General features: G+C 44.9%; 1 protein-coding gene across 8 annotated transcripts; it reads left to right on the top strand.

Annotated features, from left to right (window-relative positions):
- Positions 1 to 19,391: 19,391 nt before the first annotated feature.
- GALNT15 (polypeptide N-acetylgalactosaminyltransferase 15) lies at positions 19,392 to 67,914 on the top strand. 8 transcript variants are annotated; one of them, XM_025448917.3, is made up of 11 exons: positions 20,580 to 20,611; positions 21,643 to 21,742; positions 40,064 to 40,230; positions 43,711 to 43,915; positions 50,857 to 51,024; positions 53,076 to 53,193; positions 55,164 to 55,358; positions 58,226 to 58,357; positions 58,720 to 58,824; positions 63,169 to 63,312; positions 65,875 to 67,914. In XM_025448917.3, the coding sequence occupies exons 4-11, from the start codon at positions 43,806 to 43,808 to the stop codon at positions 66,019 to 66,021; spliced, it is 1,119 nt and encodes a 372-aa protein (XP_025304702.1). In that variant the 5' UTR covers positions 20,580 to 20,611; positions 21,643 to 21,742; positions 40,064 to 40,230; positions 43,711 to 43,805; the 3' UTR covers positions 66,022 to 67,914. The 8 variants fall into 8 exon arrangements, 7 of the variants coding, with proteins under 7 accessions (XP_035560796.1, XP_025304700.1, XP_025304702.1 ...); XM_035704908.2 differs by having other exon boundaries at positions 20,592 to 20,597; XR_003137392.3 differs by lacking the exons at positions 21,643 to 21,742; positions 65,875 to 67,914 and adding an exon at positions 60,426 to 60,585 and having other exon boundaries at positions 19,392 to 20,611; positions 63,169 to 63,305.
- The last annotated feature ends 3,935 nt before the right edge of the window (positions 67,915 to 71,849 follow it).

Genomic DNA, 71,849 nt, shown 5'->3' with positions numbered 1-71,849 from the left:
TCTATGCTCTGGGCAGTGGTCCTCATCTCTGGTTACACAAGAAAATCCCCTGGAGAACTGGGTTTCAATACTGTTCAAAGCTCTTAGTCATTCTGATGCACAGCCAGGGTTGAGATCCACTGACCTAGGACCTACAACATTGGACACTTGAATGTTCCTATGTCCAAAAAAGAATTTTCTGAAGAAAATCTTGCCTCTATCCACAGTCTCCTCTAGCCCACCTCCCCCCAAATGTGGAGTGGATCTCCACACAGGCGTAAGTCCTGGTGTGAACAATTATTTTTTTCAAACCAAAAAGAATATAACTCTTGTATTACATTTTCTTGATTGTCAGAGCATTTGACATTGCTTTTACCTGATCAACAGAGACATTTTCTCTCTAGGTACTTGCCATTTAAAGATTAAAGCCCTGAAAAAAAACAAAATGAAGATTGAAACCCTGGACCCAAGGTTTCATGGACAATGACCAGGAGAATCTATTGATTATTTAGTCAGAATGTTCTTACTCTATGAATACTGTGGATCTGATGACTAATCATATTCCCTTCTTTACACTGGCTGCTAGGAAGATCAACTTACTTTTAACAGTTGTATAGACTTCATGGTCTATGCTTCATGTGCTAACTTTACTTCTGGTTTCATCTTATTCTTTAAGCTGACTTTCCCTTTGACCCAAAGTCCTTAGCTATTTATTCCGTCCTATTAAATTGAATGTACACACGAGCTCCCATAAATCCTTTCAGAAGAAAGGCCTAAAATATAAACAAATAAAATGCAGATGGTGACTGCTATTTTTAGGGAAAGGCAGAGCATAAAAAGTATTGGACAGACTCTACAAGGCAGATCATGCTGGTTCTCATGATGCAAGGCTTCCAATTTTTAATCCAAAGCTACCTTTTCAAGATGCATGCTTTCTTCCCATGACTCATACAGAAAAAGTACCAATGCCTAAATACCCAACCCAAGAAATGCCTTTTGGCCTCCCTCTGATATTGTCTTCTGGTCTCTCCAAGAGTCCTAGTAAGGAGCAAACGATTGCCTTCAACAACACAACAACTTTCCCAATCAAGGATGTAATTATCTTGATTGGTTTACAAGCTCAACTCTGCACTTGGTGAGAGTGATTTCACTGCTGGATTGGCATGCTACCACAGTCAGTTTTCCTAATTAATTTATTTGATTTATTTACAGAGCTATGTGTGTGTGTATCATTTGAAATCAATATTCAAATATAATCTAAAATGTAAATAAATATTTGAGCCAAGAGCATGGGCATTTTTAATGGGAATTCAGGGTAGTCTTGTGCCTAAAGTTCTTTGTGGTGGATGACTTGGTCCTCCGTGGGGTTATATTTGCAAATGCTAAGACTTTGGTTATTCCAAGAACTGTTTTATTCAGAAAGAAGGGAGGCTACCTGGGATGTTTAAGATTTATTCACTTTCCTCTAGCTGTATGACTATTCACAGGTTCTGTATAAATGGCTCAAGTAAAATCTCCATTTTATAATGCATGTCCAATTAACATCATAGAACATTAGTGGTGAAAAATCCCTAGGGAACATCTTATCCAGCCCATTCCTTCTGTGAATATATAGAAAATTCCAGGACTACACATAGACTGAGTTGCAGAATTTGGATTGGGATCGAATGCCCACCACATCTGTGACCAACCCAGAATCAGGTGCATAAACTTCAATTCTAGACTCTAAGACAATCTTTCAGAAATTTACTCCAGACCTACCTTCAAATTTGCTCAGTACATTCAAGATACACTCACAACAATGCATTTCTTTCTTTTTATTTTATTTTATTTTATTTTATTTTAATTTATTTTATTTTATTTTATTTATTCATGAGAGGCACACAGAGAGAGGCAGAGACACAGGCAGAGGGAGAAGCAGGCTCCATGCAGGGAGCTCGATGTAGGACTCGATGCTAGGACCGGGATTATGCCCTGAGCCGAAGGCAGACGCTCAACCGCTGAGCCACCCAGGCATCCCATGGCAATGTACTTCTTTAAAGAATTGCAGAAATGCCTGGGGAGTTCATGTCCCAAACTGTCTGGATACATAGCCTTCTGAACACGAGGCCTACTCGAAGGCTCTAGCAGGCCCTGAGAATTCTCTGTTCAGGAACCCAGCCCTGCCTCCTCTCTAAACTCAAGGAAGGCCTACATTTCAACCTGTCCCACTCTTGCTTCTTGGCAAACCACTCTTGTCAAGACTCATCCCCAGCCTATATATTTTCTCTCAAGAATCATCTCATGTTTATAAAGAGATTACACAAGGTTTCAAAAACCCCCTCTAGAGATGTTCCCACTCTTGCAAATTGGGACATTATACAAAGAACATCCAAGGAGTAAATTCCAGTTCCTCATCTTGGGGACCATTGTCTTCATTGTCTTCATTGTCAAATACATTGACACCTGAATGTCCTAGAGCACCCCACCCTCTCCCTTCCAGGTGCTGCACAGTGTAGGGAGAGTTGAATGCTTAACTAGCAGCATCTGGATCATGTCTGACCTTTGTACATCAGACTAAATGTATTTTCTAGTCTTTCCCTGAGGGCTAAGACTGGGCTGCTCATCAATTCATCTCTTCCCTACCCATTTGGATTTTACACTGTAAATGTTCACAGATTAGCTATTTCTAATACCTTCCCATCTCAAATGGTGGTTAAAAGTGGAAGATCTCAGGGCCAGCCAAGCTGCAGAGAAGTCATGAGTTGTAGACATGTGACCCATTGTTTGGGTGTTCAAGATTATAGTAACACTGGCCACTGGCTAGAGTTTATTTCACACATCTACCCTGCTCTCTCCAGCTCTGATCCAGCCTAAGGAAGGGAGGTAGAAGCTTTAAAACATAATGATAAACAATGAGGTCACAGGCCAGAACAGCCAAGCCTTCTTGGACTCAGCCAAAAACAAAAAAACAAACAACGAAAAAAGTCCTTATTGGCTACAGAGGCCCTATGGGTCACCATGAGTCAAAGAATCATGCTGGTGGGATCAGCCAGGCTGCAACTCACCAATTGGGAGATCCACTTAAGAATAATGGCCTAGAATTGAAGAATATATATGTATCTCCTGGTGATTTGGCTGACCCCCCAACCCCTGACTGATGAGGTACTCTTCCATTTTCCACAACCATTGACCTCTGCCTCCCTCTGCATCACAGAGAATGCCACATGATGGCTAATTCCCTAGTCTCCACTTCCGCAAACACTGCCACTTGACTTGCAAGTTCCTCCTGACAATCTCTGTTCTGTGTGCAGGTGGAAGTTTGGGCAGGCAGCCTCGTCTCCACTCTGGAAAGGGTTGACTGGCTGTGCAGAACAGCAGATGCAAGACAAATAACCCAGTAGGCTCAGCTATCTCTTCATGAGAAGAAAAATGCCAGAACAGGAACAAGAAATCAAAGAGAATTCCACCAGCCACAACGAATGGTGGTCCTTGGACATCGAATAAACCTCAAGGCAGGAGAGAGAGGTAAGCTCACTAGACAGACACAGAGGTGCCTCACCATGCTCTCATGTCCGGACAAACTTCTCGGCATCTCTTGCCCCTCCCAGAATGCCTTAGATTGCACAGAAGATAAAGATATATTTTCCTGGGCTCATACCCAACAGGTAGAGTTTTGCACATCCTTTATCAGAGAGGTTGCAAATTGGCAGTCTGTGGGCTGAAGTTGGCCTGCCAAGATGTTTTCTTTGGCCTTAACGGTGTATTTTAAAATTTTTGACGCTATTGCCAACTTTTGCAAATTGGGGATTTCACATTTTAAAAAATATGAATTTCCCACTTTTCTTGAAAAATCAAAAGATTTGGCAAGGATAGACCTATTTTCCTGCGTGGCAAAAATTGGCTATCCTTAGTGACAGCTGTTCCTGTCTGACAGAGACAGGAACTTGCCAGCTCCTGCAGTCCCACCTCGCCTGTTTCTCTTGCTTTTATTACCTGCCTGGCTTCTGGAGGCACCTAAGTTTGTAGCTCTGATCATCCTGTCGGTAGGAGATCCCCTTCTCCCACCATAGTAGGAAACTAGGCTGGACTTCAATTGCCAATATCTGTACCTCTTTGCCTGAGGACTTTCTTTGGCAGCCAGTCCCTCTGTCTACTTCCCAGCAGGTCAAAAATTGCCCCTTCCCAGCAGTCTCCAATTGATTGGAGTTGGTGCATAAATACACCAGCCTCCTCCCCCGGTTTGAGATCACTCTGAGGTACATGTTGTACCCTCGCTGCCAGAGGTCCCCAAGGATATTAAGCTCTGGTGACCCACCATGGTAACTGCCTGGATGACATGACCTTTAAAGGCTGCCTTACTTTCCTTATCTCTCTTCTCTCACTGCTCGTAGTTTTTCTTTTTCTTTCTTTTTTTGTCACCTGAATAAAATCGAGTATATAGTTTATTCTACAATAACAAGAACTTAGATTTGCTATGTTTTATGCAGTTGTTGTGAATACAGAATTAGCAAATACTGAACCATTACTTCTGGGGATTGGGTTCCTAGGCTTCTGGTCACAATACTTTCATCAACCAATCAATATATAACCTTTTTTATGTTTATGTTCAAAGATATGTTATTCAATATATACTATTGATTCATAAACATTGACTTCATAGCTAACAGCACTATAACTCATGCCTGAATGGAGCTTATCTAACACACATATTTTCTCCAGAGACCACATCACAGCCTTCTTGAACACTAGCCAGCACTTCAGTACCAGGCTTGGGGCACCAATGAAAAGAACAAGAATGGGAAAAATGTGGCACTAAATAGAACATGAAAAGGATACTTGTTTACAATATAAGAGCTGAAACAAGAAGCCTTGTTTGACCTCAGTTGGGAATGGGCATATCAGGTATGCTCAAAATTTTTGCTGCTCTGTGTATGTTCATGATGAATGTGAAAGTACCATGAATGTTGATTTTGAGGTTACAAATATTATAGTAAGGAGGCAAATTCACAAATACAGAATCCATGAATGATGAATATCAACTATACCCCAGAGTCTGCTTCCAGAGGACCCCAAATAGCACCATAGAAATGTTTTCTTTCTCAAATAATTCAGGAGTGTCTAAAAACACTGGAAAGAAACATAAAACAATGGTTTCAGGCATTGGCCATCAGTAACCACAGGATCCCCAAGAGAGGGGAACAAGTGAGGTAAGTCCTATGATTTCCCCCAGAGGATTGCCTAGAGACTATTTCCAGGCTGTACTGCAGGAAAGAGGAACCAGGTGGAGCCTAAGTTGAAGAGATTGAGCTGGGGACCAAGGATGTAGAGGTGGTTACTGTTCATAAGGCAGAGTATTGGAGAGTGGAGAGCTGTGCTTAGAGAAAGCTCCAATGCAAGGATCTGTGAGCCTTCATATGAGCTCTGATTAGAACATGTGTGCAAGGAAACAGCAAGGCCACCTAAAGGAACAGAAGGAAAAATTTATCAAAAGATAAAATTCACAGTATCTGGCATCAAAGAAAAAATTACTAGGCGTGCAAAGAACCAGTAAAATATGACCCATAGTGAGGTGAAATATTAATAGAAACAGACCAAGAAATGACACAGATGGTAGTATTAGTAGACAAGAATAGTGAAACCATTGTTATAACTTTATTTCATATGTTCAAAAATGGAAAACACATTGAATATGTTAGAGACATGAAAGATATAAAAAAGATCCAAATAGAACTGCTAGTGATAAAACAAGAATGCCTACAATGAAAAATGTAATGACTCACTGGATGGGATCAATAGCAGATTAGATGCTACAGTAGGAAAGATTAGTTAACTTGAAGACAGAGCAATAGAAACTAGAAGCAGAAAATGAAATTTAGAGAGGAAAAGAGTAAGAGAAGTTAGAGGCTTTGTTAGAGTGTGGCTTCTAATTGCAGGTCATTTAGGTTTGTCCCTGGAACATGACAGTATGTGGGCTTTTGTGGTTCTTGGGAGGAGACACAATGGGGAAGCTAGACTAGGGGCCAAGTCCCCAGATACATGGTCAAAGAGGAAGCAGTGGATAAGCTTCCTGCCATGCTTGGTTTAAGGTGGCTTCTAGAACACCTCAGCTTTCTTCATTCAGGCCTTAGAGATTTGGTGGGGAGTTGCTTGCTATACTTTTAAGGGATATTCTTCCCAGGAAATGGAAGGAAGGTCTATGGAGGTTCTATCTCTCCATTTCCTTCCCTTATGTTTGCCCTTCTATAATAAACATAGGCACCTTTGGTTTTAAGATTATCTACTCATTAATGAGAAAGGATAGGTGACAAGAATAACAAAATGAAGATGAGAGAAATGTCCTAAATACCACCCTAAATTTCCATAGATCTTGTTTCTACCAGTCGGTAAAACATAAAAATGGCCAGGGGTTTGCCTTTTTCAATGGACATCTCTGAGGACATTCTCAGATGATATTAATATACCCTGATTAAGTGCTGAGGCCCTGCAGAAATGGATATTCAAATCTCAGTAAGATACCAGTTAAATTTCTTTTGATGATGAAGTGTCTCAAACATAATGAAAATAATGTAATTGACACTCATAAAGTTACATCACAAGTTTTTAAAAAGTTGATTTGTGGTCATATTGGCCTCAGAACTTTGGTGTTTTTTTTTTTTGGTTTTGATTAACATTTGAAGTTACAAATATTACTACACCCTCTGCCCCTACTCCAATCCATTTTTCTCCATTCCTAGTAGTGCTCATCTCCTAAAAGTATTTTACTTTTTAATAATTTTTATGTTTACCACATAGGCTTACTATGTAGTGTCATTTTAATTGTTTAAAAAATTCACAGATATTACACTGTCCTGTTATAACTTAACTTTTCACTTGATACGATGTTTTAGAGTTTTGTTTTTTTATAATAAATTTATTTTTTATTGGTGTTCAATTTGCCAACATACAGAACAACACCCAGTGCTCATCCCATCAAGTGCCCCCTCCAGTGCCCGCCACCCATTCACCCCCACCCCCCGCCCTCCACCCCCTCCACCACCCCTAGTTCATTTCCCAGAGTTAGGAGTCTTTATGTTCTGTCTCCCTTTCTGATATTTCCCACACATTTCTTCTCCCTTCCCTTATATTCTCTTTCACTATTATTTATATTCCCCAAATGAATGAGAACATATAATGGTTGTCCTACTCTGATTGACTTACTTCACTCAGCATAATACCCTCCAGTTCCATCCACGTTGAAGCAAATGGTGGGTATTTGTCATTTCTAATGGCTGAGTAATAAGGAGCCTCGGTGTCCATCGAAAGATGAATGGATAAAGAAGATGTGGTTTATGTATACAATGTTTTAGAGTTTTGTGTGTACTTCATTATGTGACATTATATGGACATTTAGGTTATTTCTTATTTTTGCCATTATAGTGCTTTGGTGAATATCCTTGCACGTGTTTTTTGTGAACATGTGCAAAAGGTTTTCCCAGAAGTGCAAATGTTGGGCTTTCCAATATGTACATCCTCAATATTACTGGATATTGTCAGAATGCTCCTCAAAGGTACCAGTTGACACTGCTGCCAATAATGTGAACAATTCCTTTCCCCCACATCCTCGACTGAATTGGTATCATCAGACTTTAACATTTTTATCAGTCTGTATCTGAACTCTATTCTGTTCCATTGATCTTTTTCTCATTCATTTGCCAATGCCACACTATTTTAATTATTATAGCTTTATAAATTTAGATGTCTGGGAAGAGGAATCTCCTTCCTTTCTCTTTGTAATTATCCATTCTTGGTTCTTTACCCTTCTGTAGGAATTGTAGGATAGCTTGTGAAGATCTATAGAAAGCTTAATGAGAACTTTGAATGAAATGAGAGTGAAATTATAGATGAATTTTAGGAGAATTCACATCTTTATGATATTGAGTCTTTTCATCATGGTATTGCTCTCCAGTTTTACTTTTATTCCTTCGATAAAGTTTATAGTTTGCCCTATAAATTTTGTGAGATTTATTAGTAGGCACCTTGGAGCTTTTGTTGCTAAGGTACCATTTTTCATTTATCAGGTAGGCAAAGATTAAAAGGGCTACTAACACTGTATTGGTAATATTATGGGAAAACAGGGATTTTTATATTTTATTATTGCAAGTGTAAATTAATTCAGCCTCTTTGGAGTATGATTTGTAATAGCCTTAAAGTTTTTAATACATATTTTATTTGACCCAGAAATTCCACTTCCCAGAATTCACAAATATATGCACATTCATATGAGAGTTTGTGTGTATAAGGATATTTAAAGCAAGATTATCATAAGAGAAAAAAACTGATAACAACCCATGTGTGTATTGGTACAAGACTGGTTAAATTAACCACTGAATAGTTTATCCAATGAAATACTACATGGTCATCAAATAAAATGGCAGCTTTATAAATATTTACATGAGAAAATGCCCAAGATTTTTATTTTTTCTTCTTCCTGCTTGCTTTAGGGTTAATTCACTGTTCATTTTGCAGTACCCTAAAGTAGTAGGATAGATTTGATTTGAAATTTTGCTTCTCTTTCAGTATAGGCATATGGAGCTATAAATTCCCCTCTAAATCTTATTCAGCTACATGCCATAAGTTTGACTATGTTGTATCTTAATTTTCATTTATTTCGAAGTATTTTCTAAGTTTTCATATGATTTCCTCTTTAACCCATTTGTTATTAAGGAGTATATTGTTCAATTTCCGTATTTGTAAGTTTCTCAAATTTCCTTCTGGTATTGATTGTACTTGGTTGGAGAAAATACTTTATATGACTTCAATCCTTAAATTTATTGAGGCTTGTTTTAAGGTTTAACATACGGTCTATTGTGGAGAATGTTCCATAGGCACTTGAGAAGAATGCATATTCTGCTATTGAGAAGTGAAGAACAAAGCCACATCTTAAAATTCCTTTCCTCTCTTCTCTGTAGTTAGTACAGAGCATCTCTTCCTCTAAACTTGACATATCTCACTCTAAATGCCCAGTCCATAGGGCTTTCTTCATTTTTTTTTCCTTTTCTTCTGTCTCATCTCTTTATTATATGGATCAACTTAGGCTCTCTCATGGTGGCTCTCCCTTTCTGCCTCTTTCTTTTCTTTCTTCTCCACTTTTCGCATCATTTAGATCCTCCCAGAGTGAAATAGAACCTGAGAACTGACCAACACAAGAATTCATCCCTTTTACCAGGGCCTCTCTAGTTCAGTGTCTCTCTATATATTTTCCTAAAACTGTAATACAAAAAGTCCAGGAACAGAGTTGATAAAGAAAAAAGTTTCCCATATGATCAGAATTCTGAGCTGATGAAAACAAGAATTTTCCCTTTAGACCCACCTTCCATGGATCAAGACCCAATGGAAAATTGTGTAAACAAAGTATTCATCATCCATGGCAGGATTATCCTCCTCCCTCAGGGTCATCTGTTGAAACTCCTTCTTAGCTTCACAGAACCAAAGGCAAGGCTTTGAGAGTGGCAGCCTCAAAGTTGGAATCAATTTGGCTTTAATTCATTATTAACACACTACTAAAAAGCCTTTTGAAGTCACAGCACCAGCAGGAGCCAAGCACACAAGATTCCACATAGCTTTCTAAGATCTTACAGCTTACAAAAGGGTGGAGAGGTAATTGCACTTTTGTTGTTTATCAGAAGGCTTGGGGAAATGTCAGGCCTTTACAGTTTATTTTGGTTTCTTCATATTTACCCAAATATTAGTTTGTGGGCATCTCTGTGATTACTTCCAGCGCAGTATTGTGGTTATAATTGCTTGTGGACCTGCCTTACTGGCCACATCTGATTCATCCTTTTATCCACCATGCCAAGCACCTTGCCTGGCACATAGTGGGTATTCAGTAATGTTTTCAGAATGAATGGAGACAATATAATAATAAATATGCCCAGTAGGGCTTCACAGCGCTTTTCCAAAAGAATAATTATAGGTACTTCAAACCTCGTATATTGGTCACATAACTCATTTCTATCTCCCAAATGCACACCACACCCTTGCAATTATTCTTCCAGGTACTCCCAAAGGTTTGGCAGCATCTTTAATCCCTTCAACCCATTAAAGTCAGTGTAATTATCTGCAAAGTCTATTTCAAATGTATGCTATAAGTGCATATGCATGTGTGCACATGCTCACACATACACATACACAAACTACACATTTTTGAGTAAAGAGGGTAGTGAATTCTTTCTGCTTTTTGCACCAGGACAGAAAGTAGACCTTTGTTCTCAGAATTAGAAGAATAATGAAGGACAGGGGCGTGTTGTTCTCCTAGATCCCTTAGACCTGCAAAAACACCTGGAACTCAAATGGCAGGATAACTGGTAAGTTTGCTCTCTGTAATTTCTTCTGTACCCTAGCTAGCTTTCCCCATTCTAACAACTGGCACCCATCCTCATTGCTTTGGGAAAAGGATGGCACTGAAGAAAACTGCTTACAAAGAAGTCAAATGCTTGGCTTTTCAGGTTCAATAGACTAAGTAGGGACATAAATGCCTCCCCACTCCAAATAAAAGGAAGAACACCTGAAGACTATAAACAGAGCCTCCCTGTCCTATACAAGAGCCAGAGGTCCCCTGAGCAGAGTCTGTTGAGAGTAGATCATAGCACTGACAGTGACAGATGTCACCCAGAGAGGGCTCACGTGGCTAGTCTAGGGTGGTTATGAGAATCTTAGTCCTCATTCACAAAGACAAGAGAGTCAGTGGTAGCTGAGAAGATGGAAGAAATAAGTACAGACTCTCCTGGAGTGTTCTCACAACATGAAGCTGAAATGCACACCACTTGAATTTGTATGGAGTCATTTTTCTGTTACATCTGCCGTGTGGAGCTGGCAGGAGCTGTCTGAAGTCTTGTTTCTGGGCTCAGCAAGATGTCGAACTGGGTCATGGCCACTGCCTGAGTCTAGACCTCCCCAGGCAGGCAGAGTCAGGAGTGCTCTTGCCACCCCACCGCACTATCTGGATGGGTCCATGGGGGATAAGCTGAGTGTCCATGATCGCCCTCCCCATCTGACACCCACCTGGTATTGCTGAGCAGCCTACTGAGCAGCAGGAATAATTTTCTGAATTCTTGTTTTTAGGAGAAACGTTGTTGCCCTTAAAGAATACATAGTCATAGGACACCTGGGTGGCTCAGTTGGTTAAGTGTCTGCCTTTGGCTCAGGTTATGGTTTCCGGGTTCTGGGATGGAGCCTGCATGGGCCTCCCTGCTCAGTGGGGCAGGGGTGAGGTCTGCTCCTCCTTCTCCCTCTGCCCTTCCATTCCCACTTGTGCGCACTCTCTATTTCTCTCAAATAAATAAATGAAATCTTTAAAAAAACACATAATCATGACTTGAAAACAAAATAAAAGGATCTTTTTAAAAAGTTTCTTTCAGTGGAATTGGATAATTCATGAATACCAAAATACTGTTAGGGTCCTGGCATTAACTGTTCTTTTAAGATGGACTGACTTTACAGCGTCAAGCCTTTACCCTTCAACATATTATTCTAGACATCATATAGAATATGCTGAAGAATGTTTCACTCTTTTGAGGACTTGAGATCTAAAAGAGTGCTGATTACATAGCTATCCATTTCATTGCACATTCAAACTTACACAAAAAGAACACAAATAATCCTGCAGGATACTATAGGAAGTTATTTCTTTCAGCAATTACTTTCCTCCACAACCAGAAAATAAAAGGGATAGATAAAATATTTCTGCTGGTCGGCATCCCTGCCTACTTTGGATTCCTCTGCAAGCAAACCCTGAGGTCAGAACTTAGATGTAAGCAGCTTATTTAGGAAGAGAACCAAGAAGTACACATGAGTGGGTGGTGAGAAGGAGACAAAGAAGGGAGAATGTGGATAAAGGGTGTATTGATGAGCAGCTTGCCACCGTGGACAACCGAGGCCTCACGCCTGCTGGGAATTCTCTAATGAATGATGGAGACCACATCTCAGAACGGTTGTGCTGAGCTTATTTGCTATATTTCACTGAGGTACTTATCCCCAGTTTCCTTTCCTTAATGGCTAAAGATGCTCCTGCAGTTAAGTCCCTAGCACTCCTGACTTGCTCTGCAGGAAGGGATGCGAATTCCCTGATGCTGGAGAGACCTGCAGGCAGGCAAGGGGATGCAGGCACCATGGCACACTGTCTGGGTACCCATCGAGTGCCCATCTCTGGTTACAGGTAAGCTTAGAGCAAAGCCAAGGGATCTAGTGCAGTGAGTCAACCACAGCTGCTACAGTCTCTTTAGGAACAAACAAACAAACAAAATTTAAATGTATATATTTTAAACCCACTAGTCCAGAAGCAGAAAGATAGAAGGGAGAGTAGAGAGACCTTGGATCCCAGTAAATCCCTGAAAGGGCCCTATTCCCCTCCTCTAAGCTAATTCCCAAGGCAGAAAGTGTATGTGGAGATAAATGACAGAAGGCCCACAGAGAGAGGACCAGTGTCCCCATGCACAGGTACAGTCCCGGGCAGTGACAAGCCCCCAGAGTCCTCTTCAACCAGCATGGCGTGCGAGCAGGAGAACAGTCTTCCATGGGTTTAGGGTGGTGGGGAGTGAGGCAGTCTTACAGAGTTCCCCATGCCCCCCGAGAAGAGGGGTGCAGCTATGTCTCAGGAAGCCTGTGGCCCAAGGAAGCCTGGTGTTTGGAGAGCATGTGGATTCAGCAGAACCTCTGTAAGGGTTTGCAGGCCCTTTCAGGACACCGTGGTATGGATTAAAACAAGGATGAGGACAGGTGTGCTCCCTCTCATGCCCGGGCCCTGTGTAGCACCCATAACCTAGAGCCTGCCCTGGGGAGAGAGATGGGGAAACTGTGAACAACCCAAGACTGGTTTATGTGTGAGGCCAGAAGAGTGTTTTTATTTTTGAATCCACACTGAGGAGAATGTGACTTTGCACATCTGAAGTTTATACACATGAAACTGAGCTCCGTTGCTTCCCTCTCATGCCCAGGAAGGATATGTCCTGGACTAGAGAGAAAGACAGAAACAAACCGAGTTTGGATTTTTTCTTTGTCATGTTAAGGGAGATGCCTTCTTTATTTTTAAAATATTTTATTTGAATTGAAATAGAGCAGACATGGGGATCCCTGGATGGCTCAGCGGTTAAGCATCTGCCTTTGGCCCAGGGCGTGGTCCTGGAGTCCCGAGATCGAGTCCCGCATCAGGCTGTCTGCATGGAGCCTGCTTCTACCTCTGCCTGTGTCTCTGCCTCTCTCTCTGTGTCTCTCATGAATAAATAAATAAAATCTTTTTTTAAAAAAAGAAATAGAGCAAACATGTGATATTATATTAGTTTTAGGTGTACAACATAGTGATGTGACAATGATATACATTGAAGGATATGCATTCCTTTTGAGAGAGCTCTCCATCCTTCACAGATGTCAGAAGCATCTGGAGGGCTTATTAAAACACAGATGCTTGGGCCCACCCCATCAACTCTAGCTCAGGAAATCTGAGAAGGACCTAAGAAGGTGTCTATATTCTTGGTCACTTTTGCATTTGAAGATGACCCTGCTGGTGATGGTTGGGCACAGAGGGGGTGCTTACAGGCATCATAGATGCCACTCTTCCCTTGATGTAGCCCTGTGTAAAAACCACTCTCTGTCAATGCCTATCATCGTGGCATTTATACGTTGGACACACCCTAATCAGTGGTAATGTTCTTTCCCAGTACGATCTTTGCACAAGGAAAGCTGAGCCAAATGGGTTATATCAGAGAAGCAGGAGTGGGGTTGGCCACCTCAAGCCCAGTCCTGTCAGGTGGTCTGAAGGAAGGGAGGAAGTGGGGCTGGCATGGCCACTCACTCCCTTCTCCCCTTTCTGAGCCCAAACATTGGTTCCCCATCCCAGGCTGTTACCTTATTGTCAACAATTCATTCAGTGCACAATGTGTAGTGTACATCAGGTCTCATCTCCAAGAACCATGCATCTGACACGTGTTTCTGACTCAGGCACTGGGCTACATGTGGGAGAGACAAAGGTGGAGTGATCATTAACAGGGGAGCCCAAAAAAGCAAACAGCCATCCCCACATGTTATAACAAAATCACACAGAGGACACGACTGTAGTCAAGTTCTTGAGGGAACTGTTTTCTCATCTTATTTCTGGCTCTTCTCTTCACTTCCAATTCAGATGGGAACTGAATGGTGATCAGACAGTCACCGGTTGATGATGTCTTGAATGACCTGGGCCAGGCAACTCTTGTTGCACAGCAGAGAGTTTCTTTACTAGCTGATGACCACTGTTCCTTCAATGAAGGTTCTCAGTTTCTGACTTATTCAAACACTTTGACCTGATACCAATTTTAATTGAAAACTCAATTTTGGGGGCACCTGGGTGGCTCAGGGTTTGAGCATCTGCCTTCGGCTCAGGCGTGATCCCTGGGTCCTGGGATTGAATCCTGCTTCGGGCTCCCCTGCAGGGAGCCTGCTTTTCCCTCTACCTATGTCTCTGCCTCTCTCTGTAGCTCTCATGAATAAATAAATAAATAATTTTTTAAAAAAATGAAAACTCAACTCTTTTTTAGGCAAATAGCAGACTTTTCTACAGTAGAGGTGCTGGGAACTATGGGAAAACAGATAAAAGCTAAAGGACATAACATGCAGAAATCCCAATGGGCACCTAACTGGAGGGTTCATTGTCCCAGCTCCCAGTATTCCTCCAGTTTGTCTGCAGTTGTGTGATTTAAAATACCCCTGTTCTATCGAGGTATAAGCTGCAAATTTCAGTAAAGTTAGAAAAGTTAATGAATCATTTAAATAATACAAAAACAAACAAGCAAGAAACCCCACAGCCAAACCCTAAGTTATAACTTTCTTGGTACCTGTATGTACCATTATGAAACCAAAAAAAAAAAAAAATTCATTTAGAGTCTATGATTCTCAACTTCAAAATTGAAAACTCAATTTAAGGATTAACAAAACTCAAACCATTCCCCAGCACTTACCCAGCATCAGGAATTACTGGTTGACCATAGTTTTAGAATATGATTGGCATTTTCAACAATTCAGTGATCAGAAAAAAACCATGGTGGGGGCAGAGAGAGAGGATGGAAGAAATGAAGGAAGAGAGGGAGGAAAGAAGGAAGGATGGGAGAGAAGAAGGAAGAGGAAAGGAAGGAAGGAAGGAAGGAAGGAAGGAAGGAAGGAAGGAAGGAAGGAAGGAAGGAAAGAAGGAAGGAAGTTACTGGAGCTTTGAGATGAGGAGAACCAGGCCACAGCCTCAGGAGGGCCCCAGACCTGGCTTGTCTTAAACCAGAACCAAGAGCCCCAGGCCAGAGCCAAGCCAGGTCCAGTCCTTAGAGGAGCCTTCCTTCAGGGCTGACTGCACTGTGGGAAGACAGACACACGGACCAAAGACCGTGTGATACAGGATGAGAGGTGGAATGGGAGAAGAGGAAGGAAAGACAGGGAGAAGGAGAGTTGAAGGAAGGAGAAAGTGGGCAGGCAGAAGGAACTGTATTAGTTTCCAGACCTGCTGTAACAAAGCGTCACAGGCTGGGTGGCTTGAACCATAGACATTCATTTTCTCACAGCTCTGGAGGCTGCAGTCTGAACTCAGGGTGTTGGCAGGATTGGTTCCTCCTGAGGCTGTGAGGGGAAATCTGTTCCAGGCCTCTCCCCTAGCATCTGGTGGTCTGCTGGCAATCTTTGGTGTCCCTTGACTTGTGGGTGCATCGCTCTGATCTCTGGCTTCATCTTCACACGACATTCCTCTTGTGTGTGTGTCTGTGCCCAAATCTCCCCTCACATAAGGACATCAGTAATGTCGAGTTAGGGTTCACCTTAATAATCTCATCTTACTTGATTATCAGCAAAGTCTCTATTTCCAAATAAGGTTGCATTCCTAGGTACCAGTGTACAGGACTTCAACATCTTCTGAGCAGACACAGTTCAACCCATAATAGGAACACAGGTGAGAAAGAGGAGAAAGATGACAGGGGACAGGGGCCATCGGACTGTATCCAGCCCCGGACAGGGGCAGGGTAGCCCCTGAGACTTTGGGCAGTGACAGAAGGGACATCTTGAGGGTAAGTCTCATTTCTTTATTTTTTTTTTAAGTTTATTTATTTTTTTGGCAATCACTACACCCAACAGGGGCTTGAGGCCATGACCCCAAGATCAAGAGTCGCATGCTTTTTTGACTGAGCCAGCCAGGCTGGGAGGAATAGGCAAATAAGACTAAAAGGACTTTGTGTTGTGTTTGGGGATCGATGGCTTGGTTGGTTTTGTTTCTGAGCAGAAGACATCAAGCAGAAAATTCCAGCTTCATGAAGACAGAAGCTAAGAGCCAAGGTTCTATTCTAGACTGAGGATGCATTGCTGACATCTGGGTGCTGAAGGGGAGGCTCCACCTGAGAGAAGATGAGCCATCAGCAAAACAACACAACCATGAGACAGGAGCTAGGATGGGACAGAGCAGCGTACGTAGAGGGTCCCAGTGGCTTGGAGCCAGGAAGGCCTACGGCTCTCTCCACTCGGGATGACTCCGCCCATGGGAGAAGTATATGGGAATTTTATTTCATTCTGAGCAGATCAAGTATCATCCCATGATTCTGGGCTGTGTGGAATCCTGTTAGGGCTGATCGAAATCCCGAAGTCTCAGAGGCCATGCAGACCTTACTTGAATCAGAAGAGCTAAGTTGTTGTCCCTATGTTCATTCGACAAATATTTGTTGAGGGCCCACTCTATGTCAGACACAGCCCTCTGGGGAAACAGCAATGAAGAAACAGGTGGAATGGCTCTCCTTGTCGAGCTTACCATTTATGGGGGTGGGATGGGGGCATCAACAACAAAGAACCAAGTTTCTTACTTACCAAGTGTTGGGGAAATCCACAGAGATCCTCAGAGAGCAAGGCAAGAGGACAGAGAGTGCCATGCGTAGATGGAGGGGCTTCTGGTGTGAAAAGGTGGGTCAGGAGAGGCTTCACTGACTAGGTGACATTGGATGAAACGCTGAAGCAAGTTAATGAGCCTTCTGGCTGGCTTTCTGGGGAAGGCGCAGTCAAGCAAAGGATTGGCCAGGTAAAGGCCCTGAGGTGGGAGGTGGTCGGTGAGTTTGTAACCTCTATTGCTGGAGAGGGTGGGGGAGGGTGTTCTGCTCTGAGGCTGGAGACTGCACGTTCCTTGTTCTCTGAAAGTCTCCCGGATTCATCCTTGTTAACCTCAAAATGTCCCAGAAATTCTAAATTACATCTCCCAGAGTGCCTGCCTCTTGAACCTGAAAGCCATAGAACTCCCACCCCAGTATACCCTGATGTGGGATTTGGAAAATATGGTCCAATCCAGCCATCTTTACTGCTGCCCATTGGGACACTATGCCAGGCTATGAAGGACAATCACATATAACCCACTATGTCACCTCTGGTTCTGAATGTCTTTAGGGAAAACACACACATACATGCATGAGCTTGAGCTCTGGAAGAAGCAAGTGATTCAAAGGGAAAAACATTTTTTTTCCATGAGATGTTTAAGCTCACATTCTAAGATCAAAATCAAAACAGAAACAATGAGCAATTCATTTCAGGAATTCCCTAATGGCAGTTTCTCCCCCACTCACCCCCTGGTTACTGGGCTGCCTTGCAGTTCTGCAGTCATTATAAGAAACACACCTCACAGTGATGGTTAGTCACCCTGAATCAGCTCTTCCAGCCAGCAGCCCAGGGACTCTGAGCATGCTGCATTCCCTTCTCTCTCCCATCATCATCCCCGCCTCGGATCTCACGGATTCAGACACCATCCCTGTGCTGCTTTACCATCGGCAGGCCAGGGCTCCCCTCTGACCTCCAGCTAGTGCATATCCTGCTGCCCACCCTTCATCTCCCCTCCGCTCTCTGTAAGACATTTCAAACTTGACATGGCCCAAAGAGCCGCTGCCAGACATCCCCTTCTACCTATCCCTCCTTCCCTATCTTGGTCGATGGCAACTCTGTCCTTCCAATTACCAGACCAAAAACTTGAAATCATCCTTGACTCTTCTTTCTTTTACAACAGATATCAATTCATTAGCAGGTTCTATAGGATCATCCTTGAAATATGCCTGCTGGGGGATCCCTGGGTGGCTCAGTGGTTTAGCGCCTGCCTTTGGCCCGGGGCGTGATACTGGAGTTCTGGGATCTAGTCCCACATTGGGTTCCCTGCCTGGAGCCTGCTTCTTTCTCTGCCTGTGTCTCTGCTTCTCTCTCTCTCTCTCTCTCTCTCATTCTCTCTCTCTCATAAATAAATAAATAAATAAATAAATAAATAAATAAATAAATAAATAAAATCTTTAAAAAAAATATATGCCTGCTGACTGCTCCTCACCACCTCCAAGGAGGCCACTTTGGTCCACATCTTCACCATGTCTTGCTCCAACAGTGTCTGAGTTGGTCTCCCTGCTTCTGCCATTTGCTCCCCCAGTCTGATCCCGAAACAGCAGCCAGAGTGATACCATTCAAATCTAAGTCGATTGTGTCTGTCCTCTGCTCACAACCCTCCAAGGGTTCCCATCTCACTCAGAGGAAAGAGGAAAAGCCAAAATCCCTACAATACCCTCCTCCGAGGTTCTACATGATCCCTCCTCACCACTTACCCCCACCCCCACCCCATACCTCTCTCATCCTGTTCTTCATCACACTCTGCCCTCCTCACTCCATTCCTGCCACTTAGGTTCTCTGTTGCTCCTGGAAAGGCCGGCATATGCTCGCTGCAGGACTCTTGCATTTGCTATCCCCTCTGCCCCAAGTGCTCATCCCCATATCGCTGCCTGGTCCTCCTCCTTACACAGATGCTAACTCTTCTGTGAAACCTTTCCTCGCTACGCAGTGTCCCTCGTCAACTCCCATCACATGCTCCCCAGCTCTCCCCTGCTTCACTTTTCTCCTTAGCCCTTATCAAACCACCTGGCCCACTGCATTTTTAAATTAATTATCTGCCTGTCTCTCTAGCTAGAATGTCAACTCCTTGAGGCCCAAATTTTGGTGTTCTACTCATTGTTGGATTTCCAGCCCCAGCACAGTTTTGGCACATAGTAGGTGCTCATTAATATTTGTTGGTTGAATGAAGGAGGTTTCACAACTGAAGGAACATGCCCCTTCTCTCCTGATGGTTCCCCTTACTGGCCATGTACAGGAGGCATTAGAAGCTCTTGGGGGCAGGAGGGGCTTATAGGAGCATCTCCCCCCAGCTTCCCTGATTTTCAGAAGGATGAGGACCACGGTCCTCAAGAAGGAGGGAGACTTCAGCCTAACTTTCCAGATCACTTGTGGGAGGCTGAGGGTGCAAATAAACAGTTAGCTGTTTACATCTAGATAGATACAGATACAGCCCTTCTGAAATCAGGAAGGAATACTCTTTCCTGCCCCTGTGGGTGGGGAGAGAAGTCTTCCTATGAACGAGATTCAAATCTGAACTCCTGGGATGTTCCTGTTTGGGTTTGGTCTTGGCAGTGACGGTGTTTATTTTGCCCCGGAGCTGTGTTCCGTGGGATTGTGCAAAGCCTGGGAACAGTGAGGGCATTAGGACCAGGAGCGAGGCGCACGCTTGGCTCCGATGTGTCTGGCAGAGGGCTCTCAGCTGAGCGCAGAGCTATGTGTGAAAGGAGATCAGGCGCTGCCTGCCGGCTTCACATCTGTTGATCTGACCTGACTTGAAGCGTCCAAAGGAGGACGACTGTCAGCTCTGCTGGACCGAGGACCCACCAGCTCCCTCCAAGACATCGCATAGCAACCTGACCAATCATGCGAGGGGGGGAGATGAAACACGTGGGACTAGACACCTGAGCAGAATGGAATAATTTTTTTCCCCAAGGAGATAAAAGGGGTAAAAGGGGCAAAACAATTCCATGTGAAGACCCTGTGAATGGGCTTTCAGGAGGCAATTAACAGGAGTCCACTCAGAGAGGAGCCAGGGTGGGACCTGGGTCCCGTGGCTTTCTGATTGTAAGTGGAAGTCACTCTTACACAGATGTCAGATGGGGGGGAAAGGAGCAGGTTAAGTGACCAGCAAAAAACTTCCAGGTGGAACTAGGAAGCCAGGTTCTCCTGCAAGCCTGAAGGAACCTGGAGCGGGAGGAGGCAGCGAACTCGAATATGACCTGTTGCATTTGGCAAGTTCCAGCAACATGCTCCTAAGGAAGCGATGCAGGCATGGATCGTGCAGACTGCAGTTCCTGCTGCTCTTGCTGATGCTGGGGTGCGCGCTGCTGATGGTGGCCATGCTGCACCCTCCGCCGCACGCCCCGCACCCTGCGGCCACAGCCCGGGCCGCCCAGCGCAGCCCGGATGCTGGGTATCGCCTGGACTTCGGGGAATCCCAGGAATGGGTGCTGGAGGCCGAGGACGAGGGCCAAGAGTATGGCCCCCTGGAGGGCCTGCCCCCCTTTATCTCGCTGCGGGAGGATCAGCTCCTGGTGGCAGTGGCCTCGCCCAGGGCCAGAAGGAACAAGACCCAGGGCAGGAGAGGTGGGACCTACCGGCTCATCAAACAGCCGAGCAGAAGGCAGGATGAAGAGGCTCCAGGGAAGGACTGGGCAGCCGAGGAGGAGGAGGATGGGGAGGTAGCTGAAGATGAGCTGACCCCGCTCAGCCTGGAGGAGGCGCTCAGTGCCCGCATCCCCCTGCAGAGGGCGCTGCCCGAGGTACGGCATCCACTGTAAGTAAGGCCCTGGCTTCCCTTCCCCAGATCCCCAGGCCCGTTATCTGCGGAGGACTCAGGGATGCCAACTTTCTCCACTCTGCCTCCACCGTCCTTAGGGCAGCAATTCCCAACGTGTGGTCCCTGGACTAGTGGCAGAAGCATCACCTGGGGACTTGTTAGAAATGCAGAGTCTCAGACCACATTCCAGAACCACTGAGTGAGAAAGTCTGGGTTAGTCCAGTGATTTAACCAGGTGCGAAAAGGAGGGCCCCTTACTTGCTCTTGGCTTCCCCATCCTGGTTCTAATCCTGTCTCAGGATTATCAGGTCAAACAGCCTTATCCATACAACACATAGTGAGCCTGGGTAGACATTCTCCAACCTACCTTCTAGCTCCAACACGCTGCCTCTGATACTTTTGATATTATGATTGTTGTTATTGTTTGCTTTCATTTTGGGCCAAAAGAGCAATTGAAACTAACATTTATGTGACTCCTACCATGTGCCTAGTTTTAATCTAAGAGCTGTTCATATATTAGTCCTTACAACTCTGTAAGATGAGTGTGAGTATCACCATCAGGCTTATTTTATAGGTATGAAAACAAGGCACAGAGAAGTCAAGTAAGTTGTCCAGTCACACAGCTAGCAGCTACCAACGCAGGGTTTTGAATCCAAGAAGTTCCAGTCTCCTTGGACTGCCACTCCATGCTGCCCTCCTTAGTCTACTAGAGTAAGAGCACAGTCCCAGTGCCCAGGGGTTAGAATGCTGTGCAGATGCAGCCTAGCCTGGGAGTGTGGTCCCACCACAGAAGGCAAGCTGGGAAGTGTGACAATATGCAGGCCGGACCCAGGGAGATGCAGAGCTTGCCTTGTACATCCCCTGTCCTCCCCCACCATCACCATGGCTGGCTGCAGAGGAGGGCTCTGGTCCAGCATCCAGGGCCAAGGCAGCTGGTTAGTTCGGGGAAGTCCCATCTCTATAAGCCACTGCTCTTCCTAGAGCCCAGAGAGTTTCCCTGCGATCAAACACATGTTTTGAACTTCTAGGTGAATGGATCCATGTAGAGCTGCAGTCAAGAGCAAAACCATGTACTCCTCTGATCCCTGGTGTTCCTGTTGGTCTCACTGTTGGGCACTCACCCTCAGGGTAATGCAAATGCAGGTCTGCCCCTGAGAGTGGCTCCTTAGATTGTATTACGGGTGTGGGGGGGTGCTCACTCATTTTACCCATCCCAACCCTGCTGCTCCAACTTCAGGTCTTGGCTAAAAAGCTCTTTTTGGGGTTCCTGGGGGAGCTTAGTCAGTTAAGCATCTGTCTTTGGCTCAGGTCATTTTCTCAGAGTCCTGGGATCAAGCCCCACACTGGGCTCTTTTCAGGAAATTTCCAGGCCCAGCCAGGTCCACGCCAGTGCAATTTTGTGCTCTCAGAAGTTTTAAATATACTACAACCAAAGCTAAATGGTTACTAATGTTTGTTCAATGCTCAGGTCTCTTCCATGCAGATGGTAAAGACATGATGGCTTAATGAAGAATATATTGTTTTCAGATTCTTTGGATACATTTTTTCTTTGGCTTAGAATAAGAATGAATGTCTTCCTTTTGCCAGTAATCATAAACAATAACAACAATCATTGCTGGCAATGAAACATCAAACAGGAGGGTCTCTGGCTATCTACAGGTGTGTGTTTGTGTGTGTGTCTGCCTTATGCAACTGTGCTGTGCATATGCATATCTGTGTGTGCATTGTATGTGTGTGTTTGTACATGTGTATGTTGTGTATGCATTGTGTTGTGTGTGCATTAGAGTTATGTGTTGTGTGCAGTACATGTATGTAGTACATTATGTGGTGCCTGTGTGCCTAGTGACTGCATGTGTTGTGGTGTGATGTGCATAGGTATGAGTTATATGGTGTGTAGTCACATATGCTTGTGTGTTGTGGATGTGTTCATGTTCTCACATGTATGTGCACGTTAATGTATGAAGTGGCACATGTGGTACTTGTATGACCATGCATGTTTTACACATGGTGTGATATGCATTGTGCATGTGTGTGTTGTAATTGGGGTTTTGTTTTGTTTGTGTTTCTGTGGTATACTAGTGCATGATACTGTGTTGTGACTGTGTTACGTGTGCATGATGTGCTTGTATGAGTGTGGGTTACATGTGTTGCACATGTGTGGTAAAAACTTATTATTTGAGTTGTATATGTGTATGTGTGCTATGTATGCTATCCATGCAGTGTGAAGTGCATGAGTGTTTGTGTGCATGTGGTACAAGTATGGGTGAATTTTGCAGCATGTGTGTTGTGTGCCTGTAGGTAGTATATGTGCGTATTGTGTATGCTGTGCATGTGGTGGTGTGAGTTTACACATGTGGTATTTTACATGTTTGTGGGTACATGTGTGCACACGCATTTGGTGTGTGTTGCATGTGTGCATTGAGTGTGTTGTGTGTATATTATAAATGTGTTGGGCAAGTTGTGCACATGTGTGTACAAGTGTGTTACAGTTTATGCCTGTGGTGTGAAGTGCAGGGGTGTGTGTTGTGCACGTGTGGTGTGAATGTGGGTACATTTTGTGTCATGTGTACAATATGCACTGATATGTGTGTATGTGTGTGCACCGCTTCAGTGGTTGCCTCTTCAAGCCAGGGTAACCAACTTGTCTCAGTTTGTCTGGGACTTTCCTGGCTGAGAAACCCCTCAGTCCCAGGCAAACAGGGACAGTTGGCCTCCCTGTGCCCAGCCTGCCCTGGTCATCACAGGCCGGCTGTCGGCTCTGTGTAGAGGTATGTGGCACCCTCTGCTGGCCCCAGCCACTCCATGCAGCCTGTGCGGCTGGGGCCTGGGCCCCCAGCCTCTTGGCTCCCCTCTGCAGTCCAGGTGCCGGTGTCTCCCCTTGGGGCCCCTCTCAGGACACACAAGGGGTTATCTGCAAAAGTGAGGCAATAACCCCCTACTCTCCCTCCAGGTTGACGCGACTTTGCTTCCCTCACCACTTTAAAACTAGGCCCAAATACAGCTCATAAAAGAACAGCTATGTGTGAAGAATACAGCTGTATGCACTGCTTTCCCACTAGGGCTAGGAGAATTCTGGAAATCCCAGTACCTCTGTCTTCAGCTGTAGTGTGCCAAGCACCTCCCATCCCAGGGTGTCCTACCTAACCAAGCCTGTCCTAACCCAGACAAGTCCTGTTGGCCCCAATTCATGCATCAAAATCTCCAAACCAACTCTGGCCTTTGCTTATCACCCCCACCCGTACCCCCCAGGCCATAGGTTTTCTCTAAGGACCTCTAGGAAGGTCATTTTGAAAAGAGGCATGCAAGGAAATCAGTAATGATGGAAAACCAAAATAGAAAAAAAAAATCAGTGCAAACAATCAAAAGGCAGGCCCTGGAAATAAAGGCCAAATTATAGTGAACATTCATCTGAGCACTTACTATGTGCTAGGGCCCCTGCTAAGTGGTTTTCATTCATTTAATCTTCATAATGAACCCATAAGCTAGATCCTATTATCGTTCCCATTTTATGGATATGAAAACTGAGGCACAGAAAGGTGAAGGGACTGAGGCCAGGTTACCTGACCAGGTGTGTCTGGCACCAAAGTCATGTTCTTAACTACCTGGGTAGGTCACTTGGGCTGAAAGCATTTCAAGTTTTTTCAAGTTTTTCAAGTTTTTCCACCTACAAATTTAGGGAGAACTCCCATGGGTCCACAGGAAGACACGGAGGAGGACATTTGTCACAGTGTCCTTGGGCATACTAAGGAGTGGGAAGCCACGGGAGCACGTCATCAGAGGGCGCTAGGGGAGCTGGGTGCAGCCCCAGAGGTACTTTGTGGGAGGTAGAGGCCACAGACTGGGCGCACAACAGTGATCGAGGGAGGCCTTTAAGCACCACGCGGAGTGTAGCAAGATGCAGAAAAGAGGTCCGTAGCATGACATCCCTGGGAAAAGTGAGCTCCATGCACACTAACCAGTGCATTCTTTATAAGAACACATGAAGCCCCATAGACTGGCCATGCTATGGGGAGGGCAGGATCCTGGGGACACGGGTGGGACCAGAAGTGAATGAATACATAGATGAAATAAAGAGCCCCAGTCTGAAGATTAGGGTTGACTCAGTCCCTCAAAGCTGCCGTCCACGAGGGGGTTGGGGAAGAATGGGTCTTGCCCCACTCAGCCCTGTGTGGCATGACGGCTTTCAAGGCTCTTCTAGGCCTAGCTTTCCTTTGATCGTCCTGGCATCCAGCATGGGGCCACTGATTGCCAGGATCAGAGGCTTCTGACTGAGCCTGGTCCAGGCAGTGGCCCTCGAACCTGAGTTCACATGGGATCACCTAGAGGGCTTACAAAAATGCAGATTCCTGGGCTCCCCCCCTACAGTGCCTGACTCAGTAGGTCAAGGGTAAGGCCCAGGAATTTGGTTTCTACAAATTTCCTGGGTGATGCTCATGCTGCTGATCTGAGGACACCCTCTATACCTAACAGGCTAGACAGAGCTGCACTTCTTGAATTTTAAAATATGTGTAAACCCCCCTCCCCGCCCCCACTCCGGGGATCTTGTTAAAATGCACAGTCTAATGTAGTAGGCCAGGGGTTCAGCCCCAGATGCTACACTTGCATCAAGCTCCCAGCTGGTACTGGTGCTGCTCGTCCACAGACCACATTTTTGAGCAGCAAGGGGCTATATCACTGGTTCACCCAAGTATGTACTTGTCAGATTCCCCAGTACTGCTTTTTTTAAAATGTAGATTTCAAGCGTCTTTGCTGGAGACTCTCCATAGTTCGGAGTTGGAGGGCAGTGATCTGATTTTTAAAAGTTAGTTTGGGGAACTGCTGATATAGACAGCGAGTGAAGAGGGAGTAGAGTTCTGGAAGATTCCATGGAGGAGGTAGTCCTGGGATTGGAAAATAGAAAAGAGAGGCAGAGAAGAACACAGTCCCCTTTCACGACCCAGAGTTTTGTACTTAAATATAAATGTCAGCTCCATACCTGGCTTTGCACTACCTACTTGCGTCAATTTATAACTCGTGTTCTATTTTGGTCCATGTTTCCCTGGTTTATATCCCCACAACTGTGACTAACTCATATACCCAAAGAACAGCGGACCTGGGGCTGAATCCCAGCCCCAGCTCTTACTGGGGGACCCTGGGGGACCACTCAATTTCTGTATGCCTCAGTTTCCTCTAAAATGTAGCTAAAATAACAGCCTTGAGTGGGGTTGAATGAGATAGAATGTGTGATGACTTCCCCTCTCTGTATTCAAGTCCAAACAGAGGTTGTCCTTATCATATTCTTGAGCATAGGGCCTAGGAGTGAAATGAGAAATGGAGAAAAGTCAGAGTAGGCAGCTGTGGACATCACGTCACTGTCCTATCTCTGATCAAAGAGTTATTTTCTACCCCCACGGGCTGTGAAATCATCACAAACTCTGTGGCACATTGGAATTACCTGATAAGTGTTAAAAACTACTCATACTGGGGCCCTACTCCCAGAGATTCCTATTTAGCTGGCCCTGGGAGGGCCTGGGCCTCCCCAGGTGGTTGTGATGCACAGCCAGGGCTGAGAACTGGGGCTTCGAGGCACCAGGTGGGCAGTGGCATTTCACAGCAGGTGGAGAGACACAGGAAGGGTTTCTCTCCTTTGTTCCCTCCCTCCTGTCCAGAGGCCACTTTGGCAGCAGATTTGTTGTCAACATAGGGCGCCTGGGTGGCTCAGTGGCTGAGCATCTGCCTTTGGCTCAGGTTGGGATCCTGGGATCCTGGGATCCTGGGATCAAGTCCTGCATTGGGCTCCCTGCAGGGAGCCTACTTCTCCTTCTGCCTATGTCTCTGCCTCTCTGTGTCTCTCATGAATAAATAGTCTTTAAAAATACAAAAAGATTTGTTGTCAAGGAGAGGGTTGTGTCTAGTGTACCTTCCTGTCTGGTCAGTTCCCGGCAGGCAGGGAGCCACCCCAGGCTGACTCCCTACCCCTTTGTTGGCTCTGACACCTGGGCTGCAAAAGGCAGAGAAGACAGCTGGCAGGCAGGCATCAATAAATCTGAGCAAGTGGCCACGGCCCTGGGACAGGGGCAGGGAGGGGAGGGCAAGAAGCAGCAGGCTGGGGCAGACAGCTAGTGCTGGGACTCAGCTTATCCACCCTCCCAACCAGGAAGGGAGGGAAGACAACCCAGTGTGGACAGTCGGAGTGCTGGCTCCGAGCCCTGGCCAGCCGAGTCACAAAGCGAATACACACGTTCCAAGCTTTCACTCCTCAAGCCTAGCGCTGCCATGGCTGGGAGAGCTGCCCCCCACCCCGCACGCCTCCTGGATCTCCACCCTGGATCTGTCACCCCTCAGTGGGCTTGTGGTATAGACAAGCTGACTATAACTCTCTGAGATCAAATGTACTCCTGGTAGTCAATGCAGCAGAGTCTTTGTGCTTCAGGTGAGGCTTGGGGATCAGATCAGAGGTGGTTAACTCCCGTCTTATCTTTTTTAATCCTTAGGAAAACTGGTAATTCCACTGAAAGTCTAGTCCTCAGACCTGCAGCATCAAAAATGCAGAACTTCAGGCCCCACTCAAACCTACTAAATAGATGAAAATCTCTATTTTTTAACAAGATCCTTAGCTGATTTACATTCATGTCAGAGTTTCAGGAACTCTGATGAGGCCAATGGTTCACAGCCCTGCCTGCACATTAGAATCAACTGGAGAGTTTTATAAATCATCACGCCTATCTAGGCTCCACCTCAGATCAACCAATTAAATACAATTCACTGGGAATCTCCTAAGTGACTCGAATGTGCAGCTTCCCTTTGGGGTACAAAGGAGCAGAGACACGGTGAGTGAGGTGTAGGGACAATCTGTGGAGGAGGGCAGGGGGCTGCGGGAGGAGGAAAAGAAAGAGGCTCCCAAGCCATATTACCTCTCGGCCTGGGCCTTCCCAACACCCTCCAGGGGCTGCTGTCCCCAGAGCCTGCTCATGTTGCCCTCACAGCCACTTACCTGCCAATGTCTTGCCACTAGAAACCACTGCCTTCTACCTAAGCTCTGGTCCAGAGGTCAGCAGCATCTAGATCCTGAAGTGCAGAATCGCAGGCCCCACCGGACCTCCTAGATCCAAATCTTCATTGGCAGAGATGCCCCAGGGCGGGCAGGTGGATCAGGTATATGTTAACATCCAAGAGGCACTGGGCAGCCTTTTGGCTTCTGCTGCCTCATCTTCATTGGCAGAGATGCCCCAGGGCGGGCAGGTGGATCAGGTATATGTTAACATCCGAGAGGCACTGGGCAGCCTTTTGGCTTCTGCTGCCTCATCTTTGGATTCCTGCCCGTTCTATGACCTGCTACCAACTGCTGACCCTCTCTCTATGTCTGAATATCAAACTCCTTGATATAGAGGAGCAAGAAAGTTCACCTGGTCACCATTTGGGGGAGGCTATGCCTTTAGGGGGACTACTGTCCCAGGGTGTCTCAGAGGCTGTGGTCAGGGTTCAGGCCAGTGACTCCCTGGCAGTGCCCATCTTTACTCCAGGGCTGGGGAGCCAGGATCAGAGCAAAGCCACAGCTGCTTGGAGTCCCTGAGAAGAAGGTTGTGAGGCTTCTGAGGACCCCATGAAGAGAAGGGGACTGTGCGGTCCTTGTGTGACTTCTCTCCAACTCTGGGGAATGATAGGCTGGCAGCGTTAGCCTCAGCTATAGGCTCCAGCCCGTCCCATCCTTCTCTCTCATTTGTAGGAATGTTGTCCATCCCTCAAAGGATCATCCTCAGGCTGTGTCCCAGCCCTTCTATCTCCAGGCCTGGCCTAGAATTAGTATTCCTGAGATGAGCCCTACCAATTACAGACAAAATACACTGAGCCCTGGGATTTTCACAGAATGTGACTGACTCTATGTATTACCCTCCTGTTTATACAACCAGTCTGTATACTCCTTGTGAGCAAGACCAATGTCTACCTTCATTCATTGAACAAATATTTATTTAGCAACTATGAAAGGTGAGAAGGTGAGCAAGACCCAGCCCCAAACCCAAGGAGCTTGGGGTGCATGTGGGATGCAGATAAGCAACCAGGTTGTTACATTGGTGGGCTCAAGGCAGCAGTATGGAAACTCATCTGAGTTGGGGACCCCTGCCTATTTGGTGGAGGCTGGAGGTCAGTAACCCCCAAACAGAAAACCCAGCAGAAACCTTTCTGCCCTAGCCAGGTGAGGAAATTGGAGGGTGGGGGGCAGTGTTTGTGCCAAAGCCAGGCCATCTGGTGCAAAGCTGTGACTCATCCTTTTCAGAATCATCACCCAAATGCGTTTTCTGAGTTCACAGGGGATCCTGGAGCTGCATGCAGAGAGGGCAAACACAGACCTTGGACTCCTCTGATCTTGGACTGTGAAGCTATGAAGCTAACATTTATTCAGCCGCCCTCTTGGGCCAGGATGATCCCTTTAATCCAAGCAGCACCCCTGGGTAATAGAAACCTATCAGCATCCCTGTGTTGGCTAATTAGGATATGTAAATAGAGTCAGGATTCAAAGCTGAGTTGATTTGATTCCAAAGCCCTCGGTCTTCCTTCCCTGTTGCTGGCACTCAGAAGATGGACAAATGAGGTCAGGGTGAGCTTTTGGATGTATAACTGAGAGAGTAAGATATCCACCAGCGACATGGTTGAAAGACAAAGAAAGTAACCCCATTAGTAAATAATAAGAACATGCATTTCTTCATGGAACCTCTTCACAACTACCTGTCACATTTGGGTACCACCTTGCAATGTCCAAAAGCTATCCCTGTGCACCGCCTCACTGATTGCCCCAGCAAAACCATGGCAGAGACACAGCAGGGAGAATGTGCATCCCCACTTGACAAAGAATGTGAGATGTGGAGAGGCTAAATGACTTGCCCATGGCCCCTTGCAAGGCTCTCTCTTGCCCAGGGAGAGAGTTTGTTTACCTACCAACCTTATTCCCTCAAGGATTTAAAAATACATCATAAAAATAGAAAAATTGCTATGAATATAATGTTAATCAAGATAAGGGGAAATAAAATTGGAATATCTTCCCTTCAGTTCCTGGTATACCCAATCTCCTTTTCTCCTCCAGGCCTGAGCAGGGGCTGTGACATCTGCCAGTAAGGAACACTGTTCCCCACCCACACACCTTCCTTCAGCTGCATCCAGGCCACCCTTCAGGTGTTGGTTTTCACATCACTGCCCAAGTCCTGAGTGTCTCCTTGGCGCACTTGCTACAGCTGTTAGATAAGTATTTGGTTATCAGCTTAAGAGGCTATAAACTCCATGACATCAGAGACTATCTTAGTTTGGGTTCTTCCAAAGCAAACCCTGAGAGGAGAATTCGTTTTGGAAACGATGCCAGGGAGCCCTGTTTGGGGACTAGGACCATGGAGCAGAAAATAGAAGGCCATGAAAGGTCAGTTATTTCTGTGGGCAGCCAGGGCTCAGCCTGCTGGGAACCTGCGAGGCGCTACGAAACACACATCTCTATGTGTCCAACCTCCTCAGGGTCAGGGTTGCTGGGTATTAATACCTCTGCCCCCACCCCTTCTTTTAAGATTTTATTTATTTATTCATGAGAGACACACACAGAGAGAGGAAGAGACATAGGCAAAGGGAGAAGCAAGCACCCTGTGGGGAGCCTGATGTGAGACTTCATCCTAGGACCCCGGGATCACACCCTGAGCAAAACGCAGATACTCAACCACTGAGCCACCCAGGTGCCCACCTCAGCACTTTTAGTCACTGGTTGAGGGCAGCTCTCAGGAGAGGGTGGGAGGTCGATTCTCCAGCTCTTTAGGCCAACAAAGGAGAGAGCATCTCCAGTAGGCAGAGAAAGCCCTTAGGCAATTGGAAGGCAGGCTGCTGTACTGCTATGGCTCAAGGAGGTGTGGGCAGGGCACCATAGGTTCTGCTTCAAGGATCATACCTGCTTAATTCATCTTTCGCAGGTGTCAGGTTATCATTAAATATCTGTTAGATGACTGGATAGGAAGAGGGAAAGTCAAGATCGAAGAGAAAATGAGATCGAAGGTAGGCAATCCATGGAACCTTCTCAATGACAAAATATCCTATTCCTTACTCTGAGCTTCCTGGCAACCAAACTGAAGAAGAGTCAGACTGCCCAATCAGGTATCTGCTATGTAACTTAAAACAAGTCATTTAAGCTCTCTGGGCTCTAGTTTCCTCATCTCTAAAATGGGATTGTGTATTCATTATCTAGCACTACATACACACCACCTCAAAATTTAATGGCTTAAAAAAACAGATAAATTGAGCTTCATGAAAATAAAAACTTTTGTGCTTTAAGAAAGTGAAAGACAACCCAAGAATGAGAAAATATTTGCAAATCTAATAAGGAGTTTGTATCAGAATAGATCAAGAACCCTTCCAAACCAACCCAACCAAAAGACACCCAATTTAAAAATAGGCAAAGATTCGAATAGACATTGCTCCAAAGAATACATAGAAATAGCCAAAAAGCACATGCAAAGATGTTCAAACCATTAGCCAGTAAGGAAAAACACAAATCAAAAACCACAATGAGATTCCATTTTACCACCCACTGGCTAAAATAAAGACAATCAAAGATGCTGACAAGGATGTGAAGACACTGAAACCCTCACATGTTGCTGGTGGGATTGCAAAATGATACAGCTGCTTTGGAAAACAGTTTGGCAGCCCCTCAAAATGTTAAACAGTTACCACATAACTCAGCAATGCCAATCCTAGGTATACACCCATGAGAATTGAAAACATATTTCCTATGTTCTAAAAACTTGTTTTATAAGTTCATGAAAACATGTGCATGAATGTTCATAGCAGCATTACTCAAAACAACCCAAAACAGAAACATTAACTGTCCATCAACTGGCAATTAGATAAACAAAATGTGGCATACTCAAACAGTGGAATATTATTTGGCAGTAAAAAGGAGTGAAATACTAACACATGTGCTACATAGTGATGAACCTGGAGAACATTCTGCTGAGTAGAAGAAGCTACATATTGTGTGATTTCATTAATATGCATAAAGTGTCCAGAGTAGGAAACTCTATAGAGATAAAAAACAAATTAGTGTTTGCCTGGAGCTAGGGTGGTTGCCAGAGGGTTGGGGAGTAACTGCTAATGGGTAATGGGTTTCTTTTGGGGATGATGAAAATATTCTGAAATTAGATACTGGTAATGGATGCACAAGTTTGTGAATATACTGGAAACCACGGAATTGTATACTTTTCTAAGGGTGGATTTTGTGATATATGAATTCTATGCCCATAGAATTATTATTTCAAAATATTGGTGGCTTAAACCGATAACCATTTATCCACAAGTCTATAATTAGGACTGGACTTAGCTGGGCATTTCTTCTGCCACCCTCATCTGGGGTCCCTCCTGTGGCTGCTGTCATTCATCTGGAGGCCAGGTGGGCTTGAGGGATCCAAGACGGCCTCACTCATGTATCTAGCAGCTGACCCTGGTCCCCTCCTGGGGCACCTCAGCTTTTCTCCAAGTGGCCTCTCAACTTCTGTTAGAGTAGATAGGCTTCCTTACACTGCATTTTATGGCAGCAAGTGGAAGTTGCAAGGCCCCTTGGAATCTACCCTTGGACGTCCCAGAATATCGCTTCCAGTACATTCTATCTATCGGAAGTCACAAGATCAGCCAGGTTCAGGGAGTGATGAAATAGGTCGCCCCTCTTGATGAGAAAAGTGGCAGAGTCATGTTGCAAAGGAGCACGCATATGAGGGTGAATTATAGAATTATAGTGACCATCTCTGCACACATGAAAATACCTATTCCAAAGGGCACTTGGGAGGATTACATGTGATAGCGTATGTATTTAGCAAGCATTTGGTGTATAGGAACGCTCATTGGGTGATGGCTACAGTGAATATTAATAGGACATTACACCCTAATTTCCCCAATCCCCCGTGCCGAGAACAGATTGCAGACAGCAAAGCTGGAAATGTCTAGACATTGCATAGTGAGTGAACCCCTCCTTCATCATATGTGAAAACTAGGACCAGAGAAGTTATGGACCAGCTCAAAGTCCCTTACTTCCCTTACTCACAAGGGATTCAGAGGTCTGAGCATGGCATAGGTCTTCTTTCAGCGCACATGATACATGCCCTCTGACACCTAGTCTCACATTCTTCCTTCCAGACCAGTCTCCTGGCTCAGGCTGTACTGTAATCACAGTGCCAGCTCCCAGCAGGAGGGTCTTCAAGGGAAAAGATGCGCAGAAGGCAAAGTCTTGCCTGGGATGAAGGGACAGGAGTCCCTGGAGTTAGGGATAACTCAGATGTCACAAAATGACAGCCCGTGGCTTGTGTTCTGTCGCAGATATGTTGTTTGGCTGCAGTTTTACTTTTTTTTTTTTTTAAGATTTTATTTTTAAGTAATCTCTGTACTCAACATGGGGTTCGGATCCACAATCCTGAGATCTAGAGTCACATGGTCTAATGATTGACCCAGCCAGGCGCCCCTGGCCACAGGTTTTTTTTGGAAGTGTGACCAACATTTAAAAATTGAGAGATTTCCCATAAACAATTCAGGCTTATGGCTTTTTTCTGAAAATCAGAAAGATCTGGCAATGTTGAGCTGAATTTCCTCCTGGTAATACTGGCTGCTCTTGGGGAGGCCATGTGGTCTCTAGCTCACTGGAACCCCCGTGGGTCGGGTCACTGTACCCTGGCTGTCTGACAGTCTCTGTAGACATTTGAGTGTGTGCTCACTCTGTATCCAACAAAAGAGCACTTGCAAGGAGGAGTTGCGCTAAATGAACTTTAAATCCCCTTTTAAACAATCTTGGCTGGACTTTTAGAGGGTTTGTTTTGGGTTTTTTTTTTTGCTTGCTTTTTAGAGGCTTCCAATAGCTTCTTTGAATCACTACTTAACCTCTCTCCCTCGTTCTGGCCTACCTACACCTCTCACTCCCCACCCCTCAAAGCTCTAAAAATTGGTGGGAAGTGGGCAGGAAGAGCAGTTGTGAAGCAGATGGTAGGTTTGTAGTACCACCTGCCTTCTACTCCCATTCCCCACCTCCCTCCTTGTGCCTCTTTCTCCTTAGGGACCTCATGTCCCCATGGTGATATTAGGGGACCAGGGTCCCCAAACACAAGTGATGAGGGCCCCACATTTCCTTCTGTTCCTTCAGGATCTCCTCAACCTTACCCACTCATATCAAATAAGGGATGAGGGGATGCTTGCTATCACAAGCCTTAGTCTCTCAAGGAGAATTCTTCCTGTATTTTAACAAAACAAAATGGAAGCCACCAAGGCCACTTGGGTGTACAGCAGGACTTTGTTCCAAAGACTGCCTGAGCAATTGAGAACATCTCACTGCTAGGCTAGTGTTATACAGAGGATGGGTCCAGCAGGGGATCTATATGAGTTCTAGTCACTTGTCTGAGATCCTCTGTGGTAGACTGCACCCTCATGCTGCACAACTCCAAGAGGCACCATCACGTGGTCTTGTGGGGGCATGGCACCCCCTGGAGTTGGGCAATGCAACAGCCCCCATGATGAGAAGGAGAATTAAATGACAAAGCACATGGGAAAATCCTACAAATATCAGGGATCATTATTTTTAGAACACCTGACCAGACCAGTCTTCTATGATGAGAAGCAATACCAGAAACTAGCCAGCATACAACACTAACCTAAAAAAACTGCAACAGTTTCCATTTATTGAAAGTTTGGTATGAACAAAGCATCTCTTTGTTTATATAATCTTTACATAGCCCTCTAAAGTAACTTTACTTGTTATCCTCATTTTATGGATAAACAAACTGAGGCCTAGAGAGGCATCCTGGCACACAGAAGGCTTGCAAGAAAAAATAAAGACTAATATTTATTGAACTCTTACTATGAGTAAGGCACTGGGTTAAGTACTTTATATATATTAACTCATTTGACCCTTCTAACACCCCCACTTTACAGATAAGAAAATGGAGGTTAAGCATATTACATGCTCAAAAAGGACTTGTTAGAATCAAAAGGATTGCAAAAAAAAAAAAAAAGATTTAATTATTATAGATATAACTGGGTCTGTGGATCTGGAAATTGTTGAAAGGAAGGACAGGATGGTTATCAGAGAGCTTATGTCATTTGCCCAAGCCACATAAGAACAGATTCAAGGTTAAAACTTAATGCCAAAGCTTGATCTCTGTCCATGTGACATATAGAATTTTCCCAAGATGATAAACTGACAGGTTTTGAGCAAGGTGAATGGGGTTTAGCTAATTTCAGGGCATCAAGTGTCACACCCTCCTCCACTCTGTGCTACTACCTGGGTCTGTGGGCATGGAGGGGGCTCATCCTATCTGCCCATCCCCGCAAGACTCAGGGCTACCCACAGGCTGATGATTCCCATCCCTGGAATGATGACCATGGACCCCCTCCATAAGGCCATGCATACAGTGGGTCCGACTTCCTGCCACTGGTATCTGGAGGCTACACAGCCTACACTGTCTGCAGGCCCCTCCACCCAGTCACTCTATTCACCAGAAACAAAATAATCAATTCCTGGCTCCTCTGAAAAGTATCTAATGTGCCCTGAGACACAAGGCCTTGCCAAACTTCTGTTTCTAATAGTTAGCATTGCACTCTAGAACTTTGCCAAGAGTGCTGGGCCTTTTGGTAAACCACAGGATTCACTCAGAGCCCATGCTTGTCTTCTCCTGAAACTCTAGATTATTTCCACTGTTATTTCCGGCTCCCAGCAGTCCTGCGGTTGCCTGAAGAGGTGCCCCAGAGCTGTCTGTTTATGTCTTGGAGGCTGTGTGAGCTGCTTTCTGCAGAGCAGGTGACAGTTGTGTCTGAACTGTTATTGCCAGGGCACTCATCACCGCAGCTCGAGTTGGGGGGCATCTCCCTTAGCCTTGCAACAGCTCTCAGAAACCCACTTGGCTTTTCAACAAAAGCTGGCAGCTTAGTCAAGTTATCCCAGTCACACTCCTTTATCCCATTCATCTCTTCTCCATCTTCTCTAACTGTGAAGCAAGAGCACAGTTCTATCTCTCCACAAGACCTAGAAAATCCTCCAGCAAGACAGCTGGAGTGAGAGGAATTTTAACCAAATTCTCTTCGAAATCCCGGCTTCCCTGGCTTTTCCTCTTGCTTTCCCCTCGCCTACCTGTAGTGGGCCCCAAAGAGTCAAGAACACAGAATTTCCAGGCTGGAAGAGCTTCCATGATCATCTTCTTAGTGATGGTACAGCTTCTAACGATGGCAGCTTTGTGCTTTATGAAGGCCAATCCTCCCCACAGCAGCTCTGCGAAGTGGGTGCTGTTATTACCACCTGAGGAAACCAGGGCACCAAGACGCTAAGCAGCTCCCCAGGGTCATTTGCACAGCTAGGAAGTGGCGATGCCCCAGTATCCATGGCTTGAATCATCAGCTAGACTCCTGGTCCGTGGAGCATGTTCCCCAAGGCCAAAGAAGGGAAGTCAGTAGCCCTGGGCTCACCAGCTATTTAGCAGGACAGAAAGCTCTCCTGTCTCCTGACTTTGAGGAATGTGTGAGGAGTGTGGTCCCAAATAGCTAGAGTTTCAATAGGAATCCCTTTTACTGATGGAGCCCCTACTACAGGCCAGGCACTGTGCTAAGCTAAACATTTGTTCCTTACAAAAGCTTGGAAGCGGAGCATTCCCCTGGTGCAGATGTGGAAAAACAAGTCTTCCAAAAGTGGTTCAGGCAGCATCTAACGCTACACTGTAGGGTGGTTGCTTAAAGATTATTATGTTTTACAAAGATAATCATAAATACAGTATACATGCTAATTACATTTTTTTCCAAGAGAGCTATAAAAGAGCCACTGTCTATGGAGTGCCTATAATTATTCTTAGATTCTCACAACAGGCCCAAGGGGTAAATATAATCCAGTGTTCAGAGGAGGAAACTAAGGCTTGTAAATATTGAATATATTACCCCAGGGGTTAGGAAGCAGCAGGGTGAAGATTCAAATCTGAATATGAGTCTGAAGCCTAAGCTCTTTAACCACTTTCTTCAAGGACGCACACATGCATGCACTCACACGCACACCACACACTGGTGCTGTTTCTGGTGCTTGTGATCGGTGGATTGGAGGAGGGAAAAGACCCATCCCTCCAAAAGGCATGGCCCTGTTTGCCCTCCAGTGACAGACTCAGTCCCTATAAAACTGCAGCCGTGAGAATGCCACATGCAGGCCTCTCTGTCCCTAAGCATCTCTCCTATCTGAGCTGGAAAACAGCCAGCCCCCAAGCCATTGCCTTAGTAATGTTTTCGGTTTGATTTGCACCCACTGAATTCACCGAGGCATGATTTCTTTTCACAGCCACCAGAGGCCCCAGTCCTAGACCTCTGGATTTTCCTCCACTCCCAACCACAAAGGAAATAGAGAGGACACAAAGGAAATTTTGAACCTGTTTGTGAGCAGATCTAGAGCAATTCTGAGTGCAGAGTGGACATTCTTAAAGTCAGGTGGGGTGGAGGAGAGAGGCTTCACGAGGGCATGGAGGGGAGAAGAAGGTGACTGCAGGGAGGGGCTGCCGGGGTCACTCAGCAGAGCCAACAGCACATACCAGGGACTCAATTAATCTCCCAAAAACCTTACGGGGCGGGGGGGGGGGGGTCCATTTTGAACTTGTGATGTAAAAACAACTCTGAAAGCAGCCTGTGAATGTACACATAAAATTCATTATTTCAAGGGCACCTGAGTGGCTCTGTTGGTTAAGCGTCTGCCTTTGGCTCAGGTCATGGTCCCCGGAGTCAAGGAATCAAGCCCCCACATCTGGCTCCCTGCTTAGTGGTGAACCTCCTTCTCCCTCTGCCCTTTACTCTGCTTGTACTCTCTCTCTCTCACTCACTCTCTATCTTTCAAATAAACAATAAATAAAATCTTTTTAAAAAATTCATTATTTTGTTTGTCATAGGGATGCTTCTAAGGACACTGTCACCCAGTTGGGGACTTCTTTCCAAAGCTCATAGGAATTTCTCTTAAAAACTAGAGCTAGATGTAAAAGCTTCTGGAGTTCAAACAAAGTCTATTTGAGCTCATACTATTTGAACTGCGACAAATTCCTGATTCTGCTCATGGTGGAAGGTTATGTAATCTATCACCACTGGGCAAAGCTGGGTGAAGATAACACAGGAACTCTCTGTACTGTTTTTGCAACTACTTACAATTCTTAAACTATTTCAAAATAAAAATTATAAACTGTAAAAAAAAAAAAGGTACTAGAAAGAGAATCACTGGGCGGCCCTGGTGGCTCAGTAGTTTAGCGCCACCTTCAGCCCAGCGTGTGATCCTGGAGACCCGGAATCGAATCCCACGTCGGGCTCCCAGTGCATGGAGCCTGCTTCTCCCTCTGCCTGTGTCTCTGCCTCTCTTTCTCTTTCTCTTTCTCTCTCTGTGTGTCTCTCATGAATAAATAAATAAAATCTTTAAAAAAAAAGAAAGAGAATCACTTTCTCTAAAAAAGATTTGGCATATAGCTTCTCTGATGGTGACAATTCTGCTGCAGAATAAACTTCTATTTTCCTTTGGCTACTAGGAAGCTCAAATTTAAAATTCTTTCTGGAAGAAAGTTTCTGGAAACTCCAAGGCCCTTATGGCCTATATATTTATCTTCTTTCTCCAAATGTTGACTTTCTATTCTTTTTTTTAAAGATTTATTTATGTATTTGAGATAGAGAGAGAGCAGTGTGTGGGAAAGGGGCAGAGGGAGAAAGAGAAAATCTCAAGCAGACGCCCCTGCTCAGCACAAAGCCTGTTGTAGGACTCATTCTCAGGACCCTGAGATCATGATCTGAGCAGAAATCAAGAGTCAGATGTTTAGGGATCCCTGGGTGGCACAGCGGTTTAGTGCCTGCCTTTGGCCCAGAGTGCAATCCTGGGGACCCAGGATTGAATCCCACGTTGGGCTCCCGGTGCATGGAGCCTGCTTCTCCCTTTGCCTATGTCTCTGCCTCTCTCTCTCTGTGTGACTATCATAAATAAATAAAAATAAAAAGTCAGATGTTTAACTGACTGAAGACATCCAGGTGCCCCTTGCCTTCTATTCTTACTTCTATTTCCCTCCTCCTGACTTTTCATCCTTACTTTATATTATCATTATTTTATTGTACATATTCCTTGTGAGTGACCTCAAATCCTTTAGGGAAAGAAATAATGCATAAATATATAAACTAATAAAATAATTGACAGCTGGTTATGAGATATTCTTACATTTGGGTTTTTTTTTAATCTAGGATTTCTATTTTGTCATTACCTTAAAGTACTTACCTAATATCAGTCCCCACCAGCCCCCAGCATAGGATTTTTGCCTGGAATTACATGCAGGTGTCCTGCACATTGAGAGTTTCAGCCTTGGTTAGAACTGTAGCAGGCAGAGGGAACAGCACGGCATTTCCCTCAGGCTGGGCCAGCCTTAATCTGGTTGTCTGTCTGCAAGCAGGTCAACCATCACAAATTGCCTTTAGGTGTTGATAGCTGGAGGTCCTTAGGACAACCCCTACTCAATGCAAATACTCCTCAGGGAGGGACATTTAAAAGCTACCTAGAAAAAAGCACCTTTTGTGAACAATTGTGAACTACACACTGCTCCATGCATACTGTTGTTCTAATTTATTCCACCTGTGGTCTCACTCAGAACTCTCAGCAGATGAAATGCAAAGCAAATACAGAGCATCCTATTCATCTGCAAAGGAAGGAGGGAACCCAGGCAGGCTTAGGGCAGAGGTGGTACCTCACACTCCCACCTATCCACTCACAAACCAGCAGAGGGGAAAGGCCAGGGTAGTTTAAAGCTCTGCCACTTACTGATAGTGTGAGCTTTGATAAGTCTTGCCCACTCTCGGAGCCTCAGTTTCCTTATCCACAAAATGAGGTAAGGGCCAAAGACTTATTTTAGTGTAAACAAGCAGTAATATGTGTAAAGGGCCTTAGCATAGTATGTGGCATATTACTGGCACTCACAAATGTTCAATCCTTGCCTTTCTTCAAGAACAATAATACTTAATGTTTATTATGTACCAGGTGCTATGCTAGATTATATGGATACAAAAATAAAGAAAATAGTGTTCTTGCCCTTAAATAAATGACAATGTGTGTTCATGGGACACTTACTGTGTACTTTATCCTGTTTAAGCCTTAGGATAGCTCTACGAGGTTGATAATGTCATTCATTCCCATTTTACAGGTTAGAATGGTTGTTGGCTGGGAATGGTGGCCACACCTCTCAAATGTTATGAGTGAGGCATGGATAAAACATTGCTCTAGGGATTTGAGGATTGGAAGACAGTGGACAGCACTATTGTGAGGGTGTGATGGGTTCTCTTTACATGGAAATTTCAAGCAAACCCAGGGAGCTACTGAACTGGGGGAGAGCCATCTGACTAAAGCAGCCTCAGCCAGGGCTTACGGAGTGAGTTAGAGGATGTCCAATGCTCCTGTAGTCTTCTCTTCCCATGGCTCCCTGGTTCTCTTCCCTGCAGGTGTCTGCAGCAGCCCCCCTGGGACAGCCTGCCCACAGCCAGCATCATCCTCTGTTTCCACGACGAGGCCTGGTCCACCCTCCTGAGGACGGTGCACAGCATCCTTGACACGGTCCCCAGGGCCTTTCTGAAGGAGATCATCTTGGTGGACGACCTCAGCCAGCAAGGTGGCTATGGGCTCCTCCCGGCTCCTCGGGTGGGCCTAGACCCTGGGTTGGTGGGGGGTGGGGCTCCCATGCAGTGTGGGGTTTGGAGCCTGTATCGTCAAGGTTCCCTCCAGATGAGGATTCAGGTACAGGTAACTCATCAATGAAGAGCCCTGAGACAATGAGTAAGGAAGTGGGGGGAGAAGACATTGAAGGCAAAGCAGCCAGGCAAGGCAAGGTAGTCCTGGCAAGGATCTCAAGGGGGCCACTCCAGCCTGATCCCAGGGTTATCTCTCCCAATCCCAACCTCCATGCAGTCCAATGTGCTTCTCCTCAAGACACTCATGTATCACGGCAGGGTAGCCATTCCTAAGCGCTCACTGCCTCCTGGACACTGGGTGAAGCACTTGATGTGTGTTAGTCACTAAATAATTCCTGTTTAGCCTGATTTACTCATTTTCCAGACAAGGAAACTGAGGCCTACAGAAGAGAATTGACCAGGGCTGAGTCATGCCAAGGGCAGCAGAGTCAGGCCCAGAGTCCAGACTTGCAGAATCTGCTCAGATGTTTTCCACTGACAAGAGATTCACTACTAGGGACCAGCCCGTTGCATGGCTGAGTTGCTAAAAGAAGGTGGAGACAAAAGAAGGTCTGTGGTTCTCAAACTTGAATATACATCAGAATCACCTGTCAGGCTTATTAAAACACTGATTGCTAGGCCCTTCCCCAGAGTTTCCTGATCTGGCACTGAGTCCACAAATTTGCACTCTAACAAGATCTCAGCTGATGTGGATACTGCTGATCCATGGATGACACTTTGAGAACCACTGCTCTTCTTTGGCTGGGGCCCCAGGTCTATGTTTTTGGCTCAACCAAATGGCCTGTGGAGACCCCCTCTGGTCCTGTGGGGAGAACAGACTGCTCCAAGGGCAACTGAACATTTGCTGAGATCAAAAAAAGCACCTTTCTAGGGGGAATGACAGAAAACAGGATCAAGTGGCCACATACCTCTGTTGGTTCTTCCAAAGGTCCTCATGTTGAGAATTTGTCCAGCTGGCGCATGGCAGCAGGTCAAACTAGCCAGAGGCTCTGGAAATGTGTGAGGCCACTGAGGTACATATGGCTGTCTAGGCCATATGGCTGTTGGCCATTAGGCAAAATGGATGAGCAGTTCCTGGGCTGGTCTGGGTTGGCTGGTGGAAGTGTCCTAGGGCAGTGGGGACCTCCAATATTCTCAGGATATTCTTTTTTTTTTTAATACTCTCACTCTGTTTTTTAAAAAGATTTTATGTATTTATTTGGCAGAGAGAGAAAGCAAGAGCAGAGAGGAGGGGGAGAGGGAGAGGGAGAGAGAGAAGCAGACTCAACGCTGAATGGGAAGCTCAACTTGACGCTCAATCCCAGGACCCTGAGATTATGACTTGAGCCAAAGATAGATGCTTAACCGACTGAGCCACCCAGGTCTCCAGTCCTCAGCATCTTCTGCTTCCACTTAGCCCTACTTGGAGTGTGGTTTTTGGCCTCATAATCCAATGAGGGCACTCTACCTCTGGACATTACATCACCTTCCAAGCAGGAAAGAGTGAAATGCAGATAGGCAGAGGTCAGCCAAGTTTGTCCTTTTAGAAAAAATTAGTAAAACAATAGTTTTTCCAGAATGTTTTTACCTAATATATTTCCACCAGAGTTAGATTAAAAGGCTATTACTAACAGCAATGGGGTCTTGGTAGATTACTGTTTTTAGCTGTCCTGAGCAAAATCAAGTTTCAGTTAGTAAGGTAGAAGGGGAGAATGAATGTTGGATAAAACAACTAGCTGTGCTCAGTACAGTGGAGCCACTGAGGGGCTGGTTCTCACACAATCAAGTTCAGAAATTTTAATAGCTTTGCTAACAGAGGCCCTTCTCTAGGGAATGGACTTGGAACTAACAAGCTTGCCAGAAAAATAATTATAAAGTAATAAATTGGTACAATACTTTATCACCAAGAAATTCAACAGCCAATGACTGGGAATCCTTATGTCCACGGCTCAGGACAGTTTCTTCTGCAGAAAAGTCTTCCTGGGGAGCCATATACTGCTCAGAAGGCAGCTCTCCAGGGAGTCTGGTGCGGTCTTCAGGTCAGGCTGCCTGAGCCTTCCCCAGCTCCTTGGAGACCCAGCCACCAAAGTAGCAAGGCTACTACACATGTCCCTGTCAAGATTACCTCTGGGCTGGGGAACTAGAGACATTCTTGCTCTTTGGCATAGTTCTGTTCAACACACATGTACTAAGTGCCTACCATGGGCCAGCCCTGCACTAGGGATCAGAGCAGTGGAAATGCATGAGGTATAATCCCTGCCCTTGAGAAGCTCTTAATTCAGAGAATGAGGAGGACCCCATTTCCAAGACTTCATGGAGGGAGGACACTACTTCTTTGTGAATGCTTTCTGTCTTGACTGACTTGGTCATCTTGGTGTATTCGTGTGTGTGTGTGTGTGTGTGTGCATGCACACACAACTTTTCTTACCTTAAACATAAAACCTAATAAAAAAGCCTCTCTCTTCCTTTATCTCCTATAGAATCATTGTTCCTAAAAGAATGTCTAGACTCTTGTCTTGGTTTTTCATGTCCCACTTTCTTTTTGACCCACTGCATTGCCCATCCATCCCTACCACTGCAATGAGACCACTTTGGCCAGTCCTACCAATGACCTACGAGTGGCCACATTTAATGGATCCCTGGATTTGACCTCCTTGACCGCTGTCTTAAGTCAGATTTCTTAGAAGTGGAGCCTGAGATGGGATTCATGTGCTTGTGATTTTTAGGGGGGTGTTCTGTCAGGGGAGCCCTGTAGGAGAGTAGAGGAAGGAGAAGAGGCAGAGGAAGGAACTGAGCCAGGATGGGGTTTCATATGAAGTCTAGCCCCACCCTGATTCCACAGAGAGCTCGGTAGTGCAAACTGCATCTCAGAATCTGTCCTCCCTTGAAGCAAAGGAGTGGGCTTTGGTAACCCTGCACTAGGTTGGTCATTGACCCTGGGCACCTGGGGCCAGAGGTGGCATTCTGCATAACTCTCTGGCATTCACAGAAGAGGCAGTTTTATACCCAAAGGAATGTTTCCAGAGAAGGGTGCAGACTAGTTAGCAGCAAACCGATAGCTGCTGGGTACCTGCAAACCAAATCAAACCAGTAAAAGGAACTATGGGGCATTTGAGTAGGGCACCAACAGTATCTGCATAACCCCACTGCTGCAGTTAGAGAAAGCAGGCCATTTCTCTCCTCTCCTGGTTTGATCACACCATCTCTCCTGGTTTTTACTGGAGGGAATACCGACCACCCTAAATTACTGAAGCAACTGACATCTTAGCAACAACTACATTGTAATATATCAGAGTCTTAGGACCCTTATGCTCACTACAGCTCCCAAGAGAGAATTGATGACAAGAATCCTAGGGATGGCATCACAGTCTCATTGGCTATGGCATCTGTGTCCCCAGTGACCACAACTCTGTTGATTCTAGGACAACTCAAGTCTTCTCTCAGCGAATACGTGGCCAGGCTGGAGGGGGTGAAGTTGCTCAGGAGCAACAAAAGGCTGGGTGCCATCAGGGCCCGGATGTTGGGGGCCACCAGGGCCACCGGGGATGTGCTGGTCTTCATGGATTCCCACTGTGAGTGCCACCCAGGCTGGCTGGAGCCCCTCCTCAGCAGAATAGCTGGTGACAGGTAACTTTGCCCCTGGGGTCTGGGGAGCAGAGGTGGGACTGGAAGAAATAGTTTACAGCCTCAGCCACTCACAGAACATCTATACACCATTGAAAAGGGCCCCAAGTCTCTACCATTAGAGACCAACATGTTTCTTTGTTGTTGTTTTTTTTCAGATGTTTGAAGTTGAGCCTTTTCTAAAGCACAGAGAGGTAATGTTGGAAGGAAGTTAGAGGTCCTCCAGTCTATCTGCCTTGTTCTCTAGATTAAAAAACAAACAAACAAAAACAAAACAAAAACAAAACAAACAAAACAAAACACTGGGTCTTGGAGGACAGCTTCTATTAAGTTGCAAATACTCCTGGATAGGGTAACATTTTTCTATAGTTATCACTCTCTTTAGTGCCTAAGTCAGCAATTTGTTTAAAAAGATTTTATTTATTTATCCATAAGAGACACAGAGAGAGGCAGAGACATAGGCAGAGGGAGAAGTAGACTCCCTGCAGGAAGCCTGATGCGGGACTCCATCCCAGGACCCCGAGATCATGCCCTGAGCCAAAGGTAGACGCTCAACCACTGAGCCACCCAGGTGCCCCTTAAGTCAGCAATTTTAATCAAGATTGTAATATAACCTGAGAAAAAGTCTTTGTATTTTGCTCATAGGTACTTACCCTTAAACAGAAAGCACTAGACTCTGTGATTGCTAAACTTCCATCAAAAACCAGCATTGGTTTTCTGGATGAGGGGTCTCTAATGTTATAACCAATGTCTCAGGAATGTGAGATCATAGAGAACTGCATTACACACCCCTTAGTCAAACATTCAAAATTTTTCTTTGACCATTTCTCTGTTCTTCTTCCCCTATCCTGCTGTCATTTGCTCCCCACTTCTTTGTTCTCCTCATACAGTTCCTAAACGTGTCCTGTCGACCATTTTCCTCAATCTGAATATCCCACAAAGGAAAAGCAAAACCTGGTGGCTAGCCCACCTGGGACCCCCTCAGGCATACCCTTGGGGTTTGCAGAGGCGTATGACACAGTAGGAACTCAACAAACTATCACTTCTGATGATGCCCATCCAGATAAGGCTGATGCCAGAACCAAGCCTTATGACTCCTATTCTTATACTCCTCCCCACGGTAAACATTCACTGTCTCCTTTGATGTTGGGAGTGACAACATATAGGAAAGACATTTCTGGATGAGGAGATAGAAGAATATGCTGGTAGAATTAGCATTAGCCACTAGATAGAGGAGGTTGCAAGCAATACAACGTAAATTGTTAACAGTCCAGCAATTCCTTTTTAGTAAAGAACAATCGGAGCTCAAATGAAATCAAGGATTAGTTTTGCCCAGTACTGTGACACAGATTACTGCCCACTCCTGGCTATTATCTCAGAAGAGAAGGAGACATGTATAAATCCAGCACCAGGACTGGGACAAGCAAACATGCAAACCCTACAAACTGCCATCTTGGATTCCGTCTTCAAAGTCACAATGACTGTGCAGTGGGAGCTAAAGTTGATCCCGCCTATTCCCCATCTAATTCCCATCCTGTGTCATAGACAGATGGCTTTCGGAGGGACCTGTAAGATCACCTAGTCCTATCTCATGATTTCACTCCTGAAAAAAAACTGAGTTCCAGAGAGGGCAAGGAGACCCCTCAGGGTCACTCAGCCACTCAATAACTAGGCTATTTTCTATGTTTCTTTAATGCAGATGTTTAGGAACTCAAGAATTGATATCATTAAGCCTTATGTATGTATGACTGTTGTAGACTGTTTTCATATAATTCTTCAATGACCCCTGCCTGTGAGATGCCTCAGGCAAGTACTTCTGCTTTGGTTTCACAGAGTTAGTGGGGCTCCACGGGGTGAAATGATCTGTGGGGGCACACAGAGACTTTACAGCTGAGTCAGGTGTTCTAATGCTCGGTCTCCTGCTCTTTTTGTTGTCTAAGAATTATTTTAAGAATTGGAGGAGCTGATGAGGGAGTGATATTTACTCATCCCCCTCCCCACCCTGGTTGTGAGACATGTGTTAAAACATTGATTAGAATGAGGCCTTCATGTCTGCTTCTCACATTGGTGCCATTTTCGCAGATCTGGAGATTTCTCACTCTAGGCTGAGAGAGGAAGACTTGGCAATACCTCAGTGTCCTCAGCTATAAATAAAATGGGGCTCCCTGAGAAACCTTCCACAGTTAAGAGGTGGGTCTGTGAAATTTTCATTTCCTGGGCCCTTCCCTTCCTCTCTTTATCAAATGTCTCCCCTCTCCCTCTCCTTCCCTTTCATTCTTCCTCTCTCCCTCCCTCCCCCTCTGTTTCTCTCTCTCTCTCTCTCTCTCTCTCTCTCTCTCTCACACACACACACACACACACACACACACACACACATACGTGCACACACATGGCCTCTGGTCTTAGACCCATTCTGGTTTGGCTTCCTCTTCAGGTCCCCTCTCTCCTATGGTTTAACTATCTTTTTGTCATCCCATGCCTCATTCATAGCTTCCTGTGTACCCTGTTTTCTTTGGGACCTAATGTTCAGCTTACAGGCCTTTGCAGGTGAGGGTCTGAAAGAAAAGTCAGTTCTCTTGGGTCTGAGTTCTCATCCCTTTCCATTACACACAGTGATGCTCTGAAAGCTGTGGCTGGTGGGGGAGTGCCCCCTATTAAGGTTTGCTTAGTCCTACAGCAATTTTGCTCAAGCGTTTCCTCCAGCTTCCCATGGCAGCTCACCTCATGTAAAGCAAAGCCGTAGAAGCCACTGGGCACAGCTTCTAATAGCTGCTACTCTTCAGGAGAGAAAATGGGCCCCAGCTGCCCCTGATGCTCATGGCAAGAGACTTCTGTCACCAGGTGAGGACCTATTGTGCAGAAGATAGACAAAGGTCTTTAAGAATTTTCATTAAAAAGGTGGAATGGGATGATGAGTAACAGGTAATAAGCCACAAATCAATTATGTCAAAGAGTCATAACTTCCTCAACATCCTATTCAGAGGGTTCTAGGCCTAGTTCCTAGCCCTGGTTCCCTGCCCCTACCCACAGAACAGGTCTATAGAGAGCCATATGGCAACTTTGTATGGATTGGTAAAAGGAATCCCTTCTTCATTACCCTTTACTCTCATTTCTCAGAACATGTGTCATAATACATTCATTTTTTTAGAACAAGCTACTTTAATGCTAACTGCCAGAAATTTTAGAATTATGCAAATTTACAATGTCTATGATATTTGAGGCATTCTCTAAGTTTGGGCAGTGCACAACCCACATAACTGTACATAGCAGCCCCAGACAGAGTTGCTCAAAGAGCAGTTTTTAGAGCAGTGTTAGAGGTGCTGATTGGTAGTTGGTTTCCATGTAAAGTAACAAAGATGAAGATCAAGGGTAGCTGTTATTCCAGGTGCCACCTGTCAACTGCCTTGTGCTATACATGAGCTCTAATATCCAAGCCATGGAATGAGAGTCACGGCCCTAGAAAAAGGAAAGTTTCCAATGGAGAAGGGGCAGTCCCTTAGTGAAGTGCTGAAAGACAACAACTCCTGAGGGGTGACTCCTCTGGCTCCAGAGGCTGTCCAAGCTGTTTTCCATTTGAATTTGGTCTGGGCCTCTATTTTAGAGACACATAAGCCATCTACTTATAAATATGGATTTGCTGTTACTTTCCTCCTATATAATGGGTTATAGGGCTGAGCCTGCTCAATGGGGAGAAGCAAAGAAGGACAGGGAACAGACCACCTCCCATTGCTCTCTGCCCTACAAAGGGTTAAATGATGGAAATCCTATGTGAAAGTGTGAGTATGTGTGTGTGTGAGAGAGTGTGTGTTTGTGAGAGTATGAGTGTGTACGTGCGAAAGTATGAAAGAGTATGAGTGTGTATATGTGTGTGAAAGTATGAGTGTGTGAGAGAGTAAGTGTATGTGTGTGTGTGTAAGAGAATATGAGTATGTGAGAGAGTGTGTGTATGTGTGTGTGTAGTGAGGAGCATCCGGGGGACCAAGATACTTCCAGCCCACAAGGGAAGCAGCGAGCAGCCTTCTTTTGGTCTCATGCCCCAGGGAAACTCTCCAGCCCTCACCCTACCACATAGGCCCCAGCATGATACAGTACTGCAACAGCTGACACGAGTCCTGAGGTCACACTTGAGAAGCAAGAGCTCTGGGATGAGAGAACCCAGAGCCTTTTGCTTCTCGATATAAGATACTTTCCACAGCACCAAGAACTTGAGTGAACTCCCAAAATGACTTTAGAGACCACAGGCCCAGAGGAACTTGGAGGTGCAGAAGTAATTAGAAGGGATGAGATAAGCTAGGGCTTGTAAGTAACCTAGGTTTGGTTGGTAAGGTTGAAGCCACAGTTGGCTTTTGAATACTTGGGCAGTAGTTTATTAGTTGACCTCACGTTTTGCAGTCAACCAGTCTTGGTTGACAGCTCAACTTACCTCTGTTTGTTTTTTGAAACCCAAGTGCCTGACCCCTTGAAGCTTAGAAGGGCTTAAGAGAAAATCAACCTTGTACTTGCCTGAGAGTTAAAACTCAATTTGAAAGAGAGAATGATGGTGTAAGCAGACACTTCTAGCTCCTTCCAAGTCAAACAGGGCAGCATTGCCATTTTGCTTTAAGTGTATTCCAAGAACACCAGACACATCTGTAGGTACGAAACCCAAAGCTAAATATAATACTGTTTGGGTTTTTTAAATCACCATTTTTGAGTCACTAGACTAAAGTTACTCCCTAATTCAGCCGTGGTTAAGCAGCTGCTATCCTCTTCATCTCTATCCAAAAGGCACTCAGAGTGTCTCGTGATTCATCACTTAGGTGTCTGGTTAAAATAGAAGGAAACGGAGATCTCAGACAGGAAAAGATAGCACTGGATATTTGGAGTAATATAGTTTTTAACAGTGAGTTTCGCATAGGACTCTGAGGTTCCGGCGAGACAGAGCAAAAAGAAACATTTGATAAATTCTAGAGTTGCCATTTTTCTGGTCAAAAGTAATGTACACCTTTGTCAGGAAAGACACAGCTCAAAGGTCTAGGACAAGCTAGGTGTGTGGATGCTCAGATGTTATTTCCTTTCTTGTCCTGATTACTAAGATGGCACAAATTTGATGGGATTCTTCAGGATTCTGCTGCACGGCTTCCCTGGCTCTTGATTCTGAAATTCCACAAAATGCTTTGCCAGTAGCCAAATCCATCCCATCTGTTCAGTTCACTCCACAGTAAGTGGGGACTTGGGAGGGGGGGCTGGGTGTCCTCCTTTCTTCCTTGATCCTGCTTCTCAGTTTTCTTAGGTCAATTCAGGATGCCAGAAGTAGTGGGGACCCAAAGGGATTAAGTTTCCCTTACCTTCTAAAGGGCACAATGTGAAAAGGGCAAGAAAATCATATTGGGATCCTTGTTCTAAGTATAAACCCCATGACTCCTCATGCCAATGTCAGTCACTTAGGGACAGATAATTGAGTCCTAGGACCAGCCTGGCCCTCTCCAGGTAGCCTGGGCTACTCCAGCCTGGCTGTGTCTGAGGTGGAAGGATCAGAGATGGAAATTGATAGAAGTGTAAACACAGTATGGCTGGTATCTCTCTGCCAGGATTCTCTTTTTTCTTAGAGTGGCATCTTCCAGTATCCCCAAAGTTCAAGCCTGATCCATGTAATGGCATAGATTTTAAATTATTTTATTTTATCCAATGCATGGCTTGATCTCATGACCTCTCTTGATCTCAATCAAGAGTTGGAGGCTTAACCAACTGAGCCACCCAGGGGCCCATGGGATAGATTTTAGAAATAATAGTCATGACAGGCCAGAAAAAAATGTGAACGAGATATTGGCTAGGTGGAGATTAGCTCCTGTACACCTGAGTGATTACCTGTTTATTTAAAAGTAAAGTTTCTGGCCTGTACCATTTTCCACATCATCCTCTCTGAGGATGTGTGAGCAAAACAAAATAAACAACAACAACAACAACAACAACAACAACAACAACAAAGGGATAAGATACAACCACCAATAGCATCAGTAAATGAGCAAGCAGATAAGCCTAGACTCAGGACTTTGGTTTGCTTATAGACACTGCATGCTCAACACCAGGGACACTTCTGGAACTTGGCAGTCCTGAGTCTTAAAGCCAATCAACTTGTATGATATAGAGAAGAATAAAAACCAGATCCTAGAGCAGGGGCCCATGAACCCTCTGAAACTGTGCATAGTATTTTGGATATATGCATATGATTATTTTTCTGAAGACAAGCCCATAGGTTTCCCCTGATTCTCAAAGGGATTAAAGGCCCCAAAAGAAGTCAAGAGTCACAGTCCTAGAATGTTTCAGCTGAGAAAGGTGTTTATGGGAAGTGGTTCAATCTCTGCCTCCCTCATTTTACATTTTACAAATGAGGAAACTGAGGCCCAGAGACATACTCCAGAGCTGAGCCTAGAACCCGCTTTCCTGTCTTTGGGTGCTGTCAACAGAAGTTTTTCAAAAGAGAAAGAGGCAGGCATGCTCTTTAATGAAATGGGCCCCTAGCTGCTTAGGGAAAAACATGTTTTCTAGAACAGTGCTGTCTAATAGAAATACAACAAGCCATGTATATAATTTAAACTTTTCTAATAGTCACATTATAAAACAAAAAGAAACAGATGCAATCAATTTTAATAACATATTTTAGTAAACCCACTAAATCCAAAACGTTATCATTTCAGCATGTAATCAGTGTAAAATTACTGAGATCTCTACTCTTTTTTTGTATTGAGTGTTCTAAATCCAGTGTGTTTTTTATACTTACACCACATTTCAATTAAAAAAAAACAAAAACAAAAACAAAAAACCAAACAGACCACATTTTAGGTGCCCTCTAGCCACATGTGGCTACTGGCTGCCGTATTAGGCAACACGGGTGTAGATTATGTTTCTATCCCCCAGCAAGTGAATGGTTTGTATCTCTTATTTGATTCCACAATTCTTTCCAGGAGCCGGGTGGTGTCTCCAGTCATAGATGTGATCGACTGGAAGACTTTCCAATATTACCCCTCCAAGGACCTGCAGCGCGGGGTGTTGGACTGGAAGCTGGATTTCCACTGGGAGCCTTTGCCGGAGCGAGAAAGGAAGGTCCTCCAGTCCCCCATCAGCCCCATCAGGTGAGGCTCTATCACACAGCCTGCTTCTCCTTTGCTTCCTCAGGAAGGACTCGGCAGCCAAACTGCTTAGGATCTAATCCTAGTCTCATCGTTTCCTAGCAAGTTACTTAATCTGTTCCTCAGTTTCCTCATCAGTGAATTGAGGATAACAGGGCTGTTGTGAAGATTGAAAGAATCACTACATGAAAAGCATGGAGAGAATGCCAGGCACTCAACCCTTGGTGTTTTCATTGTTATATTCTTAATGTGAATGGAGTCCAGCTTAAATTCTTTCAGGTAGCTTCAGTTGACGCCCCTTAGTGGGGCAGTGAGAGAGCCTGAGCTGGGATCTTTTTATTATTTTTTTAAGGTTTTATTTATTTATTTATTATGAGAGAGAGAGAGAGAGAGAGGCAGAGACACAGGCAAAGGGAGACGCAGGCTCCCTGCAGGGAACCCGGTGCGGGACTAGATCCCGGGACCCCAGGACCACACTCTGAGCCAAAGGCAGATGTTCAACCACTGAGCCACCCAGGCATCCCTTGAACTGAGATGTTGACCTAACTCTACCTCCCCCAGGAATTTCCCTGACCTCAGGTATTTTCTTGCTAAAAAGGAAGGATTCAGTCAGGTGAATGCTAAGACGTCCTAACTCTCAAAATACATCAAATTTTGTGGGTTGCTTGCTTGCTTTAGTGTTGGAGCATGTTTGGGTTTTGAGCAATTATTCTCTTTAAGAAGATGTTCAAGATATCTTCTTTTCTATAACAAACCACCCAAACTTAGTGGCATAGAACAACAACAGTTTTATTAAGCTCACAGATTCTGCTGGCCGGGAATTATGAAAGGAAGCATCAGGGTTGGTTGTCTCTGCTCCATGGTATCTGGGATGGCAGGAAATGGCTCAAGATGGTGGGGCAGGAGGCAGCCCTGAGGCTCCTTGAATATCTGTAGGTTGATGCTAACCATCAGCTGGGACCTCCATGGGAACTTCACCCACTCCCTCCATGAGATCTCTGCACGTTGGGCTTGCTACCCATGGCACTGGGTTCTGAGACTATGTATCCCAAGATGGCCAGCCAGGTGAAACAAGCTGTATCCCCCGCTCCTTTTAAAAAAAAATGAGTGAGGGGCATCTGAGTGGCTCAGCAGTTGAGCCTCTGCCTTTGGCTTATGGTAGGATCCCGGATCCAGGGATCAGGTCTTACAGGGAGCTGCTTCTCCCTCTGCCTGTGTCTCTGTGAATCTCTCTGTGTCTCTCATGAATAAATAAATAAAATCTTAAAAAATAAAAATAATTTTAAAAAATGAATGGTGAATTTCACATGTCACAAATAAACCATTTAAAAATGAACAGTTCTGTAACAAGTAGCAATGTTGTGCATGTGTTGTGCAACCACCACCTGGATCTAGTGCTAAAACATTTCCATCACAATACAGTAAAATCTCATACCTATTAAGTGGTATTTCCCACCCTCTCCTCCCCGCCCCTCCCAGCACCTGGCAACCACTGTCTGTCTCTATGGATGGATCCATTCTGGATGTTTCACATAAATGGAATCATATGATATGTGACCTTTTGTGTCTGGCTTCTTTCACTTAGTATAATGTTTCAGAGTACATTATCCTCTTCTCTAACCAAGACTTAGAAGTCACCCAGGGTCACTTCCAACATAATCACAGGTCTTTTCTTCATGGGAAGGAAATATAGACCCCACCTCTCAGGGGAAGCAATGTCAATGTCACATTGTAAGAAGAGCCTCTGGGACAAGGGTGGTGGTGCTCACCTCTGGGCAGTGGATCTCCATTAGCCACAGTCCATCTCAGTCATATACTGCCCAATGCCAACCAATTATTCTGGTGGCCTCTGAGTGTCTAGTACAGGGACACAGAATGAAGACATTAGGCACAAACAGGACTTCCAAGGGTCTGTTCAAGGGAGTGTGACTCTAACAGAAGTTTGATAAGCCATAAGCTTAGAAGTGCAAAAAAAAAATTGTCTTGATTTTCTAATAATTGGACTTACGTAATTTATATATTAACCTGATCGTTCCTGTCTTCTCTCTGCCCAGGAGCCCTGTGGTGCCCATTGGGGTTGTGGCCATGGACAGACATTACTTCCAAAACACTGGAGCCTATGACCCTCTCATGTCACTGCAGGGTGGCGAAAACCTCGAACTATCTCTCAAGGTATGTCCTGGATCAAGGGAGGAGCCGGGTGGGTTCTATGGAGTCGTGTGTAAGGTCCCAGCTTGGAGGCAGCCAGCAAATGCCCCTAGTTGGGTCTGAGGCTGCAGGCAAAGTATAAAGTCATGAAATGTGGTGTGTCAAAACTCCCTTTCCCATCTCTCTCATGCCCTATATTCCCTAGTGAACCCAGCTATCAAACCTGCCCATAGGAAAGGGCACGGTATCAGCCATGTATAATGTAGCACAAAGTTTCCTGTACATTCTCTGGGCATGGCACCCTCAGCATCTCAGCCATTATTCACAGCACCCATAGGTCAAAACAAATGCCAAGCAGTTCTGCACATTGAATTCGGTGGTTCCCCCCTTATCTGCGGTTTCTGGTGCTCATGGTCAACCATGGCCCAGAACAGATGAGCCACCTTCTGAGGTATGGTCAGGTTAGTAGTAGCCTAATGCTAGATCACAGTGCCTGCATCATTTCCCTCACTCCATCTCATCATGTGGACACTTTATCATCTCACAGCATCACAAAAAGACTGGGTATGCTCTAAGAAGATATTTTGAGAGAGAAACACCATATTCACATAACTTTTTGTTACAGTTTATCATTATACCATTCTATTTTATTAGTGGTTGTTAATCTCCTAATGTGCCTAATTTATAAGTTAAATCATGGGCATATATGGGTGTATGTATAAGAAAAAATATAGTATATATAGATTCCTGAACTATCTGTGATTTCAGGCATCAACTGGGGTTCTTGAACATATCCCCCATGGATAAGAGGGAACTACTAGAGCTCTAAAAAATAAGTAAAATAAGTATTTGTCCTAAAAATTTAGCACCCGTTGAGCCCCACACAGCTTCTCAAACCTTGGAATCAGATCAGACACTGCCACCCTCATTTCCCATTCCATGCTGATTTTTAAAAGATTTTATTTATTTATTCATGAGAGACGCACAGAGAGAGGCAGAGACATGGGCAGAGGGAGAAGCAGGCTCCCATGGAGCAGGGAGCCTGATTGGGACGTAATCCCAGGACACTGGGATTATGCCCTGAGCGGAAGGCAGACGCCCAACCACTGAGCCACCAGATGTCCCTCCATGTCGATTTTAACACGATACTTGCTTTTTCATCACAGCAATCACTGAAAACCTAACCCAATAAGGATGAATGTTATCAAGTGCAGCCATCTAACGTTGAAACCACGAATTAGCTCAAGCTTGTAGTTTGCAGAACATCCAACAGATGTCACTATGTTTCTCCCAAACATTTAAAGGGTCTGCAAGACCCTTTGAGATTGCTGGGGCACCCTGGGGGTACCTTGGCACACAGTTTGGGAACTCCATGTGTGGTGTGTTTCAGTTTACATGCTGCCTATGCTAGGAATGTTTTCATCTTTCCTCTTTACCCTCAAGTATGAAATGAAAGGCTTCCTATCAAATGAATTCCAGGTATTTGGGATGAGGCAGGAGCGTTAGTGAACAGTGAGAGCCCTCCTAAAGAAGGAGAGACCGACTATGTTTAAGGAAAACTTGTTTTGATCGTCACATAAATGGCTCTGGTGCCTTTGCAGCAGGAGATTTCATGAGTTTTTAGAAATTCTCTGAGAACTAGGGACCCCTTGCTCCCCAAGAAAGCAGCTTTGAGGAACAGGGGTGCTAATCCACATGGCCACATCTCTAAAAGTGTTGCATGTGTGCTTCGGGGGCAGGTCACTGTTGCATGGATGTGGCCCCCTTACTCCACTGGTTCTGTCCTGGGACAAATATACTCATTCTTTCCACCCTGTCACTCCCCTGCCCAGAACTCCCAGATCTGGAAACTCTATGGCACCCTGAGGATTCTAATCTCTTTACCATTTTTTTGCTCCTGATATTGTGTGCATTTTGCCAGCCCCTGTCAGGGTCCCTCACTTCCCATGTCCTCGGAATGGTGTTCAGATGTTTATTTTTTCCTTTTCTGGCAGGTCTGGCTCTGTGGTGGCTCTGTTGAAATCCTGCCCTGCTCTCGAGTGGGGCACATCTACCGAAATCAGGAAACCCACTCCCCCTTTGATCAGGAGGCTACTGTGCGGAACAAGGTTCGCATCGCTGAGACCTGGCTGGGCTCATTCAAAGAAACCTTCTACAGGCACAGCCCAGAGGCCTTCTCCTTGAGCAAGGTAAGGAGAGATCCTGGCGGGGGCTTCTGGACGTGCCACAGGGCCACCAGCAGGAGAGTGGGCCAGGGAGTGCCTCCCCCTCTAGCCTGGGGTGGGGGTGGGGGAATAAAAGCTTCCACCTTGTGTTTCCCTTAAGTTGTTCCTCTCAAGTGGCTCCTCTACTTGGCAGGGCTGCCTGTCTCTCCCCAGCGTCTCTCCCAAGCATCAGGGCATCCCAGCTGGTCTTGGTCTGCAGCCCCCTGATGTCTGTTGGATGACATCCATGGGGTGTAGGACACATTGGGGCAGAGGACAGATTGGGCAGGGAATATTAGCAGTAACAGGTCTCAGAGGGCCTTTTCAACCTGGGCAAAATGCTCAAGGCTATGAAATTATCCAAGACATGAAACAAATGTAGGTATAAACATAAAGATCTAATACAAGCCATGGAAAAATTAAAATCTTAAATATTTAATTAACGTCCACAAACAGTGCATTTTCAACTGCCACTCACCTCAATTCTTGTGGCGTGACACATACATACTATTCAACTTGAGATGTGGGTTCCCATTAATGTTTGCTATGCAGGGTGTGGGGACGCCTGAGGTAAGATTTCCACCACCCGCAAAGGTCTTGGGACAACTCCCAAAAGCCCCTCACCAGCCTACACTGCAGGGCCGAGCTCTATTCTGATTCAGAAATCTCCCCATCTGTTCATCTGACTTTCACAAAGACAATGGCACCTCCTACTGGTAAATGAGAAGACTTTTTTTTCCCCCTTTAAACATTCCTATTAATTCATGTTTTGCAACTGTCCTATTGCTTACATCAGTATCAAGATTTTAATAATATTGACGGGATGAGCACTGGGTGTTATTCTATATGTTGACAAATTGAACACCAATAAAAAATAAATTTATAAAAAAAAGATTTTAATAATATCACTGCCTCATTTTGCTCTACAATTTCTATCCTTCCATCCCCTTTCCTACCCCAACCCCAAAATCCTCGTATGGATTTTGAGATACAGAAATTCTGGGCACTCAAAAGACAAGGCTGGGGTTTCACTGTTGGAAGAGTTGTCATCCTGTTTTTTGTTTTGTTTTGTTTTCCTCTCAGGCAAGGTTGTACAGAAGGGCAAGTTCATTGTCAGCATCCTTCCTCATTTGAGGTCAGACAAGGGCTGGCTAGATGTACCAGTTTGTTTCATTACCAAGAAAGCTGAAGGTGATGGAATATGCATGAAGGAATGTTCCTGCTCTGGGACCAAAGTCCAGCCCTACAGAATGGCTGGCAAAGTCTCAAGTGAACACTCCGAATGCCAAGAAACTACAAAAAATTTATACTAATTTCCTTAAAGGAAAGTAGTAGATCTCTTTGGTTTAATGTTAGGTAAATATGCTAAATAAATAAGACATTCCTGACTTAGAGAAGTTGCTCCCAAACTTCCTGTGGATAATATTCACCAGGAGAGAGGGTTAAAATGCAGATTCCAGGGGTGCTGCCCCAGCCTATGGAATCATAGTCTCTAGTGTAGGGCCTAGGAATCTGCATTTTAACAAGTTCCTTGGGCATTTCTGAGCCAGGTGCCTTGGATAACAGTTTGAGAAGCATGCCGAGAGCATTTCAGTATGGCAGATTCAGACCTTACTCCTCCAACATTGCCATCTGAGGAGTAGAAGAGGGAGAAAGCTGAATCAAACCAAACTCACTTCATACAGCCTGTTATAATGCCCAGTGTCTAGTTGCCATCCTAGAGGACATGGACTTCTTATTCTAGCCCTCTCTCTTTTTCTCTCCTTACCCCACTTTCTCTTTTATTAAGTAGGCTCCATACCCAGCATGGAGCCCAACTCAGCTTGAAGTCACAACCTGAGCTGAGATCAAGAGTGGGACGCTTAAACAACGGAGCCATCTAGGCACCCCTCTCTCTTTGTTTTTGTTTCTGATCTTTCCATCTCCTCCTTAGCATCTCTGTCTTCCCTAAAGATATCCAGGATTTAGTAGCAAATGTATACGTAGGTTTCCTTACATCTTATCAATACAGCCAAATACATAAATTTATACTAAAGTGTTAAGGACTTACCTGATATCCATCCCAGGACAACTGTATATAAAGGAAAATTTCATTATTTTATTTTATTATTTATGATAGTCACACACACAGAGAGAGAGAGAGAGAGAGAGAGAGAGGCAGAGACATAGGCAGAAGGAGAAGCAGGCTCCATGCACCGGGAGCCCAACGTGGGATTCAATCCTGGGTCTCCAGGATTGCGCCCTGGGCCAAAGGCAGGCACCAAACCGCTGCGCCACCCAGGGATCCCTAAAGGAAAGTTTCAAAGAAAGGGGATAGCATAGCCCAAAGGAATGATTCATTAATGGAGGAGATGGGCACTTAGAGGAGAAGAAGAGTAAACTTTCCTTGTCCCCATCCCCACCCCACAATTTCCCAGCTTATTTAATCTCAGTGGCCTTTGGGTCAATTCCTGCCTCCATAAGGCTCATTATAGTGCTGCACCTCACCTGCCTAGGTGCAAAGCCCCACTGTTTCACTGGCTTTCACAGAGAAGTCCTTAAAGCACAGATATAATGGTCTCTGTCAACTGAAAAAATGAGGGATAGTGGGGAAGGAGTGACCTCACAACCACATTACTGGTTCCACAGCTCTCTATACGGAGGATCCATCCTATTCTGTCCCCTTCAGACCTCTTCCCCCAACACATGACCTTCCCTCCTGTCTGCAGCCCCGGGGGACTGTGGCCTTGGTCCCCTGTCTGAGTCCCATTCCTGCAGCTTCTTCCCAGCCACCTCTGTCCCTCCCCAAATGTGAATGGTGGTGAACAGCAGCCTTCACCTGTCTCCCTACCTGTGTCTTTCTCCTGCCCCAGGCCGAGAAGCCAGATTGCACAGAACGTCTGCAGCTGCAAAGAAGGCTGGGGTGTCGGATGTTCCACTGGTTTCTGGCCAACATCTACCCTGAGCTGTACCCGTCTGAGTGCAGGCTGAGGTTCTCTGGAAAGGCAAGGCATGACCCAGGGAAGATGAGGAGGAAGGTGGGGGCAGCTTCCCAAGACAGGAACTGGATGTCCAGATGTTTGACCATGATCCTAGCCACACTGTCCCCAGCTCATTGGGGCCTCAGAGGCTTTCATGCCTACCTGGAGGGAGGTCACTGGATTGCTGCAAAGCCTGTTTCAGGGCCCTTCATCATGACAAGTGTGGCCTGCTTCCTGTCCCTGGGAGTTAGAGCTTTCAGCTTGACCTTGCTTATTTCTGTGGTCTGAACCTGGTACCTTGAGCTATACTGCAGGAATGGCACTGGACAGCAGGTGTCTTTACAGTTGACAGGGGGGTTCATAGCTGCATGGGTGTCCACTTCCAGCTCCACAACACCGGACTTGGCCTCTGTGCAGACTGCCAGGCGGAAGGGGACATCCCGGGCTGTGCCATGATGCTAGCTCCTTGCAGCGACAGCCGGCAGCAACAGGTAGGTAGTCAGAGTTCTCAGCATTCAATAGCCGGGGAAGACCTAAGGGTGGTCTTTCCTGGGATGCTCCTCGCTTCCCTTTAAGGGCATCTCCTTTCAGTAGTCCTGTGTCCCCTACTCCAGTGACCCGTCCCAGCTCTGCCTACCCCACCCTCAGGCACAAGCACAGACATGGACCATCATCAGAGAATACAATTATCCAAGCCTGGGGGAAATGGAGAGTATCTGGCCATTCGTCTAACGGGTGAGGAAACTGAGGCTCAGAGAGTGACTAGCCCAGGGATTGCAAGGTCATATATGCCCAGGGTGAGGCAGGGAAAGAAAGAGAGCATAGTGAGCTGGGTGGAGACTGAGGAGTGTCTGCAGAACATGTGCCCATCTGAAAGGACAGCAGCACCATTCCCCAGCCTCAGCAATGCTTTCTCTTTTGTATGAAAGTGGGCCCAATATTATGAGGTCACCCCCAAGTTTTGAAAGATGTTTGAAATCCAGAGTTTATGGAAAATCCCCCTACTTAAATTAAAAATCTATCATCCAAAGTCAGAGAAGACCACCATATGGGCACTCACATTTCCGCCAGGCCACTACTTGAAACATCTGGACCAGCCAGAGATCGTCGGCCAGCTAGAACCAGAGATGGGAAGGAGGGTCACGCAAGTGGGCACCGTAGACACAGAAGCACTGAGGAGGCAAGGCAAGCCCAGAAAGTGTTCCCCACTTGCAGTGGAGTCTCAAACCTACAACTCATGGCTGCAGTCTTGTCTCAGTTCTCTGACTCTGAGGCCTCGCAAGCAAATGTGGTGTGGCTTTCAGGAATTTAATGTGGCTCTATGAGAGCCAGAGTTCACAAAGGGGAATCAATAGGGCACCAGAGGAGCCTGGCGTGTGTGCTTCTGTTTGTCTGTGTGGGATGTCTCTGGACACGCACGTTTTTGTGGTCTATGTGAAGCGGAAGAGGAGGGCTGGATTGGGAGCAGACAGGCCTTGTGGCCTCAGATGACCATCTGCTCCACTTGCCAGAGGAGAGCTCCCACACAGATGGAGTCATTGGCTCCAAGCTGCAGAGCATTGGCCTCATTCAGAACATTTCCCATGCACAGAGCAATTTGGTCTGTGAAGCCTTTCACTCCATGGTCAGAAGCAAAGCAGAGAGAACAAACACCCCTTCAGAGCAGAGGGGAATAGCACATAAGCTCTTCTGGGATGCCAGGGCTGGTGGGGCCACTCCCCAGGTTACAGTGCTCTGATGACTTGCTCAGGGAGGGACCAAGAGGCAGCAATAAAGACAAATCACACAGTTTTCCCCGAGGCCCCACTCTGCAATGCGGCTGGACCTATCTGGACCCAACAAGGCTGGGGCTGCCCAAAGGGCAGTCGAAGAGAGATGCTGAATATACTCGGCAGGCACCCTGACCACAGGGAGAGGCTGCTCCCTGAGCCAGAGTTCCCATTCTCAGATAGCAGTAGCTCACCATGGGACAGACAATCTGAAATCAGTGCTGAGAAATCCAGGTGACACCTGGTGAAAATGTAGGCCTAGTAAGGATGGGTCAGTCTAGTGGCTTGTTTGTTCCCTGCCCATGGTTCTTAACCTTTTTTAGGTTATATCTTGTGGTCGCCCTGTGGGACGCGTGATCAACCCTTGACCCCAAATTTGGTTCAGATATGGAGACTCATGACTTCACACATGCAATGAAACAATGGAAAGCATCATTATTCACGCTATGAGACTTTCTGGGGGAGAGATGGGCAGGCTCCCAGGTAGGCCAGCAACTGGGTTGAGACAGCAAGAGACAACTGGCTTTGGCTCTTATGTGGTCGGGGGGCGGGCCAGGTGAGGGTACCCAAACTCTGGCTGGGCATACCTGGTTTGAACTTTCTGCCAACACCAATGAAGAAAGCACAGGGCTTTCTTATGAGCTTGCCCAGAGGTGGAGCAAAGGGATAAGGTGAAGGGGTGGGGCTTGAAAGCTCAGAGGTCAGACTAGCAGACACCATCACAGGTCACATGGTTCCTTTAAGAAGGTGATGAATTCTAAGGACTCTTCCCCAGAAAAAAGTGCATCTGCACAAAATTTTAACAATTTCCAGGGTTCATAGATCCCTTGAAGCTCTCTCTGGTCCACGGGGCTCTAAAACTGGAACACTGGTTAAGGGCCAAGCCAAATAATTGGCTGGGTTATAATTTCCAGAAGCTAAAAGAAAGAGTCGAAGGGTAGAACCATGTCTCTTCCTTCAGTACCCCAATGATTGGTAAACTTCATGCCCTCTATTGTCTGAGGAAAGAAAAAGGTTACTGAGTCAGGGGAAGGTGTAGCATCCTGTAGGCCTCTTGGTTATCAGGAAGGTCTCTTTGTATCTTAGGGTATAGCTTCTCTTTAAAATTTCCATCACGAAACAACTCCCAAGATGGTGGAAGCCTCAGTGATGCTGGCTGAGGGTTTTCATGACCTGGATGAACCTAGAAAGCCTAGTCTGTCCCCAAATCTCTTTTGGCCTATGACAAGGATCTTTGCATTAAGGCCTCTATTGAAAACAAACAACAAAGTACAAGTTGCTGGAGATACTGCTCCAACAAGTGAGGTGAGGCCCCAAGAGCCTGGGGGCAAATGCCAGAACATGTCTTGGAGGGTCTGGATTCCAGCCCTGCAGGGAGGACCCATGAGGCCAGGCTTGCCAGTGGAAGACCCTGGGATCCCTGGGGGAAAGCCTGCATCTGGAGGGCCTGTGAGGAAGCAGGTGCTCAGGATGCATGTGGCCTCTTTTGGCTTGGCCCTTAACCAGTGTTCCAGAACACACCGAAAGGCATTCACACCTGGCACAGGGGAGGGGGACAGAGAGATAAAGTGCTAAGTGAGGAAGCCGTGTAAGGTGGTAGAAACAGCTCACCACTTTCTAACTGTATGATATCAGAAGCCTTCTTAACCCCTCCAAGTCTTGGTTTCCTCCTCTGCAGCTGGCAATAATCCCGTCTCCTGCATGCAAACAGAATGTTAGTGTTGGTGGGTTTTCTGAATCTTATTGGGAAGGAGAAGATTAGCAAGGATTTCTACATGTAGCAAAATCCTGAACTAGCTAAGTCGAAAGCCCTTCTCATAAAAGCACCTATATATGCCATATAAAAATTAAGAAGAAACACAAAACTAACTGAATTTGTAACAAAGGGAAATCTCCAGGGCCCAAAAATCAAGAGGCAGCTGAAAATAGAGCCATAGGGCATGGACCAAACTATCCTGCCTAAGATGAGGGAGCCAGGGGAATCCAGAGGCATTAGTTACAGGCAGGAGTAGTTAATGAGAGCCTAACTTCAGCCTGTGACAGATGAGAAGCTGGAAACGAGACATCATAGAAAGCCAACTTTGAGTTTTAAAGAGTAACACATCTGTGAAAAGTTTGACTAGAAAAATCCACCCACTCCCACAGGAAGATGAAAAGGAAGCTTGTCTGTCTCCACAAGGTCTTTGTATAGAGAAAGTTACTTTAAAAAAATTTTTTTAACCACCGGCCTGCACCTAATATGGGTTTCGGGTTCAAATATATGTATGGTGTGGGAATCTTCCTGTAGGAATGGCTACCTGATTCGTGAGGCCCAGAACGAAATGAAAATGTGGGGCCCATCATTCAATAATTATTAAAAATGTCGAGGTAGTGACAATAGAGCATTAAACTAAGTATATTAAACCAAAAACACTAAGCCCTTCTAGGCATGGGCCCCACGTGAATGCACAGGTTGCACACCCATGAACCCAACTCTGTCTCCCAGCCACAAAATTAATATAAAAATTCATTCAAGCTGTACCTGGCAGGAACAGAAAATGGTTTTATCAGAAGGTACTCTCTAGCCAGGCTACACAGGCTTCCTACAGCTAAAGCCCCTCTGCAAAGATATGCACAATCCAACACTACAAAACATGGGAGGAAAAAATGACCATGAGCGAGAGTCAGCAGATGCAACAGACAGCAGGAGAATTAGTTACAGGCCAGGTTAGATCTCTCCAGAAAGAGATAACCTTGGGCCTCAAGAGTGTCCCCCATCTGCTCTTCAGGCAGTGCACTCACACGATACACAGTATTCCTTATCGCCTCACCTATGATGCAATAAAAAGAATAATGGAGAAACATGCCAAAATGTATAATCATGAATACAACAGCATGTGGCACATGGCGATTTCAGTGGCTGGGTCTGGTCTAGGATTGTATGTGTAGCTTGGACTATGAGAGATTGTATTGCTGACCCTAATAGGATCTAAAGATTGCCCCTAGACCTGAGTTCTCCTTCCTTCATCTCTAGCTTTGGAAAAGATCTCCTTCTAGCTATGCTAACAACCATCCCCTCTGTCACAGCACCTGAAGCACACCAGCAGGAAGCAGATCCACTATGGCAGCCCACAGCACCTGTGCTTTGATGTCAGGCAAGAGCAGGTGATTCTTCAGAACTGCACCAAGGAAGGCCCTGCTATCCATCAACAGCACTGGGACTTCCAAGAGGTGAGTAATCTACTCAGGAAGTGTTCAGCAATGCTTCTGGCTGGGACTGTGTTCTGGAGTCTTCCAAGAGTCAAGTGTTACCATACAGGCTGGTGCCCCTGCTGTTGAACTTGGGGACTTGGTGTTAAGGCCTCAAGAGGAATAAAGCCAACCTTGTAGCAAAGTTGGACCAACAGCCTCTTGAAGACTAATTTGCCATGTCTTTGTAAATCTCTGACTATGATCATGGAAGAGAGAGGAGACAGTCCCTTTTTGAAGTTTATTAGCTCAGGTCACCAGCAAGACCATGGAGTATGTTATAGAAGCAGCCAAATACCTCAGTGATGTGGTTTTAGGAGCAATAGAAAGGCCCTTCCTTCTCTACTTGGTGATAAGTGGATCTAAGACTCAGGCCCACACATGCTCAAAGACATCTTGGAAATCAAGTTAAGGTCCATTATGAATGGTCACAAAGGACCATTCAACTCAAGTCCTATGTATAAGAAATGCTTTAAAAAGAGCATTTTAAAATAATAAGTAAAAGATTAGTAAGATACACCCAGTGTATTTCAGGCTTTAAAAACTAAGACTTTGTGCTCTCTTCAGCAGCACATATACTAAAAACTAAGACTTTAAAAAAGTATTATTGTTTAGCCATGAAAAGGAGTGAAGTATTGTTCATAGTAGCACTATTTACAATAGCCAAAAGGTAGAAGCAGCCCAAGCATTCAGTGATGGATGAATGGATAAACAAGATGTGGTATAGTATTCCACATAAATAAATAAATAAATAAATAAATAAATAAATAAATAAATAAATGGAATACTATTCATTTATAAATACCTATATATTCATATGTATATAATGTAATACTATTCGCCTAAAAGGAGAGGAAAAATTCTGTCACAAGTTACAACATGGATGAACCTGGAGGACATCACACTAAGTGAAATAAATGTATCAGAAAAGGACAAATACTATATGAATCCACCCATAGAAGGTATCTAAAGTAGTCAAATTCATAGAAACAGAAAATAGAATAGCGGTTACCAGGGGCCTGGGGGGAGGGGAGAGTTGTTTAATAGGTATAGTTTCAATTTTGAAAGATGAAAAAGTTCTGAATATGTGTTTCACAACAATGTGAACATATTTAATACTATAAAACTACCCTTAAAAATGGTTAAGATGGTTACTTTTATGTAATTTGTTTTTACTGCAATGAAAAGAAATTAGGTACTACTTCACTACACAAAGAGAAAGAAGTCAATCACAAAAGGTCATATATTATATGACTTCACTTACAGGAAATGTCTGGAATAGACAAATCCATTAATATGGAAACCAAATTAGTGATTTCCAGGAGCTAGAAGGAGGGAGAGACAGAAAATGATTATTAATGGATGGTGGGTTTCTTTTTACAGTGAGGGTTGCATGGAATCTGTGAGTATACTAAAAGCCATCAAGGTGTATTCTATAAAAGAGTGAATATTATGGAGTGTGAATTATAACTCAAAAAAAAAAAAACCAAATGGACATTTATCAGCATTGCTGGTCTAAATGTTTAACTTTTTACAAAGAAATAAATTTTGGGGGGTACCTGGGTGGCTCAGTGGTTGAGCATCTGCCTTTGGCTCAAGGTGTGATCCTGGGGTCTGGGGATCAAGTCCCACATTGGGCTCCCTGCATGGAGCCTGCTTCTCCCTCTGCCTATGTTTCTGCCTCTCTCTCTGTGTCTGTCATGAATAAACAGATAAAATCTTTTAAAATAGAAATCAATTTTTGTTGGAAAAAAGGATAGCCAGATTCAATATTAAATCTGGTCGCTTTTGAGTAGGAAGCGGCTATCATCCTTCAAACATGACTGACTTAGGCCCTTTATATATCCTTGAGCTTTCACTTTCTACTGCAACCTGGTGGCAGCAGTACTAAATTGCAGGATCCAGAGTGGGCAGAGACCAGATTAAAATCTTTTCGAAAGCAAAAATATACAAGACAAGGATAACAGTGAATGTCTCCAATATGGTATAAAGACTGAACATGCTCTGTACACTGGCATGCTACTAACCACAACTCTCTAAGAATTGGCACAATTATACAATCTCAACAAAGATAATTTAATTAGTGACCTCAAGCTTCCAAATAATATTTATTTTTAGGGCTACCTAAATTATACTTTATATTTTTAAAGATTTAAATATAAAAATCTTTATATTTTTAAAGATTCTTAAAATCTTTTTATTATTCTTTTTATTTATTCATGAGAGACACAGAAAGAGAGAGGCAGAGACATAGGCAGAGGGAAAATCAGGCTCCATGCGAAGGAGCCAGATGTGAGACTTGATCACAGAACTCCAGGATCATGCCCTGAGCCGAAGGCAGACACTCAACTGCTGAGCCACCCAAGCATCCCTAAATTATACTTTATATTAGCCAACATACTACAGTTCCTATCAGCCAGTTCAGACCACCTCTATAATTCTTATAATAATGAGCACAAAGCTTAGAAATATTCTTCTTTGCTGACTGATTGTAGAGAATTGACTGGTTTTCTTTTCTTTTCCTTTTTTTTTTTCTCTTTTCAGAATGGAATGATTGTCCACATTCTTTCTGGAAAATGCATGGAAGCTGTGGTGCAGGAAAACAGTAAAGATTTGTACTTGCACCAGTGTGATGGAAAAGCCAGCCAGCTGTGGCGATTTGACAATGTCAACACTGTGGATGAACGGTGACTGTCAAAGGGAAAACAGAAGTTTAGTCATCGCAGTTCAGCCCCAAGAGAACTGAAAGAGCATGTTTATTTCATGAAGCAGACCCTTTTGTGTTTGTGCTTCTGGTGACAGTAGAAAAGAAAGCTCCGTGAATGAATATAGAAAGTCTTTGCTTCTTACACCTTATTGCATTGACTGCTGGCTGTTTTAGAAAAAGGAAAAAAAAAATCATTGCTCATTGTCTTCATCACTGGTAGATGGTCATTACATAGTATGGAAGATTAGGGTTTTTTTTTTTCCCATTGAGCACTTGATAATTGCTTTTTATCTCTGACAAAAGAAAGAGGCATGGGCAGTCTCTGGCAACATCTCCAATGATACATAAATCTAATAGATAAATCTTTTGCAAATGGCCTTACCTTGGATCCTCTGTGTAGCCAACCATGAAAATTCAAGTGTGAAGAGGATATAATGGCCTGACATCCCAAAAACTTTGGATTAAGCTCATTAGGACAAATTCCATGTTCACTGGCTGAGCCATAGCTCAGAAGAAGAAAGGGAGGCCACTGAGGAAGAGTAGAGTTGAAAAGAAGATGGAAGAGCTTTGACCCAATTCTCCAGCTCAGCTTAGCTGGAAAGTCAGCAGACCTGGAATAGGATGTTTTCATGTAAATGAGAATTTCCTCCATACTTTCTACCTCCATTCTCCCTGCCCTAGCCCTTCTCTAGCTTGGCTAACCCCAACCAGAATCTCATGCAATGTATTTCTCTTTAATCATTGGTATTGGAAGGGTCAGCTTGGACTGAGCATTCCCAGTAACAAAGTATATACAATTGAGAAATTCTCCTGATGCCCTGTCATAGGATTTGCATTGACTGAATCAGAAATAGCAACCTCCATAAAGAAACAAGCCTCCCCAGAAGGGACATGCCTGCACTTGAGCCAAAACTCATATGAAAGGAACAAGAGTTGGGTATCAATACCCATTAGGGCTGATGTGGCCATTTCTGAGCCTGGGATCCCCAAATGTGCCTGCAGGTTGAATGTTCATAACTGGGGGAGGAACATGCCTCAGCTAGAGCAGAGCCAGTGCTAGCAAGAGCTGAAGGGCTCTCCTTGCTGTGACCTGGCCTACCTAGTTTGGCCATAGGGAGCTGTTGAGTGAAGTTGATTGTACTGTTAAGAAGACACCATTTATCCCCCTGTTTCTCCTCTAAGTAGAGTTTGATCTCTACACGGTCAGCTTAGAAACCTCCCTTCAAAGATATTATCTCCTCTGGGCTGTCTCAGAATTTAGAGTGTTTCAAATAAGAAAAACTAGGTAGGAAGTGAGGGTTTCTAAGCAATGCCTATCATAATTATGTATTCTTTTTCCATCAGCTTAAGTCAATAGCCCACTGCATTTTTCCTTCCTCAGAATACACTCCAGACCTGTGCTGTCTACAGTAGCTATTAGCCACATGTGGCTATTTAAATGTTAAATTAAATGTTAATTTTTAATAAAAATTAAAACTCAGTTTCTCAGTTGTACTGGTCACATTTCTAGTGCTTAATAGCTGCTTGTGCCTAGTGGCTACTGTATTGGAGAGCACAGATATAGAACATTCTATCACTGCAAATAGTTCTATTGGGTAGTGCTGATCTCGATAGATTCATCAGCCCATTGAGAGAAGAGATTTTAGCCACTGTCTGCGTCCTTCAGACGTTCTATATTTAAAACAAATTCTCCTAACATCCTGAGGCTGAGACGGAGCTAAAAGTTCTCAGATGGCAACCCTGTAAATGGTATTAATAGTTGCAAACTAAAAATTAAACAAGACCTCTATTTTTTTAAGTAAACTTAATTATTGGCATTGTGAGTGTTTGAAGTTGCTGGAATAAATTAATATTATTAAATAAAAGGCTGAATTCAATTGTGTAAGTTGTGTTTGACAGTAATTAACAAAAGGACCCAGATGGCTTATTGCTTAATTGGTTTAACAAAGCAAGAATATGGGGTTCCTTGCTTCCTTAACCATCCCCATGATTTATTACTTTATTGTAGAAATGGCTGTCAACTCTGTCCCTAGCTGGTACTTACAGATCCTTAATTTAAACAAAACAGATGTCTCCATTTAGTTCTAAAAGAAATTCAACCTTCTCCTCATAGTGTAATCAAGTGTTCAAATTTCTGTTCTCTATGGACTCTGCTTTAATTTTGTCCATAATGATCATTTTAAAAGTAGAGAAACCTGGCATTTGAAAGATTTTATTTCCAAGAGTGTGATCTCCACTTTTGTGATGGAACTTTGTGGTTTTCAGGAATTCAAGCTCCTGACTGGACTTTATTGTTCAGGAGTAGATAGATGGGACACCTTGTTAGTATTCAGGTTGCTGGTTCTAGTTTGTTCTTGAGGTCTTGCTAGACCCCTGTCCTCCGAGCCTGTGAGACATCCCATAATACTTTCGTTTAATCCAATGCTCCTCAAATTTCACTGTGATCACAAGTCATGGGGATTCTGTTAAGATACAGACTCTGATTTGGTAGGTCTGGGGTGGGGCCTGAGATTCTGCATTCCTAATGAGCTCCCAGGGGATGCTGATGCTGGTCTATGGACCACTATCTGAATAGCTAAGGTTTATTTTTTTTTCAAGTTTTTTTTCACATTTTATTTTTTTTTTAGTATATGTGCTGCCGAAGCGAGCACTCACATTTTATTTTTAAAATTTTTTTTGTATATTTTTTATTGGAGTTCAATTTGCCAACATATAGCATGACACCCAGTGCTCATCCCGTCAAGTGCCCCCCCCTTCAGTGCCCATCACCCAGTCACCTCAACCCCCCGCCCACCTCCCTTTCCACCACCCCTTATTCGTTTCCCAGAGTTAGGTGTCTCTCATGTTGAATAGCTAAGGTTTAAACTATTCCAGCAGTCTTCTGTTGCTACTTGGAACTAGGAGAATGCCCACCGGACCAGTTCTTGGACTACTCTTTGCTTCTCACAGATCTCTTTTTTGAATCCACATAGCAAGATGGTTTGATCCTGTAGGATGTTGGACAACACTCCTTGTCCAATGTAATACCTTTTCCTCTCTTCCCTCCACACTTTTCCTTTTTCTCTTTCTGTTGACTAGTTCTATTCTTTTGACCAGGAGAGTTAGTTTTGTTGTTTTGCTGCTTGGCCTGTGTTGTGATCGCCTTATTTTGCTTATCTTGTCCACAGCTTCCCTCATTTTCTCATCTCTGATCAACGCTGCTTTTTCCCGCATCCATGGTCCTGTGACAGCTTTTCTCTTACTCTCCCATTCCTTCTTCTGACCCTCTATTCCCTTCCATCACCAAGTCCAACTGACCAATCTTGATGGAGTGAACACCCCTGGTTTAACCAAAGGATTTTTGGAGCACTGAGCAGCACATCAATTAATTGCTGGATTTTTAAATTTTTTCTCAGCCCTAGCTTCTGTCTTGGAGGAATCCAGAGTATGGAGGAGTAGAAATATCATGTCACATGGATGTGAGATGGTTGAGCTACTAGAGATGCTGCTACTAATCATGGGAATACAGCCCTTGTCTTGAGGAAGCTGCCGGCGTCTGCCAGGCAGGTAGCCCTATCTAGAGGATCTACAGAGAGGAAGCTATAGGAGACTATTGGGAGATGGGCCAAGACCCATAACCTCTGAAAATAGTCACATATAATAGCCAGGCATAAGAATAGATGATCAGAAAACAAATCCTGCCAAAGCCCAAAATTTGACTCCTTCAATCCTTAAGTCACACAATAAAGGTAAAGCACAACTAACTAAGAAGGAGATGCTAAGGGAATCCCTGGGTGGCTCAGTGGTTTAGTGCCTGCCTTCGGCCCAGGGCATGATCCTGGAGTCTCGGGATCGAGTTCCACATCGGGCTCCTTGCATAGAGCCTGCTTCTCCCTCTGCCTGTGTCTCTGCTCCCCACCCACCTCTGTGTCTTTCATGAATAAATAAATAAAATCTTTTTTTAAGAAAAGAAGGAGATGCCAAATTCACCCTTTGACATTGGAGTCTCTGGTAGTGACACAGTATTCTGGCCCCACTCACTTCCCTCTGGTGTTAATAGATTCAGGGAGCTCCTGAAGAACTCCCAACTGTTATTATCTGCATTTCTTTGCTTGAGGGTTTTTCCTAAAGCTGAAGAAGGCTGCTTTATGATGTGGGGCAGGCCAGAAAGTCACCTGTAAGGAGCAGTCCTCAATCAATGACTGCTAAGAGTATAGATACCTCAGTTCCCTCACCTCTCCAGTAGGATAATGCTGACATGCAAATTCCACACCATTTCTCAGAGCCTGTGGGATTATACTCTCATCACCCACAGTGGTAGCTGGCTTGATAATACATTTTTAATTGGCTATATTCCCTTCCCACCCCCTCACTGGTGCTTCCCAAACTCACTTTCCAGGTAAACCACTTATACTCAAATCCTTATTTCAGTGTCTCCTAAGGGAAACTCACCTTAACATACATGGCCTAGGCCTCCAGAAGCTTCTACCTATGGGAGTTATTCTGCTCGTCAAATTCCACTCTTTATCAGTAGTTGCCCGCCATGTACCAGATGCCCTACTTCCCTGAGCTGAACTTATTGCACTGAACTGCAAGACCAGAATATGGGCCTCTAGGCAGCTGTGTCTCAGGAAGGGAGAGACTGAGGAAGGAGCAAACTGCTCAGTCCTTATCTCAAACATATCATTAATATTAGACATCCTTCCTTCTTGGGGAAGAATGAATGAGGGTTAGCGAGAGGCCACAAGTATTCCAAGAACTGATATCCCTCCTTGTAGAAACCTGAAGCGTCGGAAAGCCTAGGTTCCTCCTGAGTCTCTCTCTCTCTCTCTCTCTCTCTCTCTCACACACACACACACACAATGTTCCCTTTTATATTTTAGTTATTGTGCAATAACTGGTACATACCAGTGTTGGCGGATGTGCAAATACATTATGTAAGCTAAGAGCAGAGAGCATGGTTGTTCTCCATGATTGAGGGGCACTTAGATATAAGGTAGGTATTGAGGAGGAGATCGGCCAAACAATATGGTAAAGTCCTGAAGAGCAAGATGATCCAGGGAGTATTTCCACTGGGGGCAGAGAGGTTGCCAGAGGGATTTTCAGGGTTAGGTGACTAATAAAGTGTGTCACCTTATTTTAGTCCTCACTATAAAGGTGTCATCTTATTTTCACCTGAAACTCTTTTTTTTTAAGATTTTATTTAATCATGAGAAACACAGAGAGAGAGAGAGGCAGAGACATAGGCAGAGGGAGAAGCAGGCTCCCTGCAGGAAGCCTGATGTGGATTTGATTTCCAGGACCGCAGGATCATGCCTGAGCCAAAGGCAGACACTCAACCACTGAGCCATCCAGGCATCCCTCACCTGAAACTTTTGGCCAAGACTTATATACTGATTGTGTGCTGTGTTGGAGGATGGAAATCAAGAAACAGGACTGAACTCCTGTCCAGAATAGAGAGAAGTCAAAAGAGAGAAGTCTCCACAGGTTGGATAGATACCAGTGAGACTGGGCATTCAGTGGAAGCAGGCTAACATCGGCATAGAGAACTAACACAAGTTCTTGCTACCACATCATGTCAGTAAGGATAAATTCACTGAGGCAAGATATGTTAAAGTTATTTTAGACTGTGGACTAGAGCAAGGTCAGCGAACTTTTCCTACGCAGGGTGAGATGGTACATATTTTCGCTTTACAGGCCCCATGATCTCTGTCACAACTACTCACAACTGTACTGTAGCACAAAAGCAGCCATGGACAATAATAAACAAATGAGTATGGCTGTGTCTCAATCAAACTTTATTTTCAAAAACTGAGTTGGCCCACAACTGTAG

Source organism: Canis lupus, chromosome 23 (genome assembly GCF_003254725.2).
Source record: "Canis lupus dingo isolate Sandy chromosome 23, ASM325472v2, whole genome shotgun sequence".
Taxonomy (NCBI): domain Eukaryota; kingdom Metazoa; phylum Chordata; class Mammalia; order Carnivora; family Canidae; genus Canis; species Canis lupus.
Note: the sequence above shows the minus strand (reverse complement) of the source record. Positions and strands in the feature narration are given on the sequence as shown.

What these genes read in the sequence shown, in the direction of transcription:
- GALNT15 (XM_025448915.3), top strand. Translation starts at nt 20,082, where the DNA reads ATGCTCCTAAGGAAGCGATGCAGGCATGGATCGTGCAGACTGCAGTTC. An exon ending in CCCGAGGTACGGCATCCACT is followed by an intron (nt 20,612 to 40,063) that starts GTAAGTAAGGCC and finishes TCTTCCCTGCAG; the next exon opens with GTGTCTGCAGCAGCCCCCCT. An exon ending in AGGCCTTCTCCTTGAGCAAG is followed by an intron (nt 55,359 to 58,225) that starts GTAAGGAGAGAT and finishes CTCCTGCCCCAG; the next exon opens with GCCGAGAAGCCAGATTGCAC.